Source organism: Sander vitreus, chromosome 2 (genome assembly GCF_031162955.1).
Source record: "Sander vitreus isolate 19-12246 chromosome 2, sanVit1, whole genome shotgun sequence".
In the NCBI taxonomy this organism is placed as follows: Eukaryota; Metazoa; Chordata; class Actinopteri; order Perciformes; family Percidae; genus Sander; species Sander vitreus.
The window spans coordinates 13,205,854-13,277,641 of NC_135856.1; the positions used below are offsets into that span (position 1 = coordinate 13,205,854).

Consider the following 71,788-nt stretch of genomic DNA (forward strand, 5'->3'; position numbering starts at 1 on the left):
GGTTTCACAGTACGTAGAATTTCAACACAGCCTTCCGTTGGCTACGTTGGAGTTTTAGTAACTAGAAAAGCTTTACATGTCTCAAATATTGATTTTGGTGTTGAGTCAACCGGTGGGGTAAACAGCGTGTTGATGCGTGTGATCTGATTATTATGAAACTAATTTAAGATGAAGATAACACTGTCAAGATCAGGTTGAAATTTGATGCAACCTTCTGTCCGTTTTGATTTTTGTCAGAAGACAGAGTGGTACTCCTTCTACTCCTTTACCTCATGGCTCAGAGTGTCTTGGCTAGACACTTCTACATCTATGCAGCGAGGTAACAAGTTAAACTTGGCTGTCAGCAAAAACAACATTGGCAGATGGGGCTAAGTCATTCTTTAAAGGCCTTTAAAACTTATTTTCTCAATCAGCTTCTTGTATCAGTGATCCTGTTCCTGCATGACCGCAGTGTTTTCTGCCATATCGGGCATAGCCTTTGTAATAGTCAGACAAAACACTGAGAGCTCAGAGGACAATACATGTATTTGGCCTTTATTTAATATGGTTTAACTTTCTTACAGGGTCAAAACTACCGTAAACTAAAGTCAAATCACATCACATCACATCTGGTCACTTCACACGTCCCTCGTAGCCTGGAGGTTCCCGGAGTCCCGCAGAGTTTTCAGGTAGAACCAGACCAGTTAATGCCATGTCACTATCCAACCCCAGTAACATTAGGCTATGTGTAAGTGCTGTGCATAAATGCCCTATATTCATGATGCAGAATTGCTTCATAATTGATTCCATAATTTCATGCAATAAATAAATAATTTATTTGATGTAAAGTTTTAAACAGATTTGTAAGATGTAAACGGATTTGTCCCATACAGTACAGGAATATACTGATGTAAAACAAGTAGAAAATGAACACAGGCAAATGAAGGGGTTGTAGCCACTAGTGCGTAGTCCGTTGTTAATATTTTCACGTTTCCGTCCCGGAACTAACGTTCTCTGTTTCTCGCCATGACCCTCTGGGGGCTCCGTACAAAACAGCTGAAGTCAAGTTAATTAGAATAGAAAAGGGGCGGCCTCTAGCTCACCCAGTAAGAGCGTTCGCCCCATGTAGGCTGAGTCCTGCAGCGGCGCGGGTTTGAATCTGACCTGCTGTCCTTAGCTGTGTGTCATCCCCCATCTCTTGCCCCCTTCTTTCCTGTCTATCCACTGTCACTATATAATAAAGGGAAAAGCCCCAAAAAGAAAACCCTTTTTAAAAAGCCAGTAGTTAACACGTATAAATAAAACTTTAATTTTAAAAGAAGAAACCCTTTTTTTGTTTAGGTGTAAGTTCCCTTGTTTTGCAGCAAAGCATCAACTTACAAATATCTTTGTGTATATTATAATATACTCCTGTTACAATCTACAATAGGTCCATGTTAATTAAATGTTAACACTTGCATCAGGTGAATTTCTGCACATTTGAAGTTAAAAAGTACTCAGGGTTTCTGCGTATTATCCGACAATAATTTGTTGGCTAGGTTTTAAAGATTTTCATTGCTGTACAGTCTCAGAAACACCCTCATACACACCTTATTGTCCACCATATGCAGGAACCATGAGTACTGTATGTGTGACCTCCTGCAAGCAGAGGCGGGCACACACCGGTTTGTTTAGTGTGTAGTCAAATGAGCGCGCTCTTCTCCACAGTCACTGTGAGTGGATCGAACACTGGTTGAAAAGGCATCGTCTTTTTCTGGCATCATCTCAAACGTAAACAGCTGAAACACTACATTTCACATACGCAGACACAATGTCATCCACTCACTGAACTCATCTCATTCACCCTTAATTCATTTACATTACACATTTTTCCCATCCTTTGTTCAATTTAGTCTACCTACAGTGAATCAAGCTCCCTCTACTCTATTCTCGGTGAATGTTAAATAAATTAAAGTAACACTTTACTCAGTGGTCCATCTCTTTTCTTCCATCCACGCACTTTTATCTTCCTACTTTATTTCAAAACGTTTTTACATTCATTAACGCGTCTTTCTCTTTAAATGTCTCCTAATTTGAATCAATTCTCGTTCTGCTCTGTTAGTCTACTTTGGCTTCTACATGAACATCTATTCCTCCTACAGCTTCCCCTTCCTGACTCCCTACTAATGCTAAAGTTACTATTACTAACTACAGCTCAATTGTATGTATTTCTTACTTTTCTTTTCAGTGTCCTGCTATTATTTAAAAAAAAAAAAATCACAGCAAACTGTCATCCTAACACACAGGCAACGTATACACACTCATCCGAACAAGCGCACACAAGAAATTAAAGGGCCATGTAATTGGGTAAAAACGTCAAAAATGGAGTGCAACGAAGATGTACGGACACACGTACAGATTCAGAGACACAGACAACTTGAAACTGAGAAACAGGAGAGTGTCCCTTTTTTGTTGTGTACGTTGCTAGGGGAGTCCCAGTTTTGGCAGGTTTGGGAGTTGGCAGGCAGGGATTCTGGCAATGTGTCAGTTGGGTGTGAAAGTGATGAGAGAAACCGCTGGGTGGGGTAAACATTTAAAAGACCGTTCTTATTCAAAACCATATAAACCACCTTATTCATTTTTGACGGTGAACCGATGAAGCCAGTGTGAGTGCGAGGAGGAAGCCACTTGATGCAAAGAAGGTTCAACAATTTAGGGCATGAACGGCGATTTCCTGCAGAAAAACTAAATCCGTATGTTTCAGAAGTCGCAGGAGCTGAGCGTGGCGTCCATGTTTCTCGCCTTGACAGTTTATGGACCCGTAATTTGGCCCTTGGTCTTGTTTAAACTCCCTCTACTCCTCCATGGCCCTCTGTCAACAGTCAGAGACTTCGGAGGTGTTGGAGTCACTTGTCAGTTTCCTACGTTGTCTCACAGATTTCTCCTCGTCCTACACAGAGAGAGAGAGAGAGAGAGAGAGAGAGAGAGAGAGAGAGAGAGAGAGAGAGAGAGAGAGATGTTTTCAGTTGTACAGCTGAAAATTTAAGGTTCCTCTGGTGTCACCCTCAAGCAACCAAAATGTCATCTCTGTACACAAGGTATTAAACAGATATATATTTACACATCGATTAAACCTTTTGATCGTCATGGCTGCTTTTCCTCATGTACCACCATCAGGACCAATCTTAAGTCTGTAGCCCTGCTACTGGTATAGCAGCAAAAGAAGTAAGACGAAAAGACACCTGCAGACTAATTTCTCGTTCCCAATTGTTCTTTTATTCTAAAAGGACGTGATAATGTTTCAACAACAAATGTGGTCGTGTCATGATGTAGAATAAAAGAAAAATTAGGAACGAGATACCAGTGCGCGTGTATTGTTTAGATTCTTTTATGTAGGCATGCACCAATCCGACTTCTTCTATACCGATTCCGATATCTCAACTCAGGATATCTGTCAATACCGATATTTCACAGACCCGATACCAGCGCTCTCTTTTTTCCCCAAATGTAAAATCTGTAAACCTCACTGCAGGGAAACAAGAGGCCAGTTCACTGTGGCACTAAAACGAGTCTGTGGCCCGCCATGACTAAATGAATGTAACTGATAGGAGAAACTAACTGACAAAATGTTATAATAACAATGAATTAGAAACTGTATTTAATATGGATCCTGTTTTCTGCGTGTGCTTACAGTCTGAAAGACTCCATTCTGGCCCCAATCTCCAGGGGAGTGGTCCTCAGGGTCCTCTGCCTCCTCCTCCTCTTCCTCCCCCTCCTCCTCTCTCACTGTGTCCATCCCGTCTTCCTCGTACTCCGTCAGACAGTCTGACTCCTCCGCTGAATGGAAAGATTTAGAGGAGAGAATTTATTGTGTGATTGACCCACCCATAAAATACCGGGGACTCCTCCTACTGTATTTCAAAGAAACAGACCAGGTGAAAGGTATGACCCCTTATTTATTACACTGATTAAATCCGATATGATCTTGAAGGAAAACTGTACATCTATAGGAGGAGACTGCTGTAACAAGAACCTTTTTTTACATGAGTGATCTTTTACCTTCTGCAGCTACGTAGCTTTGGACTGGCTCTATCCTGGAAACAATCTCCGCAAGGTCAGTGAAGTCAGCTCCTGTGCCGGACTATGAGACAAGAAATTATCATTATAAACTGAGGTATATAACTTAGATGGTAAACATGTATGTAGTTATACATCAACCACATTACATATCATTTGTGGTGTGTGTGCTATTCTCACGTCAGTTCTCTTGCTGTCGTTGTAGTCGGCTGAACGGTGGTCCTTCAGCATGTTCTCGATAATGTCGCCTCGCGCCCAGCCAGTAAACAGCAACTTTCCGTGCTGGTAGCCCACATCCTGAAGTAGTTTAAACAGAAATACTAGGTACTTCTAATAAAGCAAGTAGGCAGCTTTTTTTAAGGAAATGCGTTGCTGTAACTCTGAAAAGGTTATTATGTATTTTCTTTTAGTTTATTTGGTACATCTATGTTAAAATGTGCAGTTTGTTGCATTTTAACATTTACAGTATCAATCATCTATACTTCTTTAAAACTGTATTTCAGATGTGCCGCTGGGCTGGATTTTGTGACTATCAAATGGATTATTTAATGAACAGGGAAAAGGAAGTGCAACAGGAACACAGTTAGAGCTGATTGTTCTTCTTACCAGGCATTCACACCTTAAACAGAGCCTAGTTGTTTCAGGCACCGGTAAGACGCTACTATACAGTACGGATCTGTTTGAGTGACAGATCCATGAGTTGGAAGGCTTGTCAGACACCAGACAACTGCACAGTAGTTCATAATGATACATGAGACAGCTTTTTACAATTCTAGGACATTGTAAAAATGTCCGTTTTCGGATGTTCGTTTTCTGTTGCACGACTTAAACAACTTTTGAACGTACACGTTCCGCCAAAACAAGTTCCTTCCCGTGGCTCCGCTCGGCACTTAGCACCGCCCAAGACGATTGTGATTGGTTTAAAGAAATGCCAATAAACCAGAGCACGTTTTTCTCCCATCCCGGAATGCTATGTGGACTCGCCAGACCCTCCTCCACAGCTCTGTGGAGGAAGGTCTGCTATGCGAGACTACAATAAGGTTAACACTAACCACCATCATTACAACTAGTATGAAACGGAGGGGAACTTGGTTTATCGGTGTTTTAAGCCCCCAACGTCTCCTTTCAGGAAGCGCTGCCTGGAAGGCACTAGGATTAGGCAATGGTTATGGTTAGGGTTAGGTGCCTTAAAGTCAACGGTCACAGCGCTGCCTGGAAGGAGACGTTGGGGGCTTAAAACACCATTGAGCGGGAAATTGACTGTGCTCTCATTTGTTGCTGTAATTAAATCAAGGCATCACAATTAACGTGTAATGTTTGCAAATGCAGGATATCTCCAAATTAATAAAAACAATAAGACATGAAGTAACTCACATAGATCTCGTCAAACTTGCCGAAGTCCATAGTCTTGAAGCGGTCGATGGGCGGTCTGATGTACTCGCAGTAAGCACTCTTCTTTACGACCTCTAACTGCCGCACACAAGACACATAGGCCAACCGAGACTGGATCTCTGCCATGTCTGGCACCTGCGAAAGAGGGTGGTGTAATAATGCTACCAGACTTCACGGCTAACACCAACAGAAATATTTCTTAATCTGCAGGCTTAAAATCCCCACTGCTACATTTTGATTAAAAACTCAAATGTACTGCTCTAAATTTTAAGATGCTGAGTCACCCATCGTTACCAGTGCCTGCTGCCAACTGTACCTTTACTTTCTCTGCCCAGGGATTGATCCGTTTCCACAGCAACCACCAGCCAGACAGGCTGTCACCATAGTTACAGAGGTCTGTCTCATCTTGGCTACCCACGTCGATGGCAATGACTGTTCTGGCGCCCATGTTCCTTGCAATGTCCGCTGTTGGACGTGCAGCACATTCACCAGCATTCACACACACATACACGCAGACGTACAAACACAGCACGACGAAATCCAGCAGCAGAGATGGTAAGACAATGGATCCTGTGTTATTAAGCTTGTTTCAGGATAATATCTGCTGCTTTAAACCTTCATTTGAGGAACCCCAATGTTCAAACAGACTTACACCACAAAAATATCTTTTTTTTTCAAGTTGTCAGACACACTCCAGAGGATTTATGGCCAATTGGTGACAGAAAACACTGCGATTTAAAAAACAAAAAATAAAAAATATTTTACTAGCCAACGAGCACAAGGCTCATTGACTTGGTAGTGTTAAAAAGCGCATTCATGCAGTGAGCATTTTTGTGGTGTTTAGCCTATGCAAAGACAGAAAAACAGAAAGACATCCCACAAGCACAACGCACTGATTCAGAGTGCCAAAAACAACTACAAATACAGCTGATCAAGCACAAACTCTTCAGAGAGAAGACAGAGAAAGAATCAGTCACAAATAAAGGATGTTGATTTTACAAGGCTCTCTTTAGTTGGATCAATCTTTGAGCCCTGAAAGCACCATATTTCACGAACCTCAAGAATGAGTATCGCTTGGGACATAAGAACACATGATTCTCCATACCAAGTAGAGAATTACAATAGCTCAGTTCAGAGCTTTGTGAAATATGGTGGTTTCATCAGTACTGAGTACATACTTGATCATACACAGAGACAGACTCGGGGGAGTTTTTATCTGCGCACCATAATGAGAGCTAAACATGTCTTAGTTCTGTAAACATTACAAGAAAGTGTAATTTTTTTCTGCCGCATTTTTAAAATGCTTTCAGGTAATGAGGACGTATTTAATAGTCTGCAGACTCATTTTTCCTCTGGTCGAAACAGAACCAAATACTGATTTTAAAACTAAGCTTTAGTATAATGAACAATACTTGTAGGGCTGGGTTAAAACCATTACCACAATATTAAGAAGGCTAATTGCCGATATCAATCATTTGACAATATGACAAATGTATGCATAATCCCATAGAAAATAATCAAACTGAAGTTGAAAGCAGAACTGGTTGCAGTGCTTTGCCTTATAGTATAATAATTCTGTAAGTATAATTCCGTTTGTTTTAAATTATAATTTGCTTGGTGTCATTAATTGGACAACAGAATAATAAAATGATATGATCATATCACCACAGTATGATTCTGCTGAAAGTCAATAAACAATTATATTGTTGATTATTGCCCAGCTCTACAGAAAAGTGCTCATTTCGACATGAGGGGAACCAGACTTTTAATCTTAAAGCAGACTGGTGTCTTATGGTATAAAAAAATAGCAAAATCACGCTATGGTTTTAATATCAGGAACTTGAAAATCTTTTTTTTTAGCGTTAAATTTGATACTAGTGGTAATTCCTCCGCCCATTTTTAATTCTATACCTTTCTGACACCGGGCTGTTTGACAGACAAATACCACATTCCCCTCTTCATTGTGGTATTTCTTACAGTAGTTGAAGTGTAACCCTGACATTATATACACTTGAATCCACTCTTGATATAAGTCTAAATGCTGAATTTTCCCCATCTAGTAATACAGAATATTTCAGAGTCGGAGATTGTTTACTCACTGAGCTCACTCAGTTTTTATGTTTGTTTTTTAAATGTGGGTGATGAAAACTAAATTTGTCTTAATTGATGGTTTGAACTGGCTCCAATATTCAGACAGGGAAAACTCAGCACACTCCTCCACTACCACATCACTTCCCTTTACCAGCATTAAGACAAGCCCACGTCTGTACTTACCCAGCCTATAAACAACTTGATTAAAACCCCTCATAACAACCATCCCTGTCCCTCACTCCACCTCCCCCCTCCTCTGGGGGACAGGAGTTTGGTGGACATTAAAGGTTGTGTGTTGGTGGGTGGGGGGGGGGGCACCACCTCTACTTGCCTGGCAGGTTGTTGATGTAGCCACCGTCCATTAGCAAGTTGCCGTCTTTGGGGTCGCAGAGAGGCGGCAGGTACCCCGAGAGGGTCATGCTCGCCCGCACATAGCGCCACAGAGAGCCTGACACACCAGGGAGGGAAGGAGGGAGGAGGAAGGGGGGGGGGGGGATAACATCTCAATAATTTTTGCTATACGTTTCAGGTTAGTGTCGACACAGAACGCAATCCCAACATCAGAGGGAGATCGGACAAAGGAATGTTGCCGACTCCCTGCAAAGGCTAGGACTGTGGTTCTGCCCACCTTTACACTCTGTTGTACACCACTGCAAACCCCATTACCTTGCGCAGAGACCCTGTGTGACTTGTGCATAAGGTAAAAAAGTAAATGGCAACAATGACAGAGCAGCAAGGCTGTTTGAATCTCCAAACAGTGTCCCAACAACAGCACTTTACAGTATTTGATCATTTTAATTTGCTCAAATGTTTTGCTGTTTTTTGGTGAGCAGGTGTTTAAAATCTGACCTGGGACATTGTTAACATAGCAACCATCCACAAGCAAGTGGCCATCCTTGGGGTTGCAAGGTAAAAAAGTAAATGGCAACCATGATAGAGGCTGTTTGAATCTCCAAACTGTGTCCCAACAACAGCGCTTTACAGTATAAGATCATTTGAGTTTGCTCCTTTCTAAAGCAAAATCCACAGATAGTGTATATTTAAGCTGAAACGAACCATGATAACCTGTTGAGAAGAAGTAGAGAATATTGCAATGGACCTACTTTAATTGTCTATATGTCAGAGCAAGAGCAGCGGCAGATGTTGTGACAATGTTTGGAGATCCTTCATCGTGAACATGGCAGGGAAGCACCCAGCCTGCCCAGTCCTGCAGTCCAGCTCAGTGCCAGCAGGGGGCAGGAGCAGGACTGGTGCTGCATGGGTTGGAAGGATAAAGAGCACCACAGAGAAAGCGGAGTCGCAGCTATGCGTAGAGTATATGTGAATGCTGAAATTCAACTTTAAGGGAATCACTACCACTAACAGCTTTCCATTTGTTTGCCCTAGGTGTATTGTAACTTAAGGGCTTTATTCCACTTGTACAGGAGCTACAATGGGCAACAGCAGGATCCAGAACACACATTTCTGAATAATGATAAAACATATTTAAAAAAAACCCAAAAGAAGGTAATACATGCCATCAATATAGATTTCAAAGAAATATATTGATTGTGTAATGAAGCAAGCAAAGCCAAGGTAGAGGTGCTGCGTAGGAGAGACTGGACATGTTGCTGTAGGTAGAGGCAGAGATGTTCACAAGTCATTTTTTGGAAGTCCAAGTCAAGTCTCAAGTCTTTGAGCTCGAGTCCAAGTCAAGTCTCAAGTCTTTGAGGGGCAAGTTCAAGTCAAGTCTCAAGTCTTTTCCCACGAGTCCAAGTCAAGTCTCAAGTCTCTGTCCATCTGATCTGTCCCTAACACTGTATTGTTAAATCTTATGAATTCAAAACATGTCCTGTAGCTACCATCCAGACAGTACAGTATTAAAATCAGTTGTGGGGTCACTTTATGGGGTCTACTTAACACATCCCTCTAGCCCTCTGACCTGGTGAAATATTAACCTAAAGCTGCCTGTCACATTATATGGATACAATTATAAAGATACAATGTGCCTGTTCCCAGCATTAGCACAACACTTTGCGATGGTTAGCTTGTTACCTGTGGTGATATATGCTAAATGTAACGTCTCTTTCACTCAAAAAAATCTAATGTCGAAGTGGAAATCAAGAGAATAGTGGCAGGACCAGTTACAGAACAACATGCATCTCAGTGTCAGTCCAAATTACGCACAATAAGCAGTTTGAACTCACTGATCTAATGCAATTTATTTATTTTCTAAGTGTTGGAGAGGTTAGTGAGGCCAGCGTATCCACGGCAGGTGACAGTGCGCACGGATCCGCTGCGCCACGCATGGATGAAATAATGAAATAGTAAATAGGACTACAGTAACAGAAATATGTGCAGAATTAAGACAGTCAAGACGGCCCAGTGTTTGGTGGACCGGGTACACCTTGTTCACTTAATAGCCTACAAATCATCCACGGGATCAATTACGCATTACATGAGTTTGCCCACCCAGCACAGCATTTGTTCCTGGGGAGATGGATCCGTGCGTCCCGGCTCCTGTGCGCCATGGATGTCTGAGCCTCAGCAACCACTAACTATAAAGATACAATGTGCTTGTTCCCAGCATTAGCACAAAACTTTGCGATGGTTAGCTTGTTACCTGTGACGATATATGCTAAATGTAATGTTTCACTTTCTTAGCGTGTGAGTGACTGACCTATCTGGGTGTGTTTTGAGATGCCTGATGAAGTTCGACGTTGTTGATCCGGCATCATTTATCTTGGTGCCACACACCTTGCATGTAGCTGTTAGCTTACTGCCTCTGTTTACCAAGTTATTGAAAGCAAAACTAATGACAAAAGGCACAACTCCGGGAGGACTTGGTGTCGCCATCGTCAATGTATTTTTATGTGTGAGTGCGTGCACATAAGGCATAACGCATGCGTTACGTTGCACATTATGGCAAAGGGCAGGGGACATACAGCTCGTCATACTTTTCCCCAACGTATATGCGGCAATAAAAGAAAATAGAAATACATGAATACATTTAGATTTAAAAAGCAATAATTGCATGAAAACATGTTGTTGCCGAGTCTGAAGTCTTTTGGGTCGAGTCTGAGTCAAGTCTGAAGTCAGCTGTTTGTGCGACTTAAGTGCGACTCGAGTCCGAGTCTCAGACTCGAGTCCCCATCTCTGGGTAGAGGTGACTGAAATGAAACAGTAGCAATTTCACAAGGACCTTCTCATGGGAAACAAGGGGAACAAGCTGTCCAAAAGACAGACACATTTAGGCCCACCAAAACGCACAATGATCCACAAAAACAGACAGATGTGATGTTGACACGGTGCAGCCATTCACTATCTCCAGTAAATGTCACCTCTAACACTATCAGATTTCATTGAAACGAAGCACGCAGTACTGTCTGGTCTCTACACCTGATCTCACACTGAAAATCCAGCTAAATCAAAACCACTTTTTGATTTTCGTTTGTTTTATATCAGGCAAGCGGAGCTACCTGCAAGTTAGTAACTGCATTTTTGTAAAAATTTATCAAAATAAGCCAGTAGAGTTGTGCATTAAGACATCAGTGTTTACAAGACACATCCAGAACTTTATAGTTAAAAAAGGAGAATGTAAAAGTGTATCAAATATACATAGGGGGCCAGAAGAAGCCAGACCATCATTCGTCTCTCTATGACCCATAGATGTCCAGACATGCATGGGCAAAACCTCACATCTACTTAGAAAGCCAGTCAGCGGTTATATTCAGAGGTGGCGCCAAGCTAACTGAAGAAAGCGTGCTGTGTGTGTGAATCAAAAAGCCAATTGGAGTTATAGATATATGGCCAGTGAAAAATGAGGCACTGGTTGGCTCAATCCTAAGACATATAGTGGATTTATTCTTTCCTTCCAAACCATGGGCTCCCAATGTCCACCTGGTCAGGGTGGGGTTAGTTACGAGTGAGAACTTGGGAGGGAGAGGACAAGAAAGAGGAGGAGGGTAGCCGAGTGGTTGATTGTTGACTTAGGGGATGGGGGAGGAGGTTTTGGTGAGCGGGTGTTTAAAATCTGACCTGGGACATTGTTAACATAGCAACCATCCACAAGCAAGTGGCCATCCTTGGGGTCGCACAGGGGAGGTAAATAGGGGGTGTAGGAGGCGCTGGCTCTAACATATCGCCAGACGCAACCTGTCGGGAAATGGAGATGGAGAAGGAGGAACACATCAAATATGGGCCGGACTCAACATCACAGATGGAAAAAGAGAGCGAGAAAGACAGAGAGAGTACAGAGAGAGAGAAGAAAGCTGAAAAAGAGAAGAAGAAGGAGGGAGAGAGGAAGACATGGAGAGAAAGAAATGCCCGCAACATAGAGAAGAAGAGTGCAAGAGGCTGCAAGGAGCAGGACAGAGAGGAGGGGGAATACAATGTCAACAAAATTATTTACTTATGCCTACGGCTTCTAACCAAATGCAGTACATTCTAGTACGAGGCCAATTTCAAATAAAAGCATAAGAATAATATACTTTGTTCAGAATGATGACAAGATACCAAAATATCAACACAAAAACATAATAAAACAAAAACAAACACAATTACTAAATAGTATAAAAAAATAGTATTAGCGTTGTTAGATGACTGGTCCGACGAGCAGGGTGGGAGGAAGACAGGCAGAGAGGAGAGAGAGGGTCTGTCGATAGAGGCCGTCCAAGAAGTGCTGTTTGGCTGTTTTGCTGTTAAGTCTTGGTAGTTTTTCTCACTTGATAAATGCAAACTTATGACCATTTGTATCTTACACCCATCAAAACGGCGTACAATGACTGGAGCCAAAGTGACATATTTAGAGTAGCACCACGCTAGCGATGTTTGACAAAGCACACCAGAAAAACTACATAAAGCACAGAATGGTGATGAGTGAGGGAAGCAGCGTAGGATGTCATTAAGGAGCAATGAGGGAAAAGCAGAGTGGAGTGTTCTGGATCCTACATGTTGACACAGACATACAGCAGGAGAGGAATCAGAATTTGGGGGTCAGCGACTAGCTACACAGTTATTATGCCTATGACATAACCTATGAGCAGCTCTGTGATGTCTCTCTATGTGCAGAAAGACCTGGCGTCAGGGATAACTATAGGGCATAATCTGGGAGATTTAGAAACGGATGTGATGAACAAAAAAATATGAAATATCTACAGATTTATCAATTTAGTGTATGAAAAGAAAGAAGGAAGAGAAGTTTAATAGAGACAGAAAAGAAAATCAAGATATAGAAACCGTCGGCAAGATGGTGAAAGATTAGAAAAATGAAAGAAAGAAAGAAAGAAAGAGAAACAAAAGGAAAAAAAGAAATGAAAAGGGAAGAAACTAGTGCAGTAAAAGTGAGAGAGGCAGATGATGGGAACAATGAGACAGAGAAAGGAAAAGGCTTCATGCCAACAGTTAATTCATACACATGCCAGGATGCAAACATAAGCAAACCCCTCAAATCCAGTAATCAGCCTAAATTATAATAATTCAAAACATTGCCTTTACAATGGAACTAGCAATGTCTTATTTTGATGCACAATGCTGCAATTTCAAAAGGTAGCATTACACTGATTATGTCAAAAAGTTACATGGTGTAGAAAATGGCACACTGGATTTGCGAAGTTGATGGTAGGTCCTTTCAGGCTAGATCTGCTTTGGCTAATGTTAGTTATGGTGCATTTTCTTTAACGCAAGTCACATTTGCCATTATTTCAGTAAATACAGACACAAGCACAGAAACATCTACACAGTGTTTTCTTTTGTACATATTTAGTGAAATAACAATCTAAGCCCTTGGCCGTGGCACACTCCAAACAAGATTAAAACTGGCATGTTTATGGAGGCAAAATACTGTGTTTGTGACTAAAATGAAGCAATGCATTTCGCTTTGATGGCTGCAATGTATGCAGGCTGGCACTCAAACTTATTTGGGTCATTTCACCTGGATTTCTTTACAAAATGTTCTCTGAGCCTTGTGTTTCAGAATTATTATAGTCTCACATTGCCAGACCTTTCTCCACAGCGCTGCGAAGGAGGGTCTGGCTAGTCCACACAGCATTCCGGGATGGGAGAAAAACGTGCTCTGGTTTATTGGCATTTCTTTATATCAATCAAACCAATCGTCTTGGGCGGTACTAAGCGCCGGACGGAGCCACAGTGCCGCTGCAAAATAGCCTCGGGAAGGAACTTGTTTGGGTGGAACATGTACGTTTAAAGGTTGTTTTAGTCATGCAACAGAAAACTCAGATTGGACAAATAGTCTAGCTAGCTGTCTGGATTTACCCTGCAGAGATCTGAGGAGCAGTTAACCATAAATCCACCGGAGTGATTACAACACAAAAAAGCGCAAGGTAACGGAAATCCGCCCGAAAAGAGTGATGTCACGCGGAATTTCCGGCGGCACAGGAGCAATCCCGCAAGTGGATCACGTTTTGTGGTAAGGAACTTAAAATGGTCTACATCCAGCAAGAAACTTTTACACAAACACATCTAGAGTTGTAATAACTACTTTGGCATTTGCTCAAAGTGGCATAATCAACAGCAGTTTGAAAACACACCAACTTCAATTTAGTTTGGAGTATACCGCCTTTAACCATGAATCTGAGGGCATGCAGTCCTGTCACTCCAGATGATGCATAAGCCAGTTACATTTTTATATATTGACCCAAGCTGTGCCTACTAATATAATATTCATGGAAAGATTTTAAAAAAAAATGCTACAGGACCTAAAGTGACTTCTGAAATCAACTGAGTTCAACAGCATGCCAATATAATCACATAGGTAATAGCTTTAGTTACTGGGCCATTTTACTTCTGACTGATTGCTACTCACTGCTTAATTACTTTTGAAACCTGAATTGATGACAATGCCAATTTAACACATCAGTTCTCTGTCATGCGGAGCAGTATTATTGTTCGAGCTGTGTTAAATGTTGACTTAAGCAATTACTCATGTCCTTTATTGTGTATGATGTGATGTGTGTTTACATTTATGTGTGCTCATCTGAAGCTATGAAATAATGTACTGTACTAACAAACACTGTAAAACTACCGCAATGTACAAAAGTACTGTCTTGAGCTTATCGAAGGTGAAAAAACAACATCTAGCCGATCACAATAGTGATATAATATGTGGTGGTCCCTGCATTCAGCTCAGCTGTCGGTGTTTGGTGTTTTAAGCCCCCAATGTCACCTTCCAGGCAGCGCTGCCTGGGAGGCACTAGGATTAGGCAATGGTTAGGGTTAAGGTTCAGGTTAGGGTTAGGTGCCTTGAAGTCAACGGTCGCAGCGCTGCCTTGAAGTCGATGTTGGGGGCTTAAAACACTATCGAGCTCAGCTGTCACTTACCATCCTGGTGAACACGCATGGCAGAGGCTGTGATGTCAGTGGTGACGTTGAAGTATGGCAGCCAAAGGTCCTGGGGGCACAGAAAGTATTTCAGTGTCATAAATTGTATTTTATTTTCCTAGTGACTGCTTTAAACACATGACCCTCTTGTATTCTGGCAGACCTTACTGCAGCGAGAGAAAGAAAAAAATTATCTTTGAACTTGAAAAACGACTTTGTACCGCGATCCCTCACCTCAGCTTGCTTGTCCTGGAACACTTTATAGATGCTAGTGTTGAAGGCAGAACCCGAGAACATGGAGGTGATGGGATAGGTCAGGTCCAGGACTGTCTTGAATACTGAGTTCATTGCCTGTTGAACAACAAAATACAGAGAAATTGGATGCAAGTCTTTTGTTAATTACCTATTCTTGTTTGAAAGCGCAAGCTTTTTAAAACATTGAAAGACATTGAATTGAAGGCTGCTGGGTAAGATTAAACCTTTTTTCATTTCAAGAGCAAAATGTCATCTTAGACAGAAATGACTGAATAATGGTTCTAGATGTGTGCTCTACCTTGGACCACTCTCTTGCTCTCTGTTTGGTTCTGACGGCACTCCTCTCCTCAGCGTACAGCGCGCCAATGAATGAGCCGATTGAGGTCCCACCCACTATGTCAATAGGAATCCCTGCTTCCTCCATAGCTTTGATCACACCCACATGAGAGCAGCCTCTGCATGAGGGAAAACAAACATGTTCAACAACAGTCAGGTACACTTAAGATTACTTCATATGTTGTAAGCTGCACAAGGTACAGAGTGGTAAAAAAATGTGGTATGAAAGAGTACTTTTTCGTCATCAGAATTTAGTTTGATAAGATGGGTGATAAGATGTAATTTTGACATTACAAAATCCTTCCCTGCATTACCTTACATAATATTAACAGGAAGGGGAGTTTAGGGCTGCTGACACATTGAATAATATTAATGTCAGGTGGGTAGACTGCATTGTTGATATTACAAAACATCAAGACTTGTAAGACGCCACCTGTTCTCTCCACAAGTCTGTACAGATAGCTGTGGCTCAGCCCTCTTTGGACAGCCCTGCTCACCTGGCTCCACCTCCTCCCAGCACCACGGCGATGCTGTTTCCTGTCAGGACTCGGGCCAGCCGAGAGAAATCACTGTGCCTGTCTGCCGTTTTCTCAAACACCTTCTCATATACATCCCTCTGCAAAAACATAGAACATGCACATGTAAACAGAGTCAAAGCAGCTATTTTCCATTGACATTTAGCTATACCAGTTTGGCAAATATTATTAAGTTTGCTTCATACTATTTTGCTGGGGCTGCGTCTGGAGAAGACCCTGCGGGGACACTTGAGATGGAGATGCCCGGAGCACCAGCTACGCATGTTGAGCCACTCGACCGTCCTGGAGGGGCCCGGCCCATCCTCTTTGTGCAGAAGGACCAGCTGTTTCAGAGCCCGAACTGCTGTGTTCTCCAGCATCTGCTCCAACTGGAGCAGGAGAGGAGAGAAGAGAACGGAGACAAGAGTTAGAAAAGAGACAGAGAGCGTAAATGGGAGTTAATCATATTTGAAAGGTTTGTTACCAGAATCCCCCCACACACACACACACACACACACACACATTCCTGTCCTAGACACACACACATACCTCTCCAAGGGCAGGTTCCTGGTCCCCCAGGCCGACGATGAGGATGCAGTCAGCCTGGCGGATGCAGCGTTGAGTCCACGGGGTCATGCTGTTGTCAGTCTGGTACAGGACAATCCGATTGATGTCCTCCTGCTGGGCCAGCCAGCCGGAGAGACGGTACTCATGGATACTGATAGATAGAGGAGAAAAGCAGGGATGAGGTTATAATTTTATTGTTTAAAATCACCAAAAACAGACACTGACAGTGATTGAGAGGAATGGAAAATAAGAGGGGGTTAACATAACAGAGGACCAAAAAATATGTGATAGGAAAAAGGCAGGAAGAAAAAATTGGTAGATATAGTGACTGGAAATGAAAAAGTATATATACTTTTATATAGACTAACTTAAAACTGGGGAGGGAGTGAGACAAAAATGTGCAGTTGGAAAGCTTTTGTGATGAGACTAAGAACTGAGACGTTTTTCTCATAGTTTGACTGACCAGTCCAAAGCACAGGCGCCCAGTCGCTCTTTGATTATTTCGCTGGTTAACAGCAGAGTGGGCCCTGCAAGTGGCAAACAGAGACAGACAGCAGAGGCAGTATAAAATGTATGAATACAAAGAACAGTAATAATGTAAAACTTCCACGTCCATGTGTATTCTAAACTGTTTCACTGTATCATACTTGTAAGTAATGTATACTTCTGATATAAGCAGGAACTAAACAAAAACAAAAATCTAGCAAACCCAGATAAAAAAAAAAGGCTGTGGACAAAATTAAATATTGTGTGGGCCTACCAATGGCACTGAGGGCATGACTGAGCTCCATGTTGAATGCATTGATAGGCACCTCGTCACATACAGGCAGGACAGCCACAGTGGAGAGGTTGCTGGCAGGGTTGGTGACATCAGTACTGGCTGTCACGCTGGGCAGACCCAGGGCTGACCCTGGAAGACAGAACAACAGTGTGTAAATGGAGTATGTATGTATGTATGTTTATGTGCACATTAAATGCTCCTAATCATCACCTTACCTGAGAAGGGCCCGCGACCCTGCTGCAGGTTTCCCAGAATCTTCTGGCCTAACAAGTGGATCAACCTCGTCACCACCTGAACAGACATCAAGCATCAGTACCATTTCAGCCGTACACAGAACCACAACCAGTTGAAGACAAATTCACTGACCTGGGGATATCGTCTTTTGATGTTGTTGAGTGTTCCCTCGGGCAGTTTGACCAGCTCCGTGTCTCTCACAGCGTGGACGGTGGTGGCTCTTGGCTGTCTGGTCAAGGCCTCCACCTAAAGTATGAGGGAAGTCGACCATGACATGCTTCAGAACTAAATTGTATATTATACAGTGTTAAGCATAAGTGAATACACCCATGCTAAAGTTGACTAAAAAGAACAATAAAAAAAGTCATCTTTTGGAAATTGATCTTAATGCCTTAATTAAAAAATGAGGAAAAATCCAACTTTTAAGGACCCCAATTTTCTTTGTGAATGAATAATGTATTGTAAATAAATAAATGTTCTTCCTTACAATACGTCATAAGTCAGTACACCCCTATGTTAAATTCCCATAGAGGCAGGCAGATGTTTATTTTTAAAGGCCAGTTATTTCATGGATCCAGGATACTATGCATCCTGATAAAGTTCCCTTGGCCTTTGGAATTAAAACAGCCCCACATCATCACATACCCTTCACCATACCTAGAGATTGGCATCGGGTACTTTCCATAAAATCATCTCTCAATGCAAATCAAACCAGCTATTAGAGTAACTGAAATAAAACCATGCCAATCTTTAGCATGGGTGTATTCAATTATGCTTAGCACTGTATAATAATAATACTAAGTAGGTAACAATAGTGATAAATAATTGATCAACATTTCACGCAACATGATTGGGTTTGTTATTTCAATCAGAATGGTTCAAAAATATCAGAAAGTATACCTTATACAGTACATCAGTACAGTATGTCTGTTTGTGCTTCTGAAAAAACACTTCAGCTCCATATTTAATTTTAATAACTAAAGATTATTTTACATGCAGGCAGAATGAGACTGCAACTGATAGGAAAAGACTTGTTCTCACCACCCCGATGAGGTCGCCTCTGCCGTATTCCCCAACTAGTTCTTTTTTGCCATTTGTCTTGCGGATGACTGAACGTAGACGTCCATTCAGAACAATGTAGGTGCAGTCTGACTGGTCTTCCTGTCTGTATATGTGAAGAAAAAAAACATAGATATTACAGTAGCCATTACAACAACAAAAAAACTGTTAATGAATACAATGAGCAATAGATGTGATGTTAAAGGCATACTATGCAACTTTTCCAGCTTTGGTCCCCCTATAGGTTGTCTCATTGGAACTGCATTGGAACTGCAGTTCATTGCCCGGGTTTTTAAACCAGGGCAATGAACAAGAAGTTTGCACAAGGAAGCTAAATATTTGTTATACCTGTAGAGGGCTCTGCCAGCCTCCACAGCCATCCAGTCAATAGCAAAGTCCATCTGCCTGACAAAAGGGGACATGCGGACGGCCACCGTGTGAGCAGCACTCAGCACCACACTGGGCTGCTCCCTCATGATCCTGCAGGGGGCAGCATACAGCACAGACCCAGACATAAGCAATACCGGCTATACAGTATTTATTTACATTGTTTGTAAGCAGTTGGTATATAGCAAAATTAGAATGGTTCAAGCAATTATGGAAGATTATGGAAAATAATAAAAAATGATGGAAGGGTTCTAAGTAGGCCTTAGTGCACCTGGGTCAAACACTGAATGTAAAAGCGAGTAATTCAATTGTTTGCACTGCATCCACATTCTGTAATGTCTGACATGGTTTTGTTGTTTGGTCTTAAATGCTGTGTTTTGTATTTATGTGAAACAGTGTACATCTTGAGACGAAAGACAAATGTATATTTTATTTTTTATATATATATGTATAAAATGTTCTGATAATAAAGTGAAATCAAAAATCAAATCAATCAACCTACATAGAAAGCTTCAATTAGAAATTGAAACTTTTAAGCACCCTTTAAAAAATACTGGTCATTCTTGTTTGTCCACACATTCAAGGCGATCAACTCACTCGTAGAAATCTGACTTTGAGATCTTGAGGTAAGTACAGTCTCGGACAGCCTTGATGGTGAAGATGAGGGGCTCTCCAGTGAGCACAGCGAGCTGGCCCACCATCTCCCCCGGGTGGGTCACAAACAAGCAGACGGCTTCCTGCTTGTCAATCATCCGCTGGTAGACGTGCAGACAACCAGACAGGACGAAGTGCAGACTCACATCCTAAAAGAGTGAAATGAGAAAGAGATGGAGAAAACTGAAACAGGGGAGGATAACAAGAACTTTGCTGTGTTATCTGACACATTCATAAACAAAATATAAAAAAAATAAAAAATAACATATGGACAGACAGGTAGCAAACAGAGTAATACATTTAATGCATATAAACTATCAACTGAAAATTATCAAAATAAAGGATATTATAAAATGTATTTATATTTATTATGAATTATAAAATAAGGATAATCTAATAATCAGATTTTTTATGTATTACACAGGTTTTAAGGCAATGATTTTTGAGGTAAAATAATTAGTCTAAAAAGACATTACAACTTTTCTATCTGTTATACAGTTTTCATTTTTTTATTCTAAACTTCACTGCTTCTGTAGTTGCTGCACTCTGCCTTTGTAGGGCAGCAAACAGCTAAAGGCAGACAGATCAGCCTATTACAAGTTTTCAAAAAAGTGGTCAGAGTATGTCTTGTGTTAAGTACCTGATCTCCCTGTCTGGCTAAGACAGCTCCAGCTTTTGCATGGTGCAGAGTCACTTTCCCATTTAACAAGGATGGGTCCTGGATTTAAAAACAAAAACAAAACAAAAACAAAGTCAAACACTCAGGTCAAGCTGTAATAAAAAAGTCAAAGTGGAGGAACACTATGGACGAATTGTCTTCATTCTACTACTTTTATCACGTTACACCACCATAATGTTTTGAAATATTAAGTGTAGCAATACCTACTCAGAGACACACAGAGAGGGTTAACCACATATTGCCTCACACGCTTGTATAAAACTTCCTTTCTAGATTTAGTCTTGTGCTGAAAGCTGCTTTAGAATTCAATCTGCATGGATGTAGCATTGAAGTGTTGAAAAGCTGCAAACCCCGCGATGAAGCCCTGACGAAACCGCAGTTTTTGCAAGTTCCCGCAATTTTTGCAAGTTCCCACAATTTCATCGCATAAAATTGCATAAATATCCCCCATATTCCATCGCATCTTTTAAGAAAACGTGCCGCATAATCAAGGATTTTTGCCCGCAACAATTACAAAAAAACTCTGCATTTTTCTGGAAGGACTGATATATTAGCAAACACACAGGAACAGCTCACATCTCAGCACTGTGGCTTGACACCCATCTATAGACCAGGCCCAGTTCCTCACACCATAATCTGTCAGCAGATGCTCCAGGGGGATTTACAACAATGCACTGTGCACAATGTGTTCATCCATGCAAAAAAAATAATATAATGAGCCTATTATTTCTTAATCCATGTGAATTTGGTCCTACAGTATATATGATGATTGGGAGAGAACTGCACTGGATCCCACTTAACTTCAGCTAAAAAAAATGCACAAAAAACTAATGTGAGGGCGCCTGGGCAGCTCACTTGGTGAAGCGTGCTCCCATATATAGAGGTTTACTCCTCTACGCAGTGGCCGCGGGTTTGACTCCGACCTGTGGCCCTTTGCTGCATGTCGTTCCCCTTCTCTCTCTCCCCTTCATATCTTCAGCTGTACTATACAAATAAAGGCCTAAAATGCCCAAAAAAGTATCTTAACTAATGTGATGATATAAACACATCTGATAACATCACTTATATACATCATATAGAAAACATCTAGTACCATGGTACTTTATGCCTTAAATTATCTTGCAGTCAATTGGTATTTTAATTCTTATCCTCTAGGTTTTGCAACCAGTGTGATGAATGTGTTGATTTTGGAAAGTGTCTAGAGTCATGCTTGTTGATGATATGCTTTCATTTACAGTCTCTGTGGGTTTGATTACAATGCTAAAAATGTATACTCTTCAGGTTGTGTAAAATAGCACATGGAAAGTTATGCTTTATTGTGTTTCTCTTTAAATAGTGTCTGTGGCATACTACTTTAGTGCAGTGTGATACCACTAAATAATAACATAAAGACACACTTAAACAAACCTCAATCTTCATGAGTTTGAGAATCTCTTTCTGAGCTTCCTCAAACAAAGCAGCATTGGATCGACTGGACACAGGTGTGGAGATATTGTCCACTCCCGACTCTTCCTCCGGATACAGATAGATCCCTGAGGGAACCTCATCTACTGTAACCCTCCTCTCCCGCTGGTCCTGGCATACAGACTGTAATGGTACACACACACACACACACACACACACACACACACACACACACACACACACACACACACACACACACACACAAGAAAAGGTTTGATGAGTCTCAATCTAAACTAGGACTTACAAATATAAGATCTGCCCCTACAAAAACTAAGAATTACATTATTATCATGATGAGATGATTAAGACTTTAGCTTACAATCTGAAGTGTTGGATAATATCATATACGTAGCTGTGTTTCTGATGTACTGAACAATTCCCGTTTACATGTTCAAATCCGACATCATGTTTTGGAACAATACAGATATTTTACTATCACACAGCCGAGAGCATTTCTAGTAAGACATCTCTGTTTTTAATCAAGAAAGAAAATCATTTTAGTAGCCTCAGAGAGACACTTTTAAATATTTTGGGCACTTAATACATGTAATATCCTGGATTACGTTGTTGTTGTTGTTGTTGTTATTAATGCCCTGTAGCAGACTTTTAGTCGTTCTGAAACACAACTGTAGCTGCTGGTGCAATTACCCAATCGTATGTCAGGAGATGAATTTAGTCAACCTTATTTAATTTAAGAGTCTGCATTGCACTGACCCTAGTAAACACAGGAGTGTTGCCATCCTCTGCAGAGACAGAGATCCGTCCTCTTTCGTAAGCCATGTCAAAGTCTGATCTAAGACTTTTCTGCATACCTGCATGGACAAAAAATGGATATTCAGTCTTTAATCAACATTCTGCTTTTGTTAGGTTAAAGACATACATCTAACTCTGGTTTCAGGACCTGTATGTCATGGCCTATCCGTGACTCAGGCATTTTTGGTGTGTGTGTGTGTGTGTGTGTGTGTGTGTGTGTGTGTGTGTGTGTGTGTGTGTGTGTGTGTGGGCAGGCATTGCTTTCTCCAGGGCACCTGGCTCTCCAGCGCAGCTGCAAGTGATCTCCTAATCAAGCTCCAGTTAAACGCCCGGCTCACCAGGGAGAGGAGGGATCCTGGTGAGCCACACTGCCGTTCCTGCCCCTTTCCCTCATAACCATATGCAGCTGGAAGCTTCCATTCTGGGTTTGGGAAGGACTGTCTCTGTGATGGCTCTAGTGGACTCCGGTGTAGATGACAGGTTCATCGATTCCTCTCTAGTGACTATGGCTAGTCTGCCTGTGGAACTCCTCCCAAATCCCAAGGATGTCAACGCTCTGGATGGACACTTGTTAGCACGCATCACCCACATCACAGCACCCTTCAACCTCCTTCTGTCCGGCAACCATCGTGAGGTAATTACATTTTTGGTCATTCCCTCACCTCATTCCCCTGTTGTGTTAGGCCAGACTTGGTTAAAACTACACAATCCAAACATTGACTGGTCTACACGCTCTATAGCTAGTTGGAGCATTTTTTGTCACTCGCAATACCTGCAGTCGACACCCCAGCCAAGCCCCTAGTACCCAGCTATCTGAGCCCCCAGATCTCACTCGAGTGCCCTCCGTTTATTATGACATAGGTGACGTTTTCAACAAACAGAAAGCACTATCCCTGCCCCCACACCGGCCATATGATTGTGCTATTGAGAGCCTACCTGGTGCTCCACTTCCCTCTCGACGGTTGTACAATCTCTCTAAGCCTGAGAGAGAATCCATGGAGGAATATATCACTGACTTGTTAGCTGCTGGTCTTAGCCGTCCCTCCTCCTCCCCTGTGGGCGCTGTTTTTTTCTTTGTCAAAAAGAAGGACTCGACTCTGTGGCCCTGTATTGACTATCACGACTTAAATGAGATAACTGTGAAGAATAAATACTCTCTTCCCCTCATTGATCCTGCTTTTGAGCCCCTGAACCGAGCTAATGTTTTCACCAAATTAGACCTGAGAAATGCCTACCATCTCATCCGCATCCGAGCTGGGGATGAGTGGAAGACAGCTTTGAGAAGTGTGAATTTCATGCTCCTTCTGTGAGTTTCCTGGGTTTCGTTACGGAGCAGGGACAGCTGAGAATGGATCCCAATAAGATCAAGGCAGTGACTGAGTGGCCGACGCCTGCTACCGCTCGCCCCCGGAAGCAGCTCTAGTGGTTCCTTGGGTTTGCCAACTTTTATCGTCGGTTCATCCGTGATTACAGTAAGGTTGCTGCCCCACTCACCCAACTCACCTCTCCCTCTGTCCCCTTTACCTGGGGTCGTAAGGTACACACGGCATTCACTACGCTCAAGAAATTCTTTTCTTCTGCTCCTGTGTTAATCCACCCAGATTCATCTCTTCAGTTTATCGTGGAGGTGGACGCCTCGGACACTGGAGTGGGAGCTGTTCTCTCACAGCGGTCCCCTCAGGACAACAAGTTGCATCCCTGCGCCTTTTTCTCCCGGCGCCTGTCGCCTGCTGAACGCAACTACGATGTGGGGAATCATGAGTTACTGGCAGTGGTGTTGGCACTGGAGGAGTGGAGACATTGGCTGGAGGGAGTGGAGCAGCCATTCCTGGTATGGACTGATCACAGGAACTTGGCTTATCTCCGTTCAGCCAAACGACTGAATTCCCGCCAAGGTCGGTGGGCCCTGTTTCTTGGAAGATTCAATTTCACTCTGACATATAGACCTGGCTCCCGCAACACTATGCCGGACGCTCTCTCCTGCCAGTTTGGATCAGAGAAACCCATCTTCGAGCCAGATATCATCTTGCCTCCCGCCTGTGTGGTGGCCGCAGCTTCCTGGGACATCGAGGCGGTGGTAAGGGACTCATCCTGCCCCAGTAACTGCTTCACCTACTTGTTGTTTGTGCCCGATCCCGTCAGGTCCCAAGTCCTCCAATGGGGTCATTCTTCCAGACTCACCTGTCATCCTGGTTTCCACCACACCCTCTCCTTCCTGCGTCGGCGTTTCTGGTGGCCCATGATGTCTGCAGATGACTGAGCCTTCGTGATGGCCTGCTCCGTCTGCGCCTGTAGAAAATCCTCTCACCAGCCTCCGGCGGGCCTGTTGCGACCCCTTCCTGTTCCCAGTAGACCATGGTCCCACATCGTGGAAAGTCAGAAGGTAACGCTGTCATTTTGACTGTTGTGGACAGATTTTCTAAGGTCGTACACTTCATCCCCTGGCTAAGCTACCTTCTGCGCTAGAGACTGCTGAGCTGTTAGTTCAACATGTTTTAGATTGCATGGCATTCCTCAGGACATCGTTTCGGATCGGGGGCCCACAGTTTTCATCCCAGGTTTGGAGGGCTTTCTGTACCGCCTTGGGTGCCTGTGCTAGCCTCTCTTCAGGATATCATCCTCAAAATAACGGCCAGACGGAGTGGGCGAATCTGGATTTGGAGTCGGCTCTGCAGTGTGTTACGGCACGTAATCCAGCATCCTGGTCCGCACAACTAGCCTGGGTGGAATACGCGCACAACTCTCTGTCCAGCGCTGCTACGGGTATGTCCCCATTCATGGCGATGCTGGGTTACCAACCTCCCCTTTTCCCTGAGCAGGAGTGGGAGGTGGCTGTCCCGTCTGTGCAGGAGAACATCCGACGGTGCCGGTGTGCATGAGAGAGGTTCAGGCTGCCTTGGTGCGGACGGCTGCTCGGAATCAGCGCCTAGCGGACCGTCATCGCATGCCTGCACACACGTATACACCGGGCCAGGAGGTGTGGTTGTCGTCCCATGATCTCCCGCTGCAGGTGGAGTCCCAGAAACTTGCACCCCGGTATGTGGGACCTTTTTGTTATTGATAAAGTGATCAATCCCTCTGTGATGAAACTTCAGTTGCCACCGTCGTCGTCCATGAATGTGCACCCGTGTTTCATGTGTCCCTTCTCAAGCAAGTCTCTGCATGTCCTCTGAGCCCTCCGGCCGACTCCCCCGGCTCGTGGATGGCCATCCGGCATTCACTGTGCGACGGGGTCATGGATGTTCGCCGTCGGGGCCGGGGTTTCCAATTCCTGGTGGACTGGGAGGGTTATGGGCCGGAGGAGCGGTCCTGGGTGCTGCGGAGCTTCATTTTGGACCCGGACCTCATCCGGGATTTTTAATCGGGACAAGCCGGGTAGAATGCCTGTAGGCGTTCGTTGGGGGGGGGGTCCTGTGTGTGTGCGCGCAGGCATTGCTTTCTCCAGGGCACCTGGCTCTCCAGCGCAGCTGCAAGTGATCTCCTAATCAAGCTCCAGCACAAGTACTCCTGAGATCCAGGCAGCCAGCGGCAGTTTGTTTCAGTCTCTCACGTGGTCACATACTCTCGGCCAAACTTCTAGTATTCTAGTGAACCTTTTGTTGTTGAAGTTATCCTTGTGTTAACACTGTGTTGTCTCTCTGTGCGCAGTCATTGTTGTTGACGTCACCTACGCTACCTGCTACTCCACCAGCCCTGTGTGTCGTGCCTGCCTTGCCTACCTACACTCCTCCTACCATCTGGATTTCCACCTACCTTTTGTTGCAACATTTCTGTTCAGCTGAGCATTCATTAAAGACCTGTTACTACCTCTAACCTCTAGTCGGTGTCCGCTCTTGGGTCCAGACCTCACAGACACAACACTGTTTGCTGAAACCAGCACACACTCTGACCCTTTTCCTCAGGCATCTCAACAATGTTTCTACACAAGTACTTTCTCAAAATAGCACATCGTACAGTTAAAACATATCGTGTTTATTGGTAAACCAAAGAACCTCAAGAAAACTATCTCTGAACAGGAGAGAAGTCCCTCACCAGCAATGTCCGCAGGCATGGAGATGGTCCTGCTAAGAGTTGGCACTGTTGCTCCATCCTTCCCTTGTTCTCCTCCTGTACATACAGGAAACCACAGATGAAGCATTTATTAGAAATCCAAATACAAAATTGGAGGAAAATGTAGAGTCAAGAAATATATTTAAGCTTTGATGGAAACAAAAAAATATTTAAGATTTACTCAATCTCTTGAATTTAGCAGAACTTCACAGAGTTAATTAATTTACAAACATTTTATCATCCTATTACAATCCTTCTAGGCTTTTCTCCTTACCTGTATCTTCACCCTTAATGGCAGCTTCCCGATGCTCCTCTGTAACGGTCAGGCTGCCAAAACGTTTGCCATGCCGGATGGGACTGGTGCGGGTTGGGTGGGGAGACAGAGGTGGCAGACGCGAGGGCTGCATCTCCTTTAGGACAAGAGCCATTTAGCAACTCAAATAATAAAAACAGCATGTGTACTGAGCTAATGATGCAGAATTCCTGATAAATGCCAAACCATCATCATCAACAGATGTTAGCATGGGACTGTCTGGTGTACTGTGCTGTGTGTGTATGTTTGTGTGCGTGCGTGCGATAAACTCACATGGCTGAAAAGCTCATTGGTGAGCCCCAGATAGTTGTGCAGGGCTAGGACTGTCACTCTTTGGAGACGAACCATGATAATCTGAACAGATAACAGGCAGTGAGTCATTTCCCATACATGTAAACTGTCAGACCACTGTTGAAGCCAACAGTAGAGGGAAAAAATAATCAACATAATTACACATGCAACTCACCTGTACTACCCTCACCAGGCTTTCAGGGTACTTCTCAAATATAGAGAGGAAGGCCTCTACGGGTAAACGGAGAACAGTGGAAACCTCTGCAGCCCGTGCCGACACAGTTCTGTAAGGCTTCTGGTGGCCCTGGACACAAAGATCCGACAGAATACTTCAGAAAATGTTCACTTTTTCTCAACAGTTCTTATAGTAATGATGTTTTTAGTCTAATTAAAAAAATTTTATCTTTGTGGTTATCATTTTAACCCTCTTCATTTAAGATGGGCATTGACATCATACTCCAGTACTCCATCCAGTTTATTACAGGATTACATTGCCTGAATTACAACTACAGATCAATGTATGAGTCACAGGTATGCCAGTGAAGAAGGTTGGGTGAGTCAGCTGAATGTGAATGATGTAAGGAGGAAGCAAATTGGTAGGGTGGCCAACACACTGATAACCAGGACTGCATGTCATTCCAGAAAATGTGAATATGTATGTGTACAGGTGTGAAGCACACTTATCTGTGCAGATTTGTGTGTGTAACAAGAAGTGGGTGTGACATACTGTGATGACATCCAGGATGCTGAGGAGGCTGTGGACACTGTCTCCCGGGTAAACCTCCTTCACAACACTTTCTTTGCCATCCTGGTAGACAGGAAGAAGACACATCAGGCAACTTGTGTTCATAAGTCTTTCTAAGAACTTGAGTAGCTACACTCAGTTTTACAGATAGATAAAGATATAGATAAAGCCTTAGCTGAAATCTATATCAGAACAAATATCCCAACCCACAAGACTTGGTAAATGCCTTTGAAACTGGCTGTAGAATACTTATTAATTAATTAACAGCCATATCCCCCCTATGTCCCTATGTGAGTCAAATGTTAATAGAGGCTACTGTGTTGTCAAAGTCAGAACTCCCATGGTTAAGCCTCTTAGAAGATTTGCTCCCATGTGCATTAAGTTTAATAATAATAATAATAACACAATCAACCACATACACATAAACAACTATGACATGCATGAAATACACAGGAAATCAGGATAAATGGGCATGCATGAACACACAAGCTTGCGTACAATTCCAGTAAGGCACAATTCTAGTTTTCCATCCTGAACCACGTAGATGCTGCAGTCAGGCTGGCCTGGCCGGAAGACGTACTCCCCTTGTTGGAACTGCACAAACACCATGTGTTTACACAGCTCCAGGAAGAGGGGCTTCTCAAAGTGACCCAGCACACTGCAGTGAAGGATAACAGAGAGGTTAGGAGGTTTTCACACACACGCAAGCAGGTGTGTACAGCTGTGAACACTAATCTGCAAGGTTTGAATATAAAAAAATGCTGGGCTTTAAAAAAAAGGTGTGTTAAGTTGTGTAGAATGCTATTAACTGAGCTGTATGAGCACAGTTTGCTAGGCAACCGCAGCATGCAAATCAACTCTGTAGTGTACGACCATGTTTGGGCCTTTAAAAGACTGTGTTTTACATAGGGACATATTAACACAATTACACAGACATGACAAGAAGACAAACCTACCGGACATTTTTGAGCATGTAGAGCACCTCAGAGGGGAGGTGGGAGTTAGCGACGTCAAATTCGGTGAGGTCAGCCTCAAGCACTGAGGGAGGGGGCTCCTTGGCCTGCAGGATGGGCACCTCCTTCTTAAAGCGCAGGATCCTGCACAGCAGAGAGACAGCAAGACAGTGGGATGAGATGAAGAGATGGGAAAGTATGTGAACCACTAACAGTTATCCAGTCGTAACAGTAATAGAAGTTTTTTTTTTTTATGTTGGTAAGAGTGAACTTTCTGATGTACTTTTTGGCAATGTTGAGCATCTTCTGCTTCTTCTTTAGGCGCGGCCGAGAGGAGGAGGATGTACCCACCAGGGAAGAGGTAGACTGTGAGACCTGTTGAGAAACATATTGGTTTAAAAAGTATTCCCATACTACTGTTAAAGTAGACTAAAAAACTATAGGAATGACATGTGACTCACTGTAGGTTAAAACAAGCCCATGATAACTACAACACTGATTTGCATACTGGCTGTTGAAGTATTCTCATTTTCTGTCAGCCACACACTCACTTTGCGCATGATCTTTCGCCCATAGAACATGACTTTGTCCCTCTTGCGAAAGCGGTATTTGGGTGCCTCCTGAGCTTCTATGTCTGTGAAATATGAGAAATTACAAATTACCGTAGAAATACATACAAGTTTGCATTTTTCTTGACTTCATTGTGTGTTCTCAGTGCATGGTGAGATAGGGTTCTAAGCAATTACTAACTTCGAAGCTTGATCCTCCGCAAGATGAAGAAGATGAGGATGGCGATGAGGACTATGGCGATGCCCGCACCAATCACCATCCCCACCATCTGAAGAGAAAGAATAAAAGTGGAAGAGAGTTAATTTGTGTAAGGTCAAAGGCTGCATAATGACATCACATCATGGCTGTAGCACTAAAATTATATTTACCTAGATGTTTTAATGTATTAAAACTATCACTTTAGTGTTTCGTCTACATGTTTATGCTCTTTAAATATTATTGAGCTGAATGTTATTTTCAGACTCTCTCTTCCCATGGTGAAACATGTTGCACTCACCATGCTCGTCTGTAGTTCCTCCTCCACAAATGTCTTGATGTTATTAAACCCGTCCTAATGTAACAGAGAAATACAGAGAAATTAGTAATCCAAAAAAACAACCAAAACTTCTACAGGCAACATGTTAGTTGCTTAGTAGCATACCCAATGGCTGCAACCTTTCATTGTGTATTGAGACTGAAAGACTGTGTGGGTCTGAAGGTTTCAATTTCATTGAAGTGTAACGGAATGTGGGAATAAGGGATTTGCACTGGCGGCAGGAATGTCTGACAATCAGTGCCCGGGAAAGAAGAGGAGGGAATGAACATGTAACATCTTATCTGACCTCCACACTTACATGTGTCTTCCAACAATGTATCCCGAACATTTACTTCCACTTTTCACTCTGTTAAGAACAGTGAGCACCACTCACAGCTTCCATGCTCTGCTCTCTATGTCGAGACTGAAGACTCCAGATGTGAAGCTGTTGGGTTCACAGGCCACTAACTGGTACACTGTAAAAGGGCAAAGCAGGGCTGGATGGTACACTGCAGCCCAGATGAGTGAGTTTATTTTTCTGTGTGCACAGGTACTGTGGCCAAGATGAGTTTGTTTGTTTTTCTACAATAGACTTTAAGAATGCAGATAACACTAAATTGAAGAAAATCTCTCTCATGTTAGCAGGGGCAGACTAAGACTGAAAAAAAAGAAGACAGATAATATGCTCTGAAAGAAACTCCTACATGTTTTAAGTGGTATGAAGTCCACTGGGAAAGCCGAAGTCTGCATATCACTCTAGAAGATAACCTGTGCTGAATATCAGGCCCAGAGGTCTATGGGCTACCAAGATATAATGAAAATTGATGGAGCTGGACTTTGGGAAAGGCATAGGGAGAAAAAAAGCAACTAAACATAAAAAAAAAAGAAAAGATAAGAGGAAAGCTTTAGAACAACTAGGAAATTGCTTATTTCTATCATGTGCATTGCCTTTCAAAAACAAGCAGCTAAACAGAGAAGGAGTTCTCATAGAAAGCAAAGCAGCTTTTCCTTTTGGCTTGATTAAGGAGACTTTATCACTAAAGATAATCGAACATCAAACTGAGCACTTCTTTAGACATCAAAACAAGACTGTCAGTGCAGGGAGTGGAGATCATGTGACCAAGATAAGCTAGTGTGTGTGTGTAAGTTTGGTTACCTACTAGCCATCAGATACAGTATTGTAAGAGCAAGAGTAATATGTTTTAGTGTTCTGGCTGATCGCCAATGAGACTACACGTCTGTTATCAGTGGTTATTGATTAGTGTGTGAAAAGCTAAGGGTTATTTGGCAGTAAAAGGCCTAAGCTGGACACAGTGGGGCTGACAGATGGGTGAGTGCATAGGCAGGATGTGCACACAGAAATATACTTTAGGCAGAGGCTTCAAGTAGGTGCAATGGAGTTTGGAAATAAAAAGTCTAAGTGTGGAAAGTGTACATGTGTGTGGAAGTGTACAGTCTAAAGGTGATGACAGCTCCAATAAATTGATATGCTGGAGTGCAACAAACTGAAAGTCTGTAAATCAAAACTAGCAGAATTATCATACATGATGCTATTCATATAAAGACATTGTCATATGTGCTCACATAACAGGAATTATGGGCTAATATATATCAAAAATAAATCGAATACATGTATCTCTGCCCTTAAGTTATTATATTTATTTAGGTCTTTCCTTAAAAAGTAAAGTTTAGTTTAAGATGTTTTGTTGTGTACAGTTCTGTAGTTATTATGGAGTTACGTTATTTTCACAGTGGGAGAAGCAATGTATGGCAGAAAAAAAAAAAAAGAGAAAGACAGAGGACTGTTTTAGATTGGTAAGCTAACAGTCAGAAAGATAAGATCAAAATCCCCAATGACTTAGGAAATGCTGCTTCATTGTGGGAATATTATGACCTTTGATTGTGGCTGTTTGGACTCTCAAGCTCAGCTTACCAGCCACATTCATCTGGCTGATGTTGGGAAAAGGTCATGTTGAGTTGTGCTGTTATGAGCTGTTATTGTGTCCTGTGCTGCTATTTGTCTGCAATTTGTGCAGTGTAATTGCCACAAACAACCTAAGGCTATGTTCACACTTGGTGTCTTTTTTTAAGCTGCCAGCGTATGTTTTACATTATAATCCTATGGAGTAAACCGTGTTTTCAAAAAAGTCCTGAGCGCTTTTTTAAACGCCACGGCCGACTTCTTTTTTTGCAGCTGGGAGCATCTTTTTAAAGTTGAAAAAAGTTCAACTTTTCTGAGAAAAAAAAACAATGACTAGCGGAGTAGCCAGACCTGTCGTTTTCATAACAACAAGAAAAAATGGAGTCGGAGCACAGCGAGTTATACGGTATGACTGGGTGCTCCCTGTACAGGGAACTCGCTTTGTTTTATGTAACGTTGGCATCACCACTCTCTCTCACTGTTCTTTATCTAGCTCGCTCCACCGCTTTGTTTTATCTATCTTTAGCTCCACATAGCTCTCTAGCTAGGATACTGTAGCAGTAGCTGTTGTTATAGCAACGGCTTCTTTTTTCACTACAAAAGCGCCCTAGTCAACTTTCTCTTGTCAAAAAAGACGAACATAGCCTAAGTGCATTTTCTCATTAGCTAATATAAGATACTTGTGCAGAGTTTTGTGCTGGTGGGCTGCTATGCTCCATTTTGTGTAAGACCACTATGGCTGTCCACAGATCATTTATTTATTATTATTCACAGTCTCTCTGTGTCTAAGGCAGGCCTTTCTCTATCCTTTAAAGGATGACATTTCACCATTTCTGTAACACCTATTTCTGTCAGCCCCCTTACCAACTTCTAACTATGCAGTACATTTTCTTGGTTAAGCCCATACCTACATTGTATTGCTTTACTTCATGTGTTTAATGATTATGCAAATAAATCCAGTGAGCAAACCTACCTCAGGGTTGTCTCCTTGGACCTCTTGTTCCGAGGTACTCTGTCCCATTGTGACCCTGTTTCTTCATAGGGGTGGTCCATCAATGGCTACTGGAAACAAAGACAGACATGCTAAACAGGCATTTTTCAGGGAAGACCTTTTTTCCAACTTCAATTTCAAATTATGTCCCCAAAAGGAAACTTTGTCACTGACCAACACATATATAATAAAAGATTGATACTTGGCGTCTGTGTATCGATACAGTATTGCCACGGAAAATATCACAATACTATGCTGTATCGATTTTTCCCCCACCCCATCTATGGATTTAGTAAGAACATTTAAGGCAGCATAATACAAAAATGGGCATAGTTGTTCTGTACAATTTCTTCTATTTTAATGTGTAATCATGTCCGTTTGTATATAATTATGTGTGAATGATTGGTTTTCAACAGAATATAACTTGATGTCTTTGCAAGAAAAGCTGTGAAGTTGGAGAATTTGTTTCTTTGTTTTTGAAATGACCTGAAATGCTTCACCCTTTGTGACGTTACAAGCTGCTGCATTAATAAAATATAGTATTTTGTTTGATTTATTGCACAACCAATTTCATCTAACCTAATCTTAGCCTCGAATTGTCAGACCTTCCTCCCAGCATTCTGGGATGGGAGAAAAACGTGCTCTGGTTTATTGGCATTTTTTTAAACCAATCACAATCGTCTTGGGCGGCGCTAAGTGCCAAACGGAGCCCCGGTGCCGCTGCAAAATAGCCTCGGGAAGGAACTTGATTTGGTGGAACGTGTACGTTCAAAAGTTGTTTTAGTCGTGCAACAGAAAACTCAGATTGGACAGACAGTCTAGCTAGCTGTCTGGATTTACCCTGCAGAGATCTGAGGAGCAGTTAACCATAGTCCTCATACGTAAATCCACCAGAGTTTAGAATGCTAACACAAAGAAAGAGGAAGGTAACGGACATCCGGCCGAAAAGAAGGACATCCGGCGGAATTTCTTTTGCACAGAGCAATACCGGAAGTGGAACGTGGTGGATATAGACTTACCTAATCTAAACACTGTGTAGGTACCAACTGCCCCTACAAAGAGATGCTTCTACACCGTTACATTTTACAGTCATATAATGGTGCACATTTACTGGGAGTAGCCCAGTTTAACCAGAATCCTCAAATCAATTCAAGTGCAAACAGGCCAGCTACAAACCACCTCTCTGCCCACATCTGCCAGTACTGACTTGATTCAGCTGACACTGGCGTATCTGCTGTAGCTGGGACAATAAGCTTCATTCACTGCCTATGGACAAATAAATAGCTATGCTAGCTTAGTTAGCCGAGGTCCACCAACTTCCCACTCCTACTCTGACAACTCCAGCAGAAAGTGAGGCTGGAGAGAAAACAAGCTGGCTAACAACACACTCAATGTTTGCTGAGGGCATACAAAGTAGGCTACAGCACTAGCATGAAGAAGCCTATAAACAAGCAAGTGTCTCATGGCTAATAACCAAAACTTCAAGACCGTTAGACAAAAAACATTACCATAGCCGTAAAAGAGACTACAACCAGGCCTCTTGTTCTGTGTTCTAGTATTCATCTTAAGGATGTTTTAATTATTAATATTAGGAGATGAACAGAAAAAAATAATCTAAATAGCCGCAGTTGTTTAGTGTCAAAGCTCCGTTCAGCCCTATTATCTAGCCTACATCCAAGAAACAACACAAGCTGGCATTAGATGTGTCTTTCATCTGACATATTTTCTGCTTAATCTATCAAATCAGTGGCTGGGAGAGGGTTGCTGAACTGCCGCATGGATGAAACTCCATCAGTGAAAGGTTGAGGATGCAGTGTCGAGTTACATGATTTAACCCTATGAGTCACAACAAACCACAGAACAGAATGCTGCTGCAAGGAGACACCATTTCAAGGCAATATCTCAAATGAGAACCCAGCAATAATATTGACTATTCTGTGTTCAGCACCTTAATAACATTAAAAGATGTGTATATTAAAATTACAGCATGTGACTTAAAGCTTTTTAAGTTTAAGCGTTTTACTTTTTGCTATTAATGAGCGTCCGTTACATTCAAGCCATTGCCAAATGAGTTGCTACAAAGCTAATTGTGTGAATGCTGCTGAATCAGAGTATTGTTATCCGATTCTTCATTCTTCAACTTGCTTTGGTCGCCTCTAACTTCTGCATACGTTCAGCTACAACAATCATTCAAATATCAAAATGTTCAGCTCTTTTTTTAACAACTAAAGTCAATGACAGCAGGCTTCAAATCCTATTATACTTCAAAATCTATCTCCTCCTTCATACTTTCACCTACAGATGCAATTCAAATTTTAAACCATTCATGAAAGATTCAGCTATTAGGCTATATCTCAGCAGTTTGATATCTTTTACAGTTTTTGTGAAATCACTCTCTAAGTTTAGTGTTCATTTCAGGATTTTTCTGCGTTTTCTGGTGTGTATTGCGTGACTTACAGTGGGTGATGTCATCGCTAGAGCATGGAGCCTTAAAAAAATCATCTTAGTCCCTTCTCCATAAATTGCTCTCACGGCCACAATTTTTATTTGTCATACATGAGTCAATTGAAAAATTAAACACATTTATGGAAGCGTGTGTTTGACACCATCATCTGACTCACTAGGCCTTACATGTCTGTCAATCTTTCAGAGTGGAAATCAACACCATCCAAATGTCAGCAAATTTGGGCTGCAGTTGGAATTTTCATGTATTGTTCTTTGGCAGGTAGCCACCCATAATTTGCAATTCCTTTTCTATTCTGAAAATTGCCTGTTCCAAAATGTTGCCAGTTTTGAGATGTGAATGTCATCACTGCTGAAAAACATTTCTTACTCGGTCTCTTGTGCAGCAGTAACCCCTGTAATGGAACTTTTGTCATTCCAGAAAGTTGTTACACATAGCTTGTTGCTACACGTTACACTTTGCTTCAGATTGTCTCTCTTTGTCTCAACACTGTAAGAAAAGCACAGGCCTGCTATTATCTATAGATGAGACAGTAGCCAACCTCAAGCCTCCTAGCAGTGCCTCCCTTCATGCAGGCCTATTCCCATTGTTCTCTATGAACAATGAAGCTAGTGTTGACTCCACTTTCCAGGGGCAGACCTGGGCCGACTACTAACACAACCATGTCTGTTTCCACCTAACGCAAAACACCCTCTAGGCCCTGAGATTCACCATAACACGCCTGTAGGATGATATGTTTGAACCCACATATAGATGGTAAAGAAAAAAACATATATGCTGTGACTCTGCACACATCCATATTTTAAGGATTTAACAGTGGAAGAAGACAACCAAAGAGAAACATGTATTTGGTTGAATGTGCTACTGTCAACACAAACTTACCCCAACTAGTTTTTTTTAGACCTTCACCTTCTGTCACCTTTGACACTGGAAGTCTAGCCAAACTGTTTAATTTCACTTCACACTAACACTTCATAGAATCATGTCTTAAAAAATAAGGGACATCTAACATAAGCCCAAATATAAATGGCAGCAAAGTAATGACCAAGGTGAACAGCTCATATTTCACTCCAGCCAAAATAGTTTTGCATAATTTGCACCCACAGAGGTGTTGCCTTACTGACCTCTCGTAAATCACTTAGCAGGATTGTTTAGTAACACATTGAGTAGGTGGGGAACCGCTTAACAGAATACTAAAAAGTGGAGTTTTCTTTCATTAAACCTCAAGCTTGTACTTCTTTTTATTTAGTTAATTCGCAACAGTATTGGGTGTTTTGACTCAGTGGTGTACCGTTAGCTAAGCTAGCTAACAGTCACAAGCCTATAGGGGCACTAGCACAGAGATCGAAAAGTGGCTGATGGTATGCCACTAGCCGGCAAAAGGGGCCAGACACTTGCTGCATTTTTTTGCATCCAAAATTATATTGTTGTCAATGTAGACGCGCGGAAGGCACGCTCAAATGGTTCTTGTGGTCAGCATGGTGTGGACGCCGGCACCGTGTTGCAACGATTGGCTACAGAAGAGAAGAAGTTCGTTCTTTGAGCCACTCTGACAGCAATCACTATGAACGACTAGACAGTAACAGGCTACCAAGTTGAACTGTAGATGTGCGCTGAACCGCGACAAGCGCAGCAAAAACCGTGTTTGGTTTAAAGCTGCCTACACGTGATCCACGGTAAAAACGCTTTGCGCTAGCTGTCCCATTGGTTTCCTATGGGGAGAGACAACTCGAAGGAAGCGCTACCCTTGGTGTGGCACACCTCTCAAAATTGCCGCTGAGGGCTGCACTCAAAGTTCAAATTATTTCAACTTTGACCTTGTTAGCGCTGACCCTTCAACGCGCAACCAAAGCCAGAAGCAACGATGGCGTAACGGTAAAGATCCATTTGACCGTGCAACGCTTCTGTCACGCCGGCGCTCCACTCTATTCCTGTGGGTGACGTCAAGCGACTTCAACGTGCACGCAAAGCATTCCGGGAAGGCGGTGCTGCATTTGAAAAAATGCTGCGCGTCTAAAAGCTGGCCAATGCCCATTTTTATGCAAATGAATCCGTTGAACGCGACGCGACTATCCAGTAGAAGTAGACGAAAATCTTTTGAACTGACCTTTGTCGATCTGAAATAAAGACAGATTCAGCAACTGCATGGCCTATTTCTCGCTTAAAATGTTTTCGGAAACACGTTTCAGTGTACTATTTTCGTAAAATACGAGATCGTATTCTCAACGAGCCGCCATGACACTCTGTTGAAATTCTCGAGAAGCCAGACCCACGACACACGTTCGTCCAATCAGCTGCCAGTCAGGGGCGTGGAGCATCAACCATGGATGTATGACGTCGCGACACCACGCTTCGGTCGTGTCGGAAAAATGGATCTCTACCGTTATACCTGGTATAACGACAATTTCTCGCGGCGACCCCAAGGGTAGCGCTTCCTCCGAGTTGTCGCCAACGCTCTCCCCATAGAAAAACAATGACAGCGCGGAGCAGTTTTAGCCGGATCAAGAGTAGGCGGCTTTAAAGGCTGAAACGTGTTTCATGCTTCTTGCTTTCAGCACGGTCGGCGAGATGTGGACGCCGATATGACGCAACTGCGGCCTGGGTGACTGAGCGGAGGGTCTGGGAAAGGTCTGAGCGGCGAGCCGTGCACCTCTAAATTTTGTAACAAGGCGCCACTGTGTTGCAATGATTGGTTACAGAAGAGAAGAAGTACGTTGTTTTAGCCACTCTGGCCGCTTTGAATGCAATCAGCATGAACGACCAGACAGTTGGCGGCGATCATGTGCACCGTCCGCAGCGTCTTGACCGCGCTGAAAGCAAGAAGCATAAAACCCACTTTATCTCACTAAAGGCGGCAAAGGCACTGCTGCGCTTCAACCAATTTTTTTCCCCCAAGGATTTAGAAAACTTCAGAGGTGCACGTACGGCCATTAGCTGCGACAACAGCCTTTGCCCTGGAAACTACAAACGTGGTGACGTCATTTTATAGTTTACGCACCTCGCGCCAGTGCAACCATTAAAACCAAAGCTTAACCCAGCGGCAAGTGCAGCGCAAAAACGCGTTTGGTCTGAATTCAGACACTTTTTGATCAGGTAGTCTCGCATTGCCAGACATCTCCTTGGCACTGGATTATGGTCTGGCTACACCGCTTATCTATGAGAAGAAAAAACGCTCTGGCTTTTTTTCTTTTTTTTTTTCTTTAAACCAATCACAACCGTTCTATTGTTTATATTCGGACGAATGTAAAATTAGTGATTTCCACGTAGTGAAACATCAGCGTTACGGGTGGTATTATTGTTCAAATCAGACATCTATCCACTATCCAGGGCATAGGGCACCTGGCTGACGAACATTATCCCATCCCTGTGGCTAACGTTGTCACTGGATAACGGTAGCTAGCATTCGATGCTACCGATTGCGGTTTACAGTGGTCATCATGGCGGATGTGGAAGTAAACAACACCCGAACAAAAATAGCCTACAATGTGTTTTTGTTTAGCTGGTTGTTGACCTCTGCGTTAACGTTACCGTTATTGACACACATAACCCGTGTTTTCACTACGGGTTACTAACCAACGCTAAAGGAAAAGTCTCAGTAAAATCACACGACCGTGAGCTAAAACCTTATCATACTGAAACCATGTCATTAAACTATAGATTAGTTTGTTAAATTCATTTACCTGAGCTGATGGACTCCCGTCTTGACTGTCAAATAACATAAAACGGAAATCATCTCTGAGGAAGCCCCTCCTGCTGTAGCGGAACTTTGTCAAGATGAACCAATGGAAATGTAGAGCTGGGGCGAATAGTTACATCCCTCCCACATATATGTAAATAAATAACCGGTGTCCAATGGTTATCGAGGAACACAACTAGCCAATCCATGATTAGATAAGATCGGGCTGATTGACGTAATACATTAACCTATAAATGCAGATGGACTTTAGAGCGTTTCAATCGGATTTCAACACGGGACTCTGACGTTATCAATTATTTGACGTACAGTCATCATATCATCATATGTTATAGCATTGATTACAGTGAATACATTGATTAGGTCAATTATATTATTTACCAGACCTCTATGCCTCAAAACTGCTAATTGAATCAGGAAATGTCTCCGACATCATTGCGATTGATTTAATGGCCACAGAAACACATTTGCCTTGGTAACACATCTTTTATCATGCAGTGGTTACAGATATAAATCCAAGGCGAGAGTAGATCAACGATAACATTATAGTGTATCTTAAAATGTTAGTAAATAGCTTTAGCTTTTTTTTTTTTTTCCTTTTACAGACAAGCTTACCTTTCAAGAACAAAACAAACACACCACCACCCCCTTCTGGGCTCTACCTACAATATCACAAGCTGCCTTTACTGCATTTAGTTCTTATTTCAAAACAACTACGATAAACATCTGAAAAGAAAATGTGTACCGAATAATGAAATCAAACAGTTTGATTTAAAATACATAAACTTTATTGTGAGGTGAGTGTCCAGTAATAGGATTACAGGTCCGCAATGGGTTTGTGAGGCCAGTAGGGGTGCTTGACCTTGTCCAACTTGGTCTCGGGGAAGGTGTGGTTGAGGTCCTCGATGGTCATCTGGTCGAAGGGGATCATGTTCTTAAACTTATCCAGCTGAGAGAGAAAGAGAGGCAGAAAAAAAAAAAAACAGCAAAGTTATAAATACAAGTTTTCTGAAGAAGTCCATGAGGAGTTTTGGTAATTAATGCAACTACTGTCTCACCTCTTGCTCATACTGAGCGATGCGGGCCTTGGATTCTTCAATATAGGCAGTTGCACTTTTATTCTGTTAGAAAATAAGAGAAACAATTACATCTGACAATGCAAAATGACAAACAGCCAAACATAGCGCCGTTACTATTAAACTATTCATTTCAGTTGATTCCAGCTGAAATTCAGGCAACACATTGATTTGTTTGGTGTAATAACTTACAGATTCAGCCTCCTGTAAACTGATGGCGCTTGACTGTGTGTCCACAGGCTCCGGGATCTGCAGGGCTTTGAACTGTGTGTAGGAGGAACATTTATCATTCAGTACTGTGACACAAACCAACAAATGCTAAACACACTAAAGGAAATTATGACTTAGCTGCACAACCACCAGCTTGACTGATTTTTGCAGGGACCAAAAAGGGAATTTAAGCTGTAGTTGTAGTGCCTATTATTCACTAGCACCGTAACCCTCAAAGCTGTTTAAACAAAAAACAGTTGTCCTAAAAGTGACAAGCTAAGATTTGTCAGTTAGATTATATGGCCTCTACGGACCACTCCAATGTATTTTGCTCCCTTAATTTACTATTAATTTGGATCCTGGAAGGTGTCTGGAAAGGTTCCAACTACAGGAAACGTTGTCATGACCCCACACATAAACCAGTCGAGTAAATCTCACCTTCTTCTCAAACTCATCAACCATCCCGGCTTTGGCCACTGTGCTCCTGTAGAAACTCCAGTCAATGGCAGCAGGAGTCTCTGGCAGAGAGGTTAGTCTGGTATAAAGAGAAGAGATGGGTGGCCGGTTAGCTCGGTTGGTAGAGCGGGCACACATATACAGAGGTTTAATCCTTGACGCAGAAGGTCCAGGATTCGAGTCCGACCTGTGACAGTTTTCCTGCATGCCTTCCCCCCCCTCTCTCCCCTTTCATATCTCAGCTTTCCTATCCAATAAAGGCAGAAATGGGAGTCTAAAGTGTAGCAACTTAATAGAAAAATACAGTAGGAAGATGATAGTTCTTCAGGGAGACCAATTAATAACCCAATGCAAATACTGATGAGGACCCGATAAGATGCACGAAAAAAGCAAATACTGATTCAACAGTTATTGTCTGCAGCTTTGATTTCTTCCCCTCAAACCGGCACGGTCAACCTGATCAAGATTGACCAAACTATTTTGTACACGTTTTCAAGCAAACTGCCAAGAATTCAAATACTGAATTCTGCCATGATGCAGCAAATCCACACAAGGAACTGCACACTGTAAAGAAACAGATGCTAGTGTGCAATTGGTCTTTTATGTATTTACATGTGATCGTCCTTCCAGCACATTTTTAAAGCTTCTCAGCCAGGTGCACACTTAAGCTGGGTAGCCCTGGTATGCGCCACTCTCATTGCATCAAGGGTAACATTTCCCTTAGATTGATGTTTTGCTTATCAGCATGAAAACACATCAAGACCGAAGTTGACTTTGACGACTTTCTACATCCCGTTGGTGTAAAACTAACTTGGCAGAGATGGCATCGCTGCGAGTTTTCAGTGCGTTGAACATGCCCCTCTGGTTGGGTGGAACCCGCTCAGCAAACGCCAGCCAGTCAATGGCCTTCAGGGCTACACGACGGCCTGCCATTCTGCCTGTCTGAAAGGTAGAAGGAAATCTTGTTTAGTCCAAACAAACCATTAATGTTCAATTTATGTTAAAGCTATTCGAGAGTTTAACAAAAAGCCTTACTAGCTTTTTGAGTTAACTTGAGTAAGGTTGTTGTCATCCTACCGTTACCAAGGTCAAAACGGAACTTTCACACTTGTATTTTAGAGATGTGTTACAAAAACAGTTTGATGATTTTGGATGCTGTAGTTGCTGCTGAATTGTATTGCATTATACTAAAAATGTTACCTGATTTATATCAGTAAGGGTAGACTAAATATTAGAAACACCTATTAATGCAATACAATACCAAAAAGCACAAATACGGCATCCAAAAAGACCACAAGGTTGAATCAACACATCTCTAAATCACTTTCAACTAAAGCATTTCGCTTCATGAAGGTAGGATTTATTGCAGGGCTGTGTATTGGGCTACCATTAGTTTTAGCTCTATGTGTGTAGCAAGTGTAATAATGACATACATTTATACTGTGGTGATATATATGGAAAGACACGTACAGGCTGCTGACACAAAGGTCAAGTAAATGTCCTTGATTAATAAGTAAAGCCTAGTTCGTTGTAGCCTAGACAGACAAAAACATGTTCACCTCCAATTTAACGTAACGTTATACTGCGATGTTATATCATATTGCAGTTACTCAATTCAGTGTGGCAAGTTCACTTTTGTTGATTGACTCCAGGATATAGCTAGATCTCACGATGACCACTATAAAGCTTGTGTTAAACCGCGAAGACAAGTAACGTTAACAGTTAACGTTAGCTTTAACGCAAGTAGAAATGAAGACAATCAATGCCCTCAGTTTAAGGTAGCCTACGTAACGTTAAGTTAACGTTACCAATAAAAACCGTACAACTGCAGGTGCAAATGATAAAGCACGTTTTGAACAACTAGCTAAAGGAGAAGATAAGATGTGGAAAACACATTTTTGACAAGAGGCAATCAATGACGCCGGGCCCTTGACATTTTGCTCAATTCAAGACTCCTGCAAGGCTAGCTTACGGTAGCTAGCTCTGTTAGCCTCCTAGCCAAGGTCAGACAAGTCTCTGAGTAACGCCAGGTTTTTCATGAAACACCGAGCGAACGTTAAGTTCACTGCTGAATCTCGTGTATAACGATAAATGTATAAGCTACACAAACAATGATTTAAACAGCTTTTCATTAGACGGTCTTTCATTCAGCAAACCGCTCCGCTTATGTACTCACCTCGCTGTACAAAGTGACAGAGTGGAACAACGGAAGTGCTTTTTCTTCATGAGCAAAGGAAGCAGCAGCGAGGTCGCCACCGCCCTCTGCTGGACTGGCAGAGTAGCCTACCCACAGCGAGTTAATACTCAACCAATCAGTCAGTCAATCAATCAATCAATCAATGATATTTGTCGCATGAAATCGTACGAGGTAGGCCTACAATGCTAGTGAAATATAATCACATCAGCTCCTTCAACGTGTGCATGATCAGAATGTGTGTGTGTGTGTGTGTGTGTGTGTGTGTGTGTGTGTGTGTGTGTGTGTGTGTGTGTGTGTGTATGTGTCTTCTTGCCTTCTCCCTCCTTCATTTGTTCAACTAAAGCTTTTCCCAAGGCTACATCTGCAACTATGAGTTTTACTGTAGCTTATATCACCTAAGTGCTTTAATGGGGAACATTTTTTAAAGGCTACCCCACAATAAACTGTAAGTCGTATTCCTGCAGCTATTTTATTTAGCCTATAAACGACACACGATCACGTTTTGTTGTAGAAGTAGGGCAAAGAGTGAGTGAGAAAAGGTCTGAAGAGGAGATGTTTTTTTTTCTTCGTTTAATATAACCTATGTTAAACATTGGTTAATAAAGGCCAAGTTACAAGAACTAACATAGGCTAACTACTGGTAGGCTATGAGTGACAGTGTAATATACATTAAGTGAACCAAACAACAATTTTGAATCAATAAAGCCACTGAATGCACCACGTCAGTTTGGCCATTTAAAAAAAATAGGCTATATGTAGCCTATATTTTTACACAACTGTATCGAGTTGATCATTTGTGCTATATTTCAGATAACTGGGCATGGTGAATAAAACATATAGGCAGGTGAATGTCGGCCTATTGGTGCGCAATACGCAGCAACAACACGTACCACAATTTTACAATTAAAGTTGTCTTATTGGAAATATGTTTTAGCCTACTAGACAGGAGGTAGGCTGTAGCTATGGTCCAAGTGCCCGTTAAACACATATATCCTGAAATGACAATGAAATGAAAGGATTTGTTAGATTATATGCTTAATGCTTTATTCAAAAGTAAAACAAACGTGTGATGTGCCAAATAAGACATCAAGTTGTGTTAAAATATTATACTTATTTTACTTAAACATAATAGGGATTAACTGATATGGTTTTACAGGCCCATGTATTACACTCTGTATGCTATTTTAAATTACAGTTGCGCAAAGTAAATGGCACGATATTGGAAAATCACATAATTATTGGGCCATTTTCAAATGAGATGATAATTATGTGCATGGGCAGGCGATGAGTTTTTTTTTGGCAACAATGTTGAGGTTTGGCATGCTTACATACTTCAATTAAAAATTACAATAAACAAAAAACAATCATCTCATCTAAGTCTGTGCTACTTTTGATAAAGTCATGTTTCTTGGAGGAGCACTGTAGGCTGAACTCCTCCACTAATTCATCAAAGTCATAAGTTATAAATAAAAAATAAAACTGTGAAAAAGATTTTTAAAATGAGTCGGCTACATACAGGTTTTGTATAATGTTTATTTACTAAAATCAGTTTTACAAGTAACTGAACATTTAGATAGAGTGATGTATGTACACAGTACAGATACAAAGATATTCAATAAATACCACATTTCCTGCTGCTCTTCAAGCGAGGCTGCAGGGCTTTATGAACACTACAAATTGTATTTACATTTACAGCAAAAATCCTCAAAGAAAATCTATTATCACTCCCATAAAGGCCACGCTGTGAGGGTACAAAAATATGTAATACACGTGTTTTTTTCTAAAATATAATTTTGCTCGATGTTTACAAAATGTAGAAATCGTGACAGGAACTGCTGTAAGGAAATACAAACATTCAAACAGCAACTCTGGTAAACTGCAGTTTTACCAGAAACAGTCAATGCTGAATGAGGAGAAATACTTCAAGTGATACACTGGTCTTAAGGCACTGACACCGTTTAAGTACTTTTCTGTTGCTTTTAAACCTCCGCTTCAGTAGCCTTCATGTCTGGACACATTTTCACAAACTACTGCGGAGCACGGTGGATGAATTGGAATGAAATATTTAAGACATGCTGTTTAAAAACCTGACTTTTAGAGTAGGCCCTATTGCCTCACAAAATTAGGCCTGTGAATCCACAGAACTTCTTACTTCTTAGTCTTAAAATTAGGAGAGCGATGTGAACTCACTTACGCACACAATTATATATCAAAATGTGTCCCGAAATTACTTGTTTGTTTTTTTTATTCTGGAGGTTAGAAAATTTCTCTAAACTCCAAATACAAAAGAAATGTGCCCGAGGTGTAGAAAACGCATCATCCTCGTTCATAAGTGTATTGCAACCATGACATAAGACATATTTTCTCTTAAAATCACACGTACACACGCAGTACTACTAAGACAAATAGTACATCCCATAAGTGACGGGTCCGCTGAACAGTCCTGGGACCGGCAGACCGGGCCTAGGGAAGGCGTTTGACGGACCCCACGTTGGAGACCCCATGTGCGCTCCGAGTGGGAGCGGCAGCGCGAAGGCGGGCAGGATGGGCTTGGAGGCCAGTTTATACTTTTCCAGCTCGGCCTCCTGCAGTCTCTTGGCTTTGGCCCTCCTGTTCTGAAACCAAATTTTGACCTGAGTCTCCGTCAGGTTAAGAGAGTTGGAGAACTCGGCTCTCTCGGCGATGGAGAGGTACTGCTTCTGGCGAAACTTGCGCTCCAGCGCCAGCAGCTGGGAGGTAGTGAAGGGCGTGCGAGGTTTCCTGTTGTTTTTGTGTTTCCTTAAAGTACACGGAGTTGGACTTGAGCTCCCTGTAAGAGAACAAATTACAAAGAGAAATAGCTGAGGTTAGATTCAACTGAAGCTTGTCGATCATCGCAGCAGGTGAACATGTGAGCATCTAATATGAAATGCAAACACATGATACAGCAAGTAAATATATCAATAAATACGTTTAACTATATTGATGAAGACAAATTAAACCTCTATTTCAATATGCACCAGAAACTGATCACATTCATTCGTGCAGCTATTGTCAAGTTATATCACGCTATCACCCTTTAATATTTGCTTGCATATGTCACCTGTATCTGAAGGTAAATATCAAATAGCCTCTATTAAGGAATGTGTAGAAAAACAATAAAAGAAAGAACAATCTAAAAGAAACCAAATATGGTCAGTGGCACAACACTTTACCATTATGTATGTGCTGTTTGTAAGACATAACAAAAGCCAAAATGCAAGAGAGAATTTTACGCACAGTCTTTGGAGCTACAGGGGCAATATTAATATGACTGTGACACAACAAGGACATTATTATGAGTGTATCTGTAGCCTAATAACACTATTTGCTTTGCCCCTTTGATTATCGACGAATACATGTGAAAAAGTATCCTTGAGTTTGCAAAACTCTCATAACAGCAGAGGGACGGACTTACGAGGTGGAGTAGAAAGGGAGGACGTCTGGAACCAAGTGCTCTGATCTTTCTCACAAAACTGCGGACTGTCCTCGCTGGGACTACTGGAAACTCCCTGCGAGCTCTCCGGGGAAACCTTGCTCTCCGCGTAAAGAGTCCTTGGAGAGAACTGCAAGCCTTGCCCGGCCACGGGCTTAGGCAGGACCAGAGCTAAATCTGTGGGGGGATAAGAAGTCCGACAGGTGGTTTTTTTGGAAATCAAGGACTCGACGCTAAACGGGAGGCTGCGTTTGTATCCTTTCTCAGTGGTCATGTCTTTAGGCTGAAGATCCTCGCCCTCCGTATCCGTCTCCTCTTTCTGATGAAGCAGTTTGGCGTCTTGGGACGGCGACCCCTGCACAGGATTCATCATGACACAAGGGGATGGGGCCATGCACCTCCGTGTAGCCCGTTCAGAGGAATGAAGTCGCTGAGGTGTACAGTGTCCAATATGCGTCTCCGCGCTGTCAGCGGTGCCCAGTAGCTTTTACGCGCTGTACGGGGTCGTCTATAAAAGGACAAGGGCTGTTCCCCCTCCCCGCTCCCACCAATCAGCTCGTCACGTTGGCCTCGTGACGTCTGCGAGTGCGGGTTTGATTGGCCCGCTGCCTTCCAAAGGAACATCAAGAGGCTTTTGAAAGGAAGGAGAAGTTAATCATACAGACCCCATGCGGTGCGGGGCTATTGATGGCCCTCACAAAGTAGCTTAGACCAATTTTAGCGCAATTAACCAGTGGGGAGGATTCTCTTGACCATTTACATCCATTAGCCCGGCACTCCATCCCTATTGGTCGAATTATTCTCCTACTGTAAAGCTAAGCAGGAACTAAAGAGTCACATGTCAATATCAAAGTAAAACTATTATCAAAGAAGAAGAAAAGGAAAAAAAGAAAACAGTGAAATATCTTAAATGAACAGATTCACATATTATAATAAGCACACTGAATTACATTTCGATAAACAAAGAGGCTGCATGAAGTGATCAAACAAAAATAAAACAACCGAGTATAAAAGAATTCAGCTGACGATCAAATCAAAGAAGAAAAGGTGCGCAACCAGGATAGAAATTGATTAGGTATGACTGTTGGTCACACAGCATTACAACAATTTAAGGCCTGTCATGAGCTCTTCTCGCTTCACAATGGCCTCAGTTGAGAAGCAACAGGCGTTTTCTTTCTCCAGGTCATACTATTTAATAAGCCAGACAAGTTGTGTTCTGCGAGGCGCCAGGCTCGGCACGATCAAAAAGGAAGATACCTCGGGGAGAAAAGGCAACGGTTAACTCCACTTAACCAATTGTCCTCCAAATATTTCATAGTCCACTGCATGGAGCTGGGAGGAAGCAGGCGCTGACAGTTAACTGTTTCATGTCTAGTCTGAAACTGATGAGGGTGGAATTTAATTCATTTGGACATGTTTTATTAAAATGATGACAGGAGTCCTACAAACTCATAATCGTCATCTAAATCATCACGACAACAGCGTAGACTGCGCAACAGGTGAGAAAATACATTTAGTTAAGTCAAAGAAATAATTGAACCGAGGTCATTGTAATGTGAATTTATTTAAAAGAACACTTCACAGAAGTGCCATTATTGCGCTCAGCAAGTATTTGTAGAATGCGATCTGCTGTTATGGCTACAGGTCACTTCCCCGACAATTACTGGTGATTATTAGTTCATGAAGTCAGTATTCAGATAGTGTTGCTTGTATCAATACCACAGTGCAAAAATTACAAGTACAAGTCCTGCATTCAAAATTTCACTTGAAAGTACCAAAATGCAAAATTTACTTGAAGTATCAAAAGAAAAAGTATCATTTTGCAGAATAGCCCAATTCAGAGTTTCATATTTATTACATTATTGGATCATTAGTTCCATGAACACGTTTCCAGTATTTTTTTACTGTTTTAAGCAGTTGATACTACTTTATATCATATAGGACAGTTATAGCTAGAATAAATCGTGTTTCAAAGGCTGATTATGTTTTGTAAATGGAGTCTTAATCTGCAAAGCAACTACGATGCATGTAGTGGACTGAAAAGTACAATATTGATGATATGATGACGAGGTGTACTGAAGTAAACGTAGCCGATAACGTTTTTGGAGTCAATTAAGTTCTTCTTTATCACATTATAATTATTTCCCTTCAAGAAGCTCATTGTTTTGCAGGAGACATAAACTCCCTTTAAGCTTCATGATGTCTATCATTTACATTTTTTTCCTTTCAACATGTCCAACATGTCCAACATGTCCTGATATCACATTACAGTAAATGTGTCAGCAGCACACTGTGTCCTCCTGGACATCATCAGTCCAACCCAACACAAGACCCCACTGAGAGCGCCGCACTCATCAACACTATGACATATACGATTAGGATTGGTTAAGTGAGAAGATGGAGTGGTTAATCCGAGAACTTTGCGTTTCCACCCTCTTTCACTCCTCCAAATTACTGCATTAGTTCTCTTCGTGCTTAATTGCTTAATTGGATGAAACAAGAATTACATATTAGACTTGCCATGTTAAAAAACAAACAGTTGGCTGTGTGTTGCAGCCCTGTCCCGCAGCATATGACTGTCGTCCAATTGGAATTAGTGTAATTTTAGTGTAATAAGCTGCTGTTTACCAAAAAAAAAAAAAAAAGATTGTTTGATTGACAAAATTCTTCATTGAGCTCACTAATGGTCGGCCTCGTGAAAGCCCTCAGGTGCAATGAACAGTTTACCCCTTGTCAACTTTGGTTGATGATTCAACTTGAGTAAATCCTGATGTTGAGTCCACTCCTTCATTTTTGATCTGACAAAGCCGGCCCTCTGTCTCCTCACACACCGGGGCCTCTCGTCACCCAGCTGGTTTGGGTTTAAATCCCAGCGAGCGTGTACCCTTCCCTCTGTCTCATCTCCGTAGTGTTGTGCAAGAAGGGGATGAGAGCCGGCCCGCGGAGCACACGGACTCATACAGAGATTCATCTGATACAGGTACACCCAGAGATAAATCTACACAAGAAGTACAGTTACCTCTCCTCCCCTGGTGTTTGGTCCAGCGTATTTAGCTTGGGGCCCCCTCTCCCCTACCCCAAAAGACATTTCTGTAACAGCATGCAGGCGAGTGAACTGTGTCAAGAGGTGTTAGTGAGTTTAAAAGCAGATCTGTCCTTCAAGGTCGGTGCATGCTCGATGGGAAGCGCTTTCCCCTCAGCTGGCACCAGAAATGAAAACTTCTTCACATGCGTGTGCGGGGGCCATTTTCAATACTCGACGCTTTGATGAAACCACTTAGCCAGTTCGTAAAGAGCAAGGGCCAAGTGGCGGCACGATAAGCTATGTGAGAAAATGATTTGATATGCTTATAACGTGATTCTCATATCATATACGTTTGTTTTCTTTGAAAAGACGATCCGGTCAAGGCTGTACTCTTCAGGTGCACCAGCTGATGAACTCAGACTTTGTGGGAGTTCAGGTGAGCTGGTGTCTGTCCTCCATCAACAATGTGTGAATTCCCTGCTGTAGTGAGGCCCTCTGACAAACAAACAGATCATTTAGAGGAGTGAGCCAGCTGTGGAAACCCAATCTCTGTGAGATGTGTCGACAGTGGCACAAAGACCTGTAGCTACAGGCCTCGACGAGATGGACACTTTGCTGACATGACAGCGCAGACAGGGACAAGTGAGTGTGCTTCTCTCGGCATCATCCTGACACGTCACTCTCACATTGCTCTCACTTTTCTGTAAGAAAGGAACATTTCTGTCTTCATTTCTGCACGAAAGCAAGAGGTAATGATTTATCTTTACATGTATTGTTTTAATTTCCTGCCTCTGTCAACACCTCGACTTGTGTGCCTTCCTCACATAAGCAGACTAGCATGGCGCTCTCCATTTAACAGCAGTTTAAATTGCTGTTCTTAGGGTTGCTCAACGCTGTGGAAAAATATTTTGACCTTTCATTTGACTTAACAAGTTGATCCAATCCACATCAGACCAGCTTCAATCCTGCACTTAAACGATGGTTTGACATTTTCTGCCAAAGCCACTTCCTCTTGTGGCATCAGAGCGCCCTGTGTTTGAATGCAGGGTAATGAGGGAAATATTCTTGCTGTGCTGAAGCGAAGAAAGCAAGCTGCCTTCATCATGGCTTCGTTTTTTGGACTGTAAAAAAGCAATCAGGGGATGGAGTGTCCTGCGGTGTTATAGCTGCTGTTTTTAACTCAAACCTAAACACAACAGGGTTTCTTTCTTTGGACTGTGGTGGTGGAATTTGCATTTTAAACTCAAGCTGAAATCAATGTTTGCTCATATACTGATGGCTACATTTTTAAATAACATCTTGAACACTGTTTCCCACTCCAGCATCTTCAAAAACGGATGTTTTAGAGTAGAGTTCTCCTGAACTCTACTGCCAATAGAGATTGTTAAGGAGAAAAACCACAATAGGTGACAATGCAATTGGCAATTTTGTCTGGCTTGCCGTTGGCCATAGAAATCCACATTCTTGAGGAAAGTCTAGAGACAATGCGAGTGGGCGAGTTAGGTTGAGGACTGGGGACGAGGAACTTTGTGTGGCTACTCTGTGGTCTCATTCACAACCCGAAGAATGTCACCACAATCTCATACGCTCTTAGCAGCCAAATCTGTGATGCAGTAGATTTGAGGAAAAAAACCCCAAGGCAGCAGCATCAATTTTCTCTTTTACTGCTGGCTTCAAATCCCAGCGAGGTCAAAACCAGCAACTATTGTATAAATTACAGCAATTTGGTATATATTATATGAAATCTTTTCTTTTGCACGTCATAAAAATGCATTAGCTGGTATTTAAACTGGGTGAGGAGAAAATATATTTGTTGCAACCAATTTTCTTCTTTTTCTTTCATGTTGTCATTAAATGTAATAACTGAGATGATAATTCTCTCTTTGTAGTTGATTGCTGGCAAATTGACAGTCCTCATGCAAGCAATATTCCACTGAAAGACAGATAGATTACTTTGATAATTTGCAAATGTATAATTTCATTGCTCTGGAGAGGAAATGAAATCATCACACCAATAATGACAGAAACTGAGAAAGCATTTCACGTAAAAACTGTTATTTAACAAAAATGTTAAATAACTAAATGTTAAACGTGTTTTCTTTTGACAATTGGTTCCAGTTACCAGGCATTTTTATATCAGTGCTTTATAAAATGTTATAATGAAAAAAACACTAAATGAAGTGGTTACAGGAAATTTTAACTGGCAGTTCAAATGTTTCTTCATATTTGTTGCAGGACATGTAGGTACATTTCAATTTGCTCATGACCATAATTTCCATAATTCAGTTTTAATGACAACAAATTGTTTGTCACTTGTTTCAGCCCTCATTTCTTAATCTAACTTGCCTTATAAATCTTTTACAAGCCGACAAAAGTGGTTGAATGCCGTGTAGATCCAAATTGGCAATGCCTGTCTGATAGTAATAATGTTATTGCAGTCACCAAAGGTCAAAACAAATGTGTGTGTTTGAATATCCTGAGATTACAATTTCAAAGTCCTCCCCATGAGAAGTCGAACAATGGCAAGGGTGGGAAGTTTAAAAAGCGGGGTCTCTTTCAATTAAACAAGCATGGGTTGATCCTGAATAGGGCTGCTCCTGAGCAGCCGGATTGGTTCTCAGAAGATCGAGAGCAGCGACTGTGCAGGCTCTTCTCCTCCTCCTCCTCCTCATCCTCCCCGGCTCCCAAACCAACTGATGTAGTAAACACAAACAACCTGATCTCCTCACAACTATAATTTAGCACTTTGCTCCATTTCCTTATCCCACCTTTTATCTTCTTAGTACTCCCCTTTCTCTCCCGCTGAACAGAGCGTGGACGGGAAAGTATATGGGGTGGGGTGGGGGGGTTGTGCTATTGCTTAATGAGCCTGAAAATACAATTGCACTGTTCTGACTGTGAAGGTAGCCTGCAGGCTAGTGTAAATTAGCAGCACGAGGAAGCCCAGAGGGCTGAGTCTTGCTGAGCGGCCAGAATAGAGAGATGTGGTGAGAGGGGAAAATCCTGTTAGGGCAGTGCATGTGGAGGATTCACGGTGAGTTTTAGACCTGACTGGAGAAGACAGGGCCACTTGTTGCCACGACGAACCCCAGATCTATGGCAATCTCACTGCTGATGTGTGAGACTCATTGAGGCTGCACCACAGCCATGCGTATTGGTATCCATTATGTGAGATGTCAGTTGTTTGTCACATTTCAAACCCATAATTCCAGTTAGTTCCACACAATGGCTCTTTTGAGCCGCTGCTACAATCATCATTCAATTTAATTTTCTATTCTTCTGTAGATTCCAAGTCGAGAGGCGAGAGTCTCCCACATTGCATATGTCCTCTCATGAGCTTTTGACCGCTCCGCTAGGCATCTGCTGCCCATAGCCTGCCCATATCTGCATTCTAATGCACATATCCTGCTGGGATGTTAACTTTAGGCCCTCAGTAATTGATGGCTTCCACACTTCAGCTGAGTCCCCCCTTTTTCATTCTCCCTACCGATTGTTGGTATATCTCTGTGGTTTGGGGGTCTTTCAGTCAACCATTGTTCTTTTATGGAGGAATTATAATAGACTAAAGGAGAGGGAGAAAAGAGAAAGAGAGGAGGGGGAGAAGAGGGTAGGGGATAAAAAGAGAGTCGCTGCTGATATTTAGTGAACTCCGAAGGGGGAGTTTTCATTCTCATTCTGCAAGTTTGGCACATGCCTTCTGTTACTAAGTGGCAGTGCATTGAAAGAGTGCCTTGCATTTCCCATTCTGCGGCTCTGCTAGGTGCCTAGACTTACAACCCTGGCAGCTGTTGGGCCTTCTATGCAGCTATAGACTCCTCTCCACAGGTGAGCTCCCCTACCAAACTCCCAGTCTCCACTTCACTCAATGGGGCCTTTTTCAAGTCTTTTATCAGTGGGGAGAGGCTGACTTTATGTGTGCCACTCACAGAACTGCAATTCGTGGTTCTTAAGATTGCAATTAATGTTATTCATTATGTCACGCATGCAGTTTAAATCAGCACGGGCATGATTTATATTTTGTTTTAGCATCATCTTCTCAAGCTCAATGGATGCAGGATGTTCACATATATTGTTGAAGTTTGTGTACACAGTTATTAAAATATCCTCAAACAAACAAACAAATAAACACAAGAATCATAGTCTGTGGCAAAGAGATTGGTCCCTTTCTGAGGCTTCTCTCAAGTAATCAGCTAGCAAAGACAGAGCAGTGAAAATAATGTGCAACACATTTGAAGAACAATAAAAAACAACAATTTTCATATCTAATTTCTGTCAAATTTGCCACGACATAATGTTGCATACAGTGTGTGTTTACATGACATGCTAGCCAAAGTGGCCAGCGGTTGGGTCTTGTGCCACAATTACTTTAAAAGCCATCGGCTGGATTGGTAAACCACTCTAAATGATGTTGTTGTTTTGGTTTGGGCAGATTTCAGCACCTTTATTCTTCTGAATTCAGTGGCAGAATATTCTGTTGTTTATTTTCTTCTTCTCTGTTTTTTCTCTCTGTGATGCGAGCTGTTACATATTACTCCTGAGGTGTGGTGCCTCTTCCCTCAAAGGCCTCCACTGTTTCCCCCAAACTGCTGCCAAGCTGGGCTATCTTTTCATTTGGTTACTTAAGTGTAATTGCTCCCCTTTGAAGCCTCAGAGAGGCAAATCATTTGCTTTGGCCCCGGGGCAGTAATGGTCACCGAGCCAGCGACCCCCTCCTGGTCCGAGAGCGTCGGAGAGACCACGAGAGGCCAGCTCCCATACGGAGAAGAAATAATACGGCCAGGGCCGCTCAATTTCACCTCCCTTTTCATCCCATTCTTTGAAAACTTTTTATTAACAACAGCTTTCTCTCTCATACCGGGGCGCCAGGAGAGGGGAGGAGAAGAGGCAGAGAGGTGGGGAAGGAGGGGGGTGGTGGTGGTGGCATGAGAGGATATCGGCAGCAGGGGAGGAGGGTGAGGGGGTGGTTGTCCCCCTGTAGTTGTCTGCCGGATTCTCACACACTCACATGCACGTACATACACACACATCATCAATAGTGACAGGTCAAGGAGGCATTGAGAAAACAGCCGCCCCCTTCCCTCTCCCCCACGGTTCACACTGCTAAACAGGGACTCATGTTTCATATGCCACAGGCCTCAGTGCTCACACACACACACACACACAAGCACACACACACACACACACACACACGCACACACACGCACACACACGCACACACACGCACGCACACACACGCACGCACACACACACACACACACACGCACACACACGCACACACACACACACACACACACACACTGGGATTCCTGCTCAACGGCATCTTGTCAGTGTGACTCTGAGTGTGTTTGCTAATATGAATATGTAACTCTGTATTTATATGGGCATAATGCTACTATATATACACATGCATCTGTATATCTGCTTGCCGTATTAAACATATGAGAATGTATTTGACTTGACGCCAGAATATTCTCTTTCAACCTATGACAGGCCGCGGAAATATACAGCAACATAGCACACAAAGACCCCATTTAATGCAGAAAATTACTCCACCACTTACTGTAATTGTCACAATTCTGAGCACATTGACATTGTAATCTCATAATAAGGTAATGAGGGCTGAAACTGTGTACAGGAGTGCGATTAGAAGGGTGTAGCTCAGAAAAAAAGGGGTTAAAATGTCAGGGGTTAACATTTTCTTGTCCAGACAGAGGGATTGCATATTGTATGTTTGTATTTATGGGAGTTTGTATTGATGAAACTAACCAGGCAAACTTGAAACTGATACCTGTTTTCTTCCTTATTTCTATGGCATGACGTAACTCATAAGATTTCAACACATTTCACAAAGAAAACGCTTCTTTAAGGCATGAAATATCAGGCTTTAAATATAATACTGTATTGAGATGCAGAAGCGTCAGAGAGAAATGGTGAAACCCACTTTTAGAAGGAAAAAAAGATTACTTCTAAATAGCATGAGTTATCTTCAAGACACTGTGGAGCCAAATCGATGTGGACAGGCGTCCATAAAAAGCCAACCTGGTTATGAATGCTGCGTTTTACTTGTATCATTTTGACTTTGAGGTTTTTAAGAGAGAAGCATTCCCTGCAGTCAAGCCAGATGGTAACAATTCTTAGACATATTACGAGCTGCTCTCTGCCAAATAGCATACCTTTGGGCTATGTTTTCAGTGGGCTATAAAAGCCAATAATGTAATTTTGATCTATTTTATCAGATATCACCCCGGCTACGTTTATAAGACAAAGTTTAAAACAGGATGAGAATTCTCTCTTTTTTGCTTTTCACTCTATAAGTGCACAATTTTCAATATCTGACCTGCTGCGTGGCTTTGCTTGTTTGACTTCTATGTTGGACTGAAAGGTGACGCGAGCCAAAACGGTGAGGTTAGCCTCCATGTTGTCAGACATATGGCCCTGGGTATATGTAAAAATACACTTTACTATAGGTGCGTGGTTGTCCACAAAATGACTTGTGCAGGCCAGCGCAGAGAGAAAGGGGGATCCTTTGTGGAAACACTTAAAAAGCCAGACCTTGACATCCCTTAATGTAACGATGACACAGTAGCAAACTATCCCAGCGCTGCACCACACTCCCCAGCGGTCTGCCATCAGCTCCATGACTCACCGCTGACCTTGCAATTACTTTCCAGCACTCCTCCAGACCCATTTGGGGAAATCTTATGGGACTGTCGCACATTGCAGTATTCCATTTGAGATGGTATAACTTTAAGCACACCTGAAATCCAGTGTGAGTGTGTTGCACAAACAAAGCCGAACACAGAACAACAGAGCCGAGGGATTATATCCCATCTGCGGGTACTTCTCCCCCATAATGTCTACAGAATGTAATTGCCCCAGAGTACAACCGCAACAAGGTGGGACAATCGAGGACATTAGCTCAGGTTTTCCATTGTGAAACTTGTTGTTTTCTTCTCGTCCGATCACATGCACAACTGGAGGCCTGCTGTGTGGAATTACTCGCGCTAATGGCGCTACACACTTTTGTTGCAGGAAATCGGACAGCCGCGCTGTAACTGCTAAAACGGTGATTAAATACCCAAATTGCATCATGATGTTGGGCAATTTAGCAGAGAAAAGAAAAAAAGCAGTGTTTCAAATGAAACAAATGAGATTATTAAGCAGTTATGGGATGTGTAAACTGGTCTCGTGGAGCTTTAGCCTGCTATTGGATTCTTACACCTATGGAAAAATAAAAAAATAACTTTTCCAAATCTGAAGCTGCTAGTAAAGATTAGAAATTAAAGATCACAATATAAACTCTGTAATTTGCTCTTCTGTGGGGTCTTTAAGTGTCACCCTGGCTTGGTTTAATGGGATACAAACTGCAGTTAATGAGACAAATAGTTAGCTGTAGTTATGCCTGGCTGACTGTTGGCTGTGGACGCTGTGAAGACTAAACAAGTCAATTTGAGATTTCTTTGTACTCTGTAGGTGAGAATCATTGGCTGAATGATGTGTATCAAGTGTGTTTTGGATTAGTTTGTTTAGCGATGATTAAAGGTGAAGTATGAATGCCTAAGTCATGAGGAAGAAGGAATGATTTGCTTGATAAAGAATGAGAAAAGAGCCAATATTGCATCACTTAGGTGCCACTGAAAACAGGGGGAAACAGTTTGTGATCAAATAGCTGCACCAGCTTTTAATCATATCTGACCTTTTAAAAAAAACATGGTCTTAATTTAACATCAGAGGGAGAAAAGTACAGTGTGCGTTATTCTGAGGTTTTATCTCCTTACAGTCATATCCCCTCCATGCTTGTGGTGCTTGTTAAAAGCCATTGTCGATAACAAACACAATTTTCCTGTGATAAACTGAATACGACAAGGGAGCCTTATTGAGCAGTCTGCACAAAACTGTCTTTGTCTCTCATCTCCAGCGGCCAGTTACAAAGCCGAGCTTTGCCGACGACTGAAGTCTGAGTTAACTAAACATTTTTTTCTCTTTATCCCCTTTTCTCTCTGTAAATTTGTGGTCGTGTGCAATCCTTTAACGAGCTCCATCTTTGACCTGGGTTGTATGTTTCCAGAGATGTCATGTCTTGTAAGTCAAGGAAAGACTTTAATGTCCACATGATTTAACATTAAAGGGAGGGATTCCAAAAACGGGGCTCAGTGCCAGAAAGGTAATAATATCCCCATAAATGAGGAATTGTAAATGCTAAATACATCCTACGGATCCTGGGAATAGACTAGGATACTGAAGGCTCTTGAGAAAAGAATAACTGTGTCGGCATTGACCCTACATTTTTCTGCCTTCTTTTTCTCCTTTTCAGTCTTTAAAATTATTTAAAAGGCAAACTTTTATGTGTGCATCCAAACACAAAAGATTATGTAATTCTGAACAGGGATTTGACTAACTCTTCCCAAAATTAAAGTCACTTTATGCTGCTTTTTATTGTTTATGTTACACACAAATTGAAGATTTATCTTTTTCCCCTATGCAGCTTTTTTTCACTGTGAATTTGTTCTTTGTGTTTCCTGTTAAAACACATGACTTATGTCTTTATTCTGAACTTCAGATCATAAAGATGAAAAGAATGAGAAGAGAAGAAATAAACTAAAACAAAACAAAAAAACAGAGAAGGACTTTGGCTTGTGACCGTAAGTGACATGCCTGCCACGGCATTGTTTGTGGTTTTTGCAGACCTGTAATCAAATTTGGGAAGGTTTGGAAACCTATCGTCGTGGTGTGCTCTCCAAGACAGAATGATGTCCAGTAAGAAAGAAGAAATACTCAGAAACACATTCACAATGCTGTGCTGAACTATTACTTTTTCAAAAAGAAATATGCCCCACAAAAAGAAATTTCAATGCACCATGAAAAATGTTCCTATTACAAATACAGTTGTTATGTCCTTAAATCTGTTTGTTTTGTCATATTGCTCCAGGGTTGTTTCTTTTTCAGGAAACCCTGCTTCAATTAAGTGTGATGGAACACATGTGTCCCTTATCAGGGGCCAACATTTTCTACTGTTGGCCTTTTGAAACGACACCGGCTCCATGGGATAATTGGGCTTTAAAGGGGGATTCTCCCGGGGTGCCGCTCTGTGTGCCTGTCGGCGTGGATCAGCTGACCTCCGCTGTGTCTATAGACTTTTATAAGTGATCATAAGTGGTTGTGTATGTAGTCGTTGCCGCGAGGATGATAGCGATCCCATGAACCAACTCTGTTTTATTTGAGGCTCCTGGCACACAGACAGACACGTCTAAGTGTGTGACTGAATGTGATCAAATTATATGGTTCATCTTTGAAATTTTACACTTTCTGCAAAATTCTGAAAACAACTGACCACAAAATAAAAAGTGTACAGGTACGTGTGTGGGGGGAGGATATCTGTCTTTATTGAACACACACACACACACACACACACACACACACACACTCACACACACACACACACACACACACACACACACACACACACTGCCCTCACAAAGAATCCGCTCCTCTGACATCCCATAATGGCCCAGTGTTTACTGTTATGCACCGTTTGTGTCACGTCACAAAAACATCAATTTGCAGCCTGTATGTGAACAAAAGACTTCAAAATAAAAGCTTGTGACAGTAAGCCCTTTTTTGTTTTTTTACTCAGAAGCAAAAGCAAAAAGATAAAAGTTTATCCTCCTCACTGCAGAGGATAGGTTTGCTCTCGGAGGCTATTGTGACAAAGACAGACCGAGCAGAATGGAAAATTGATTCCCTGCAATCATCTCCTGTCTACGTTTGTCTACACACTGCACCACTTTGGCCTATACACTCCAATCATCCCTTGAGCACTGACTGCTCCTTTGAACAGATGAACTTGTTTTAACCCTTTTTGATTTTGTTTATTTCTTTATTTGTTGTGTTTATCTTTTTGCGTACGCTTTCCAGTGACTTAAAAGCAGAAAATAAGGAACTCAATCACCGCGTTGCACCGAATAACCCGCAAACACACATGCTTTAGCTTTTTTCAAAGTCGTTTCAGCTAACTATGGAGATCTCCTAAAGCGTTCTCTTAATAGCACTGGCCTTAGAATACGATTTTACACCGGCAGGAGCAAGGAGCTGCCAGGGGGCTCAGAATAACTGTGTGAGCCGTCAACAGGAAGAGCGTGCTTCATGACTACAGGCCAAGAGTTTTAATTGGCTGTCTGCAGGAATTTCTGCTGTGGCAAACTAATTGACCCACAACTCCCTGGTGCTTTATCAACACGAGGAAATGCCACTGGGACGATAACCAGCCAGCCTTGTAAACCAATCTATAACCAATGGCCAATTTGAAACACGTGTTATTGCCTATTTTACGACAGGTCCTCTCTTCTACATGACTGAGATGTTTTGGTGTGTAGCATGGACTTTTTCAAGTTTAGGCAGCAACAGTTCTTCGTTGACAGTTTGAAAAATAAAGAATCAGTGGTTAAGAATAAAGTAAAGTAAGGATTTTTTTGTGTGTTTTTTGAATTTCCCGTGTATTTCTAGTGTTTGCGAAAGAGACCTTAAAAAGTAATAAGTTGCTTTACCTTATACCTTAAAAGGGCTGGTACACCCAAATTGAGAAATGTACATATTTCTATCACTTACCTCTAGTGATACATAATCTATAAGCTATAGTATTTGCTGTCAACCAATACATTTTTTCTGTTCAGTTGTGACATCATTACAATGTAGTCTGTGTAGGATAGTCAGAAAACATGTTTTTTTTTGTAATTTGGTTTAGGCAGCCCTTGAAATTTAACCTAGTATTCTTGTTTTGAAAGCATCTCCTTAGTTTGTTTACCTCTTTGAATCATATCGCAGCAATATAGACACATAAGATCCATTTTTAAAGACGTGACACAGTTGTGCTCCTTTATTAAAGGATACAGCTGGCGATATTTTATATTTTTGTTATTGTCAACAAATGCCATTAAAAGATCAACATGCACATGTATCTCTCAATTATTTCTTTCTTTTCCTGTCCATGGCACTTAGCCCCAACCCCATTTGTTCCTACTGAAAAATAATAGACTCAGTAATTTCCTCAAACAGCTGAATACTGCAGATGTTATCAAAAGTTACTCAAACATAAGGAAATAGCATGTTTGTCTGAGACAGTTTTTAGCTGTGACACATATTTCCAGCAGCAGGAGGGTGTATGTGGGATTGAGTCAAAATAAACTACAGTCCTCATGTGGAGGGAAGATGTCACCCAGTGTAACAGTGTGGCAACAACAAATGTCTATAGAACAGAGGAATGAGATGTACCAGGCTTTTTCTGCAGGTGCCACTTGCTAGTTAGTGACATTCATTGTTGGTTTTGTTTTTATGGAATTTAGGAGAAAATAGGAGAAATACCACCAGATGTATCTTTTAAGAGCATGTTGCTGCATGGAATTCAGTAGGTTTTGTATTAAAATAAAAGCAAGACTTAACGTTTAATGACATTTTACTTTACTTCTACTTTAAAAAAAAAAAAAATAATAATAATATGGACTAGATTTTTGAAACAACAAAAACTGTAAATAGGCTGTACCTGGCTCACTGATCCATGTTGCCTTTGCACAAGTAGCGACACATTGGCACAACACATGCTGTTAACATGACGTGATGAAAAGCCACAACTGAAAGGTCCGGTGTGCTCTCACAGACCTGGTATTCACTTTCCCAATTGACTACAAAAATTATGCCATAAAATCTCTGAGTGAGTGTGACAGGTCCTGATCAAAACCAGCTGCCAATTAACTTAATGACTGAATCTATCACATTCAATTAGAGCGAGTCTATGAGCTGTCAATCCAGCCCTCGGCCCGCTCGTTAAACAAAAACACAGACAGAGAATGATCACTTTAGGAGGCATGTCTCTGTCTCTGTGATCCTTATCTGACGGGCCCTGCGTCGTATTTGAAGCAGTCAACCCTGACAGGTCCCACGGATAAACTGCTGTATGAAAGGGGTCACCCCAACCTCTGGAATCCATCGTCAGCTGTCTGTCTTGCGCAACTGACAAATGGTTTAAAACAGCGTTCAGGAGGCTTTAGAGAGGTATTCCCTGATGTGTGTCTGTAGAGAGAACAAGAGAAATGTGGAAAGAGAGAAAGAGAAAAGATTAGATAGAAAAAAAGAGATCTAAGTGAGATAAATGAACCAAAACAAAACAAAGAATGAGCCCCACTTTCCCTGAATTGCCTCCTTACTTTGGCAAAGGGCCTACTGTAATCCCCTAGAGGAGCTGCTATCTGGCAGGAGTTTGCTCCATGGTCAGTGTCTTTAACCCCAGATGATAACACTTAGCCCGGCCATAAAGCATAGGCCTCTTTAACTGATCCATTAGCGTCCGATCCCTGAGAGTGGACCCGCTGGTGTCTACTGAAACTTACCAGGAAGCCTTGAAGGAAAACAGCATGGCAGACATGCACTGAGATCAAAGACAGCCCCGCTCTCTCCCTCTCCCCATTGAGCCCTCTGCCTCTCTATCTCTTTCTCTCCCTTGTCTATATGTCTGAGTATGACCACTATGATCTTTTTGTCTCTGTGTTTGCCCTCAGTCCACATTATGCCTAGATTTTTCCTCACAAGAAAATGGAACTTTACAAAAATAATCTCCAGAGAGGATACATTTTTTTCAATGTGTTCATTAGTCAACAGTAGGGAGCCGGCAGGAAATGAGGAGAGACAGAGAGAGAGAGAGAGAGAGAGAGAGAGAGAGAGAGAGAGAGAGAGAGATGGGGAATGACATACAAAGGTCTCCGGATGTACTCTAACCAAGGACATTGTGCTTAATGGTCAGAGCCTTAAATCCCTGGCAGCAAAGAGTGGATCAATATTGGCAACAATGTTGTCCTGTCTGGTCAGAAAATGCTCATATGGCTGGTTGGATGGCAATGATAAAAGACTTTCCTCCCAAGAAAAAGAAACATGTCTATAATTTAAGTGAAAAAGTCTTTGAGTGTCTGTAGTGCAAATCAGAAAACGCTTGTTCTGAAATGTTCTGGAGGTCAATTACTGTGTGATCACACATAGCAGGAGGGGACAGAGTGAAGGTTTAACCAGCTGAGACTCAGCTGAGTAACCAGGCTCTCTGTCTAGCAGATCTTGGCTGTGATGTACAGTTTTGTTGTTTGATGACTTAAAGAAAATGGAGATGAAGAGACTTCTCTGTTTTTTTTCGTGTGGACAGAGATATTTATGAAAATGACTCAGATGCCTCTTCTGTTCTATCTAGCTGATACTGTGCCTCCTCTCCTCTCTTCTCTCCTCCATCCTCTCCTCTCTGTACAGCCATCTCCCTCTCTTAAAGTGTTTTACTGTATCTCTGCGTTTCTCTTTGAACTTCCTCCTCCTCAGCAGCCTTGCCTCCCTTTCTCCTATCAGCATCCTATTTACCCCCTCTTCTCTCTGTCCTCCTCCTCCTTTTCCTCCTCCTTATACTCTACCTCCCTGTCTCCTCCCAACATCCCCCTGTGCTCTGTCTCTCTCCTCCCTGTCTTTACTACCAACATCCCCCTGTCTTCCTCCCCCGGTGTTTTCAATTTAGAGCCACTATGAACCAGATGAGATTGTAACGCTATCAATTAGTCAGCAACTCCAGCACGTTTATTCAATGGGGCCGGCAGTGAGCTTTGGTGATTTACAGGCTGCGATGGAGATGTAAGGGAGGGATGTGCAGACATGGGCTGATATGGGTTTTTGAGATCTGTGGGAACGGAGCCTATGTACTGTGTACCTTGAGGATTTGGTCCTGCGGTTTAAGGTCCCTGTAGTAATGCGGTGAAACCTCCATAAGATGAAAAGGTTTGCAGAGGAAGAGAAGAAATGCAAAGGAAAGAGAAAATGTTTGAGATTTTCTGGAAGGCTAAATGCCTCTTTTCATACGTATTGGATTTCAACCACTGCTTTTTGTGCAAGAGCCACATTCTTGTGATACGCTATGTAAATGCTTTAAGATAAAAAAACAGAAGGTCATCATATTGACCTTGGATTTTTCCTTCAAAGAAAGAATGCAACTTAAATCACCACATAGCTGTTACAGTAAAAACTGTATACCTTAAGTGTTATATCTTGTCTGTTTGGTGTATTTTTCCTAAACTGACTAAATGTAGATGATGTGATGATGTTGTTTGTCTAGAACAGAAGAACTTGCCATTTTTGCTCCAACAATTTAAGAGGCAGAAATTCATTATTAAAGAGGAAGATATATTGATTTCATGACTTAGCTGCAACAGTCCATCATTCAAGATGTGTTGTATTTTTTATTAAGTGGTACAAGTCTTTTTTTTTTTATTATATGTAAACAAGCTCCCTTCAGAAAAAAACATCAAGCTCAAAAATAAAAGCAGGCACTTTCTCACTTAGTTAAAAGGAATTCTGGTAAATGTACCAAATAACTTATTAAATATGCTGCACACATTTTGAGTAAATTTCTAGAATGCTGATCAGCAAGTATTTTCAACAAGTACACCTTTATGTAAATATTCTGAAGAGGGCAGCTGAAAAGCTGCCTGTTTCTCCCAAGACAATCAATCCCCCTGCTTTATTCTACTGTCACCAATAATTTGTCTCTGTGGTGTCTGGTTGAAGGTGAAGGGTGGAAGCAACATGACGATGTCTACATTGCTGGAAATAATTAAAGGAAAAAGCGTTATTTTTCACTTATCTTTTATCAGTACGGTAACTACTTTTTTTCATCCAAAGAAAACGTTTTTTCCTGTTGTTTCAGGGTTGATTTTTCCAGATTTTTCCCTATTCCATGCTCATGTCTTACATGCTCATGACACTTTTATGTATTCAGTGTGTTCACATATCAACATACATTAATATGTACACACATAGGATTTCTTCACATTTGCAGGTGTTACTTGTTGCCATCTGGCAGACGGCAATTGTTCAACACCGATGGGTGAGCTTCTACACACGTCACTGTCATACCTGCAGATAGCAGATCTGGTAATAAGATGGAGTGTATTTCGTGTTACTCTAACTAGCACAGGGAGCATGTGACTTCTTATCATTTGTTGTAACACATCAGTGCCTCCTCTGTCCTTCATTCAGGCCTCTACAGAGACCTCTGTTTGGTTTTGTCCTACCCACAGACAGGGAGAGAGAGAGAGACACAGACACTGGGTCCCCAGTTCAATATTATGAATACATTTGTGCACTCCAGTTTTAGGTAGACACAGCTACTTTCAAGTGGGGTGAACAAAATATTAGAAACACCTCAGAGTTTAACACAATATATCGCAACAGCACCACAAACTAAACCCTCCAAAATGACAACAAAAACTGAACTATATAACCTTTGCAAAGTTTAGATTAATTGGGTTGTTGCGTTAGACGGCCACTGAGCGTATTTTTCAAGAGGCAAGAAGCTCCTTCGTTCAATTGTACATGACATTAGATGGGATCATGTTTGTCACCACCACACAGAAATTGGCATATAATTCTCCCAGTTTATTACAATTTATTTTCATTGGTTTAGCCATCATTTCCCATTGCTAATAATACCATTGCACTCACAGAGTTCATTGCTAAGATCTGTGAAAGTGATGGCAACGCTAAAAAGAAGTCAGATGTGAACGCACACAGTCAGACAATCAGACTCGACAATCAGGTTTTTAACAAAGTCCAAGATTAGCAAAATTTATTTAAAAGAAAAAACAAAGGGAAAGTGGAAAATGATTACTCAATCTGTCTGTTGGAAACATCTATTACAGTTTTCAGTGCAATGAGGGATCATAAGTGACATTTCGGGTAATTTCTTTTTTTCCTTCAAATATAGCAATGCCACCGTAATGTTGTGTGCAGAATCTTATCATAACTGAAGGCCAAAGCTATGAAAATAAGACCCAAGTTGTGATAAACTAGATTTACTCCTTTAGCAGCCTTAACATGTCTCGACTTTTTCCATTTTTCCTGAGTGAAAACACAACATGCATAAAACACAGTTATCGGTATGTGGTATGTAGTTGGGCAGCAGGGCAAGAGAGAAAGAAAGAGAATGTGTGTGTGTGTGTGTGCGCGTGTGTGTGTGTGTGTGTGTGTGTGTGTGTGTGTGTGTGTGTGTGTGTGTGTGAAACAGAGCAGGGGGTCAGCCTGTTATGGGAGAACCAGAGAAGGGTTTGTTGGCTTGTCGACACACACAGCCAATGGCCTGTCGCCTGTCACCAAGCCCCCGCCATGTCTCTCAGTGTCTTCCTCTTAATTACCCATCATTCCTCTCGCGGCAAGGCCCCTCACAAATTACAGTGCATTGTCCCATGCCTATCGGCCTGTCATCACGCGGCTCCATGTTTCAGAGCATGGCTCATTGTGGACGGAGAGCAGAGCTGGGGAGCTGGGGAGGGACTAGCACACACACACACACAGCACACACACACACACACACACACCACACACACACATACACACACACACACGCACACAGGCCAGCCCCATTAGCTCTGGTGCCAGCTGACTCTGTGACCCAGACGGTTTTCTGCCATGTCAGCAGGGCCAAATGACAGTGCTATGGTAGTAATACCCCCCCCACACTCTCCACACACACACACACACACACACACACACACACACACACACACACACAATTAGACGTCTTCTCTGTCAATCAGCTGAATGTGCCGCCCGCAGAGATGAGCAGAGAAAAGGTGACCCCTGTTTGTACTGTCGACCATGTTGAGACAGCAGCAGCAGCAAAAGGTTCACTGTTTGCAGCAGGACACTTCTCAACAGGATAACAAGTTTATACAGTGCATGCAGGTTTAGTGTTTGAGATGATAATCCAAAAGATTTGGTTAATTAATAAAAAACAGAATCAGCAGGATCCATCAAGTCTTATTTTTTGTGGCTCTCATTGCAGTTTTTAGCAAACGTTACTTAAAAAGGAGAAATTAATATATTTGTTGGGGACTTATTTCAGCTGTGGATTAATACACATTGTGAGTATTTACAGTTTGGTAGCAGAGCGGTGTATGTGGCATTGAGTAAAAAAAAACTACAGGGTGTGTGTTCATGGTAATGAAGGGACATGTCAGCCAGTGGAGCAGTATGGCTCATCATTTCTCTATGTTTTAACAATGGAGCTCTATGACAACTGAGCAGTAATATGTTATTGTCTATCCAATAAGCAAAAAATTGAATAACACCAGACTTATCCTTTAAGCAAACTTGTATAAAACTATTTCACATTATGAATTTCAATATATAAATGATTTCCACTTGATTTTATATTTACCCTTTGAAATTGTCAGAATTCTATTGTATCACTATATGAGATAATGTATTCATGCTCTGTTTAAAAGTGCAACATTTTGTTTAAATTTGAAATGATTGAGTTTTTGTCACTTTATCGCTATTACAAAACAAGTTGCAGGAACTCAAAGTGCAACAGGATGGACGGTACATCATTTAATACATCGTACATAAAACCATCCAATAGTTAAAACATATGCAGAAAACACTACAAATACAGTATACAATGTGTATGGTACTGTTGGGTATACAGTACATTTAACTTTTTAAAATCCCTGGCAACATGTTTTTTATTTGTTTGTGAGTACTAAATTGTATTTTCTTTTTACATGTTAAGGTCCTTGTTCCAATTGAAAACTTGCTTTTAGTTAGGAGATATTTTCACGTCACAATTGTTCCCTCCTCTTGCTCACCTTGACTGGTTCACAGACGCAGTGAGGAGGACTTTCGCCGTGTCATCGTCCTTTAACTTCTTTATCCTTCATCTTTCAGACTGGCTGCAGCTCTATTTATCTTGCAGGAGGAACTCTAGCTGCTCTGAACCTGTGTCTGCCAAGTTGTTGCATCAGCCGAACATTAAAAAACCTATTGAAAAACAAACACATAGTAAACTTTAATTGTAGGCATTTGCCTTGGGTATGAGGACTCGCAATTTTACTGGTTCACTCTCTTATTACCTAACATGCAGGCAAAAGACGAATTAATAATCACTAGCATATGCTTGGTGAAGGGTGGACATCTTTTACTGTGGAATTAGGTGCAAATGAGATTAAACCTGCACTAATGGCCTTCTATCCAACATGTTTACTTTAAACAACACATCTGACAGCTTGTTTTTCCCCAAATGGGACAATTTCAACTTTATTTTTAAATCACATTCCTCCATTCTACTCGTGGTAATCACATTCATAATCACACTGATGTCTCAGAAGAAGAAAAGAAAACATAGCGCTTATCTTAACCCTTGAGCTATGTTTATGTACTGCATTTGCACTGGAGATTTTGTCCTACAGTGTTGCTAATATGACAAAAAAAAAGTGCCATGTGTATGAAGAATTTAGCACCCCGCAGATCCCAAACAAATGCCTCTTAATTATAAGCAATTGGCCCTCTTTCCCCACAACCGCTGACTGGGACACATGAAAGCGTTGGTAATTGTAAGTTGCTGCGTTTATGTGTGTGTGGGGGGGGGCGGACTGTGACGCGGCCATAAAAAATAAAAATGGAAGGCTTTCATTGAATACAATGACTTCCTTCCTCTCTCTCGCTGTATCGCCCAAGCTGGGGAAGAGGAGAAAAAAAAATCTCCATTTGGCACTGATTAGGGAAGATGCAAATTTGAAGGAGGGGGCTTAGAGACCACAGGGGTTACACACATGTATCTGAAGCCACGACACTCTGGGCCCCCTCTAATTTAGATGTCTAAGAATTTGCTGTATGTGCTGCCTCATGCCAGTAAGTCTCAGCCTCACTGTAAGTAAATGGAACAGAGCAGTGTGCAGTGTGCAGTGTGCAGTCACCCCCATTTGTAAGTCATTAAAATATTTTCTCTGTGACATATTAATTAGAGTGTTGTGTCCATGTCTTCTTGCCTGTGCATTAAGAGTGTTGGAGTTCCGCGTGCGTTCTTACAAATGTGGGTGTTTGTGTGTGTATGGCTTTATTTATGCTAAATTATGTGCTGTACAGGGACAAGATAGCTGTACACCCACACATTTCAACCGTCTGTAACTTATCGGCTTATCATTTAAAGACACGGATGTCTCACACTGTAAGTTTAACTATGCTTTCTAACTAGCAAACAGTGCAGAGGCACTGAGGAACACTAGAAACACTGAGGTCATGATGCATTCCCAACATCCTCAGACAATGTTCACCAGAAACAAAAAAAGAAGATTTGATTATTACTATCATTCAAAGCATCCTCCACACTAACAGGAATACACTTGAAATGATTTTTAGGAGAATTTGTTAACTTTTGTTGAATTCTAGATGTAGCAAAGTAAAACTCGCATGTAGTGTTTCTATTATCGAGGTCACTTTGGGGAAATATGCTGTAAATATATTTAACATCAGCAACTTTTTTTGCAGAAAAGAAAAATGTGGGACATTAAAGTGTTACACAGTCTGCACACTAGTAAGAAGAGTAAACGCAAATTATTTCAGCAAAAAAAAGCACGATGACAAACACATAACATTTTTCACCACAGCTGAAATATCTTTGTTTCATATTATATACTGCTAAGTTGGAATGTGATCCAAATCTTACACTATCATTATTCCAATGATTATTTCACAGATAAACCTAGGAACCTCCAGCCACTAAAAGAACAGTCCAGCTCCCATCACTATCCTAAAGAGCCAGGACTGGTGTGGACCCATGCAACAATCATAGTTTACAATGACTGCAACATCTTAACCCTGGCTGTTCTTTAACATGCTAGCCTCCTCCTAGGCCGGGGCTGATGTGGTCCAACGCAACCCACAACACTAATGGTTCCCAATCCCGTTTTTTGGGGTTGGAGATTTTGTGAAACTAGTATTACCACAGCCATTAATTATTATTATTAGTGGTGCAGTGGATTTCAACTCTACCTGGATGCTAAGTGGCAGAATGGTAACAAACAGTGCATGACACATGTCCACACACCTTGTAGGAACTTCAGGGACAAGGGTTTGAGTGCTGACTTCTGCAGTGCACTGACTTTATGCTTCAAGATTTTTCAAGCAATTCATTTAGCATTTCTGCATTTCTAGCAATGCTCTAAAAAATGAATCTCAGCTGTCAGCATTCACACTGCATTTTCTGCAGGAAATGCATTTTTTTGAAATTGAATTAGTGAATCTCTGAATCTCTTTCTCTCACTGTTACAAACACAGCATTGATTTCCCTCTAGTGTACAGTATCTTCTCCCTCTTCGTGTGGATTATCTTTGTATCTCTTAGCCCGCTGGGAGAATTATGGCTCTAATAACTTTCATTTGAGGCCCCTGTAGCATCAGTAAAATGTTTACTACAAGAACACAGAGAAGTCCTTTGGTAAAGCCATGAGTTCGTTACAGAGCCTTTGACTCAATTCAATGTGTATAAATATATCCATTTCATTATGGAGCCCAGTCAAATATTTGTTTCAGCGGTTTTCCCCCCATATAATGTAAATTGCTGCAAGCTGTTGCACTTGGAAAATGTTTTCTCATAATGCTTTTCTGCCTTCACATAAATCACAGCTAAATGTTGCATTCAAATGACTACAGACAGGCAATTTATTCTTGGCTTCCCTCGTTCCCCCTCGAGAGAGGCTTGTGGCAAGAGGGTCGCTTCAGTTTTTAATAGCGACTGTCATTATTTGTTGACAGTTGTTCATCATCGTTTCCAAATTTATTGTGTTTTCTTGAAAGTATTTCTTTGTTTTCTCTGCAGTTATGACCACTGTCAAATGAGGTGTGGGGTGAAAACATGTCAAGAATTAGGCCACTGTAAGGCAGTGAGCACATGACGTGACATTTTTTTTTTCAATAGTACATTTTAGTGGGGATTCTTATAATAACCATCCTTGAATGAATGTTGCTCAAGAGATAATCTCATAAATACCAATAACCTCTTTACAAGAGATTCTTGTCTCACATTTTGCTTCCATGCTACACCATGTAACCAGACCCAGAGACGTGGAATACCACCTCAAGTTGACAGTGACGTTTCTATTCCCTTAATAAAAGAATGACTTTAATAATATATCATAATCCAGTCTCAGAGAAATAGGCCTACGTGAAATGACCATGACCTCTTAACCCCGCATTAAGCAGTGCCAGCAAATAATGTGCTAAAATGATGTGCCGTAACACGGAAACAGTTGAGGTTTAAGCAACAAAACTATTTGGTTTGTTTTTAGGAAAAGATCATGGTTTGGGTTTGAATAAGTATGTTTGTTACGTTACGTATATGACGTAAGTTTAAGGTGGAGTGTGCGATTAATTGAAAAAATATGTTAATATTTGAACTCAAAACCCAAACAAATACAACCCTCCCATCAGTGCGCCTTCACTGCCAACGTCTTTCTCTTTATACATCAATGGCCTTTCACCTGTCCTGTGCACGAGCACAAACAGACTAGTGTTTTGTGGCTAGGTCCGAGCCACTTTGTTTGTTTCCACTTGCAGAGCCAGGGCTGTGTATGAACACCAGAACGGACAGGTAGCGGAAATTAACCTAATTTTCACACATTGCGTGTCCCCACCACGTTTTGTGGCGGTGAGAGCTTGTGGCCAATATGTTTCTTCCTGGCATAAAATAAATGTAACTAATTTTGACTGAGAAGATCCATTGGTGAAATTATAGTTGCCTAATATCAGAAAGCCAGCATTGTCTTGTGCAGTGCTGCTGCTGAGCCGCTCTGTGTCAGCTTTAACCGAATCTCCGTGGGGTTTGCTGACAGTCGGCCCAGTGTGTGAGTGAGTCGCCCCACTGAGGGATTATGCTGAATCTGTCAGCAGTGGCACTCAATGTTAATTATGAAAAAGACTGTGCTGGCTGTTAACTGAGATCTTACATGATAATGACACTGTTAGAGCAGACATGCAACTGATGGTGTGTTGAGGTAGGCTTGTTTGTGGTGTAGCCACCTCTGAAACTGAGTGTAGTGAAGTGGACCAACGTGCTAATGTTGAAACTACTGTAAACACAAGCTGCAGACAGGAAAAAAAGCCCTTCATGTCAGGCTCCTTGTGGTAATAACATGTAGAATATATATATATAATATATTCCTTGTACAGTAACAAGGAAAATGGATTTACAAAAGTACAGACAAGCTGTCAAATTAGTTACATTTATTTTATGTCAGGAAGAAACATATTCGCCACGAGCTCTCACCGCCATAAAACGTGGTGGGGACACGCAATGTGTGAAAATTAGGTTAATTTACGTAACATAGCGGAATATCTCCTCACGGTCCGCTACCTGTCCGTTCTGGTGTTCATACACAGCCCTGGCTCTGCAAGTGGAAACAAACAAAGTGGCTCGGACCTAGCCACAAAACACTAGTCTGTTTGTGCTCGTGCACAGGACAGGTGAAAGGCCATTGATGTATAAAGTGAAAAACGTT

General features: G+C 41.9%; 3 protein-coding genes across 5 annotated transcripts; all 3 read right to left on the bottom strand.

Moving 5' to 3' along the window:
- Positions 1-1,264: 1,264 nt before the first annotated feature.
- pnpla6 (patatin-like phospholipase domain containing 6) lies at positions 1,265-39,096 on the bottom strand. 3 transcript variants are annotated; one of them, XM_078278830.1, is made up of 36 exons: positions 39,012-39,096; positions 32,850-32,938; positions 29,938-29,991; positions 29,622-29,709; positions 29,423-29,505; positions 29,155-29,246; positions 28,875-29,015; positions 28,417-28,576; positions 27,901-27,981; positions 27,349-27,477; positions 27,156-27,236; positions 26,844-26,979; positions 26,552-26,626; positions 22,481-22,578; positions 21,710-21,889; positions 20,264-20,341; positions 19,567-19,772; positions 18,931-19,062; positions 18,565-18,688; positions 17,656-17,769; positions 17,505-17,580; positions 17,269-17,418; positions 16,972-17,035; positions 16,491-16,659; positions 16,148-16,330; positions 15,924-16,042; positions 15,389-15,545; positions 15,070-15,186; positions 14,836-14,905; positions 7,850-7,966; positions 5,744-5,892; positions 5,410-5,562; positions 4,216-4,332; positions 4,018-4,099; positions 3,650-3,795; positions 1,265-2,908 (listed from the first exon to the last, which is right to left on the bottom strand). In XM_078278830.1, exons 2-36 carry the CDS (start codon positions 32,895-32,897, stop codon positions 2,834-2,836), a joined length of 4,044 nt encoding a protein of 1,347 aa, XP_078134956.1. In that variant the 5' UTR covers positions 32,898-32,938; positions 39,012-39,096; the 3' UTR covers positions 1,265-2,833. The 3 variants fall into 3 exon arrangements, with proteins under 3 accessions (XP_078134956.1, XP_078134965.1, XP_078134974.1); XM_078278839.1 differs by having other exon boundaries at positions 32,850-32,935; positions 39,012-39,082; XM_078278848.1 differs by lacking the exons at positions 1,265-2,908; positions 3,650-3,795; positions 4,018-4,099; ... (2 more) ...; positions 5,744-5,892; positions 7,850-7,966 and adding an exon at positions 8,371-11,652.
- Positions 39,097-39,790: 694 nt separating this feature from the next.
- Positions 39,791-43,046, bottom strand: LOC144535994 (ATP synthase peripheral stalk subunit d, mitochondrial-like). Its single transcript, XM_078278860.1, has 6 exons — positions 42,944-43,046; positions 41,579-41,709; positions 40,750-40,846; positions 40,294-40,365; positions 40,084-40,146; positions 39,791-39,974 (listed from the first exon to the last, which is right to left on the bottom strand). Exons 2-6 carry the CDS (start codon positions 41,698-41,700, stop codon positions 39,843-39,845), a joined length of 486 nt encoding a protein of 161 aa, XP_078134986.1. The 5' UTR covers positions 41,701-41,709; positions 42,944-43,046; the 3' UTR covers positions 39,791-39,842.
- Positions 43,047-45,149: 2,103 nt separating this feature from the next.
- On the bottom strand, positions 45,150-46,885 carry LOC144529498 (homeobox protein MSH-C-like). The gene is made up of 2 exons (XM_078268620.1): positions 46,401-46,885; positions 45,150-45,773 (listed from the first exon to the last, which is right to left on the bottom strand). The coding sequence occupies exons 1-2, from the start codon at positions 46,810-46,812 to the stop codon at positions 45,361-45,363; spliced, it is 825 nt and encodes a 274-aa protein (XP_078124746.1). The 5' UTR covers positions 46,813-46,885; the 3' UTR covers positions 45,150-45,360.
- Positions 46,886-71,788: the final 24,903 nt, after the last annotated feature.

What these genes read in the sequence shown, in the direction of transcription:
- pnpla6 (XM_078278830.1), bottom strand. Translation starts at nt 32,897, where the DNA reads ATGGGACAGAGTACCTCGGAACAAGAGGTCCAAGGAGACAACCCTGAG. An exon ending in TACATGCTCAAAAATGTCCG is followed by an intron (nt 28,577 to 28,874) that starts GTAGGTTTGTCT and finishes CCTTCACTGCAG; the next exon opens with TGTGCTGGGTCACTTTGAGA. An exon ending in TAGCCAGACAGGGAGATCAG is followed by an intron (nt 19,773 to 20,263) that starts GTACTTAACACA and finishes TCACTCTTTTAG; the next exon opens with GATGTGAGTCTGCACTTCGT.
- LOC144535994 (XM_078278860.1), bottom strand. Translation starts at nt 41,700, where the DNA reads ATGGCAGGCCGTCGTGTAGCCCTGAAGGCCATTGACTGGCTGGCGTTT. An exon ending in AGCGATGCCATCTCTGCCAA is followed by an intron (nt 40,847 to 41,578) that starts GTTAGTTTTACA and finishes TCTTTATACCAG; the next exon opens with ACTAACCTCTCTGCCAGAGA. An exon ending in GTTTACAGGAGGCTGAATCT is followed by an intron (nt 40,147 to 40,293) that starts GTAAGTTATTAC and finishes ATTTTCTAACAG; the next exon opens with AATAAAAGTGCAACTGCCTA.
- LOC144529498 (XM_078268620.1), bottom strand. Translation starts at nt 46,812, where the DNA reads ATGGCCCCATCCCCTTGTGTCATGATGAATCCTGTGCAGGGGTCGCCG. An exon ending in CTCCCTTTCTACTCCACCTC is followed by an intron (nt 45,774 to 46,400) that starts GTAAGTCCGTCC and finishes GTTCTCTTACAG; the next exon opens with GGAGCTCAAGTCCAACTCCG.